This window comes from Mixophyes fleayi, chromosome 1, assembly GCF_038048845.1.
Source record: "Mixophyes fleayi isolate aMixFle1 chromosome 1, aMixFle1.hap1, whole genome shotgun sequence".
NCBI classification, from domain to species: Eukaryota; Metazoa; Chordata; class Amphibia; order Anura; family Limnodynastidae; genus Mixophyes; species Mixophyes fleayi.
In genome coordinates, this window is record NC_134402.1 from 278750722 (window position 1) to 278822810 (window position 72089).

The 72089-nt window shown below is 40.8% G+C and overlaps 2 protein-coding genes across 2 annotated transcripts; one reads left to right on the top strand and one right to left on the bottom strand.

The window, feature by feature from the left end:
* Positions 1 to 3386: 3386 nt before the first annotated feature.
* TSTD2 (thiosulfate sulfurtransferase like domain containing 2) lies at positions 3387 to 18029 on the bottom strand. Its single transcript, XM_075210920.1, has 9 exons — positions 16507 to 18029; positions 13242 to 13573; positions 12047 to 12155; positions 9847 to 9972; positions 8596 to 8701; positions 7460 to 7578; positions 5849 to 6007; positions 4752 to 4890; positions 3387 to 3905 (listed from the first exon to the last, which is right to left on the bottom strand). Exons 1-9 carry the CDS (start codon positions 16681 to 16683, stop codon positions 3676 to 3678), a joined length of 1497 nt encoding a protein of 498 aa, XP_075067021.1. The 5' UTR covers positions 16684 to 18029; the 3' UTR covers positions 3387 to 3675.
* A 112-nt stretch (positions 18030 to 18141) lies between these two features.
* On the top strand, positions 18142 to 55824 carry NCBP1 (nuclear cap binding protein subunit 1). Its single transcript, XM_075210924.1, has 23 exons — positions 18142 to 18306; positions 21208 to 21296; positions 21583 to 21683; positions 23593 to 23749; positions 28210 to 28317; positions 29491 to 29612; positions 32915 to 32984; positions 33079 to 33294; positions 33468 to 33565; positions 40046 to 40109; positions 40996 to 41106; positions 44625 to 44689; positions 44858 to 44920; positions 45783 to 45857; positions 46074 to 46177; positions 50225 to 50344; positions 50672 to 50774; positions 50884 to 50977; positions 51307 to 51410; positions 54089 to 54203; positions 54769 to 54888; positions 54975 to 55088; positions 55189 to 55824. Exons 1-23 carry the CDS (start codon positions 18273 to 18275, stop codon positions 55300 to 55302), a joined length of 2361 nt encoding a protein of 786 aa, XP_075067025.1. The 5' UTR covers positions 18142 to 18272; the 3' UTR covers positions 55303 to 55824.
* The last annotated feature ends 16265 nt before the right edge of the window (positions 55825 to 72089 follow it).

Sequence of the window (72089 nt, forward strand, 5' to 3'; positions counted from 1 at the left end):
AAGCGTAAGGAGTTGTAACGCCAAAAAGTTGCAGGTCTGAATAGCTGTAGTTGCATGCATGCGCAGCGCAAGAGATATGCAATGTCTCCAATTTATTGTATATAAACACTCAAATACCTATACAAGTGAAAAAAAAGCCATGAATACATATAACAATTTGTTGCATCACAATTGAAACCAAACGTATGACAAATGAGCAAGCTGAAATGTCACACTCTTTCAACAATCAAAGATTCAGCTCATGCCATTATGTGCAAATTATAATTAATGTATGGAATGTGTGCGGTTTGACTGTTTAACATTGTACATGTACCAATGCCTTAATAACCTTTGATGACATATTAAAATATATTACACAGTCCCGTTGCATTGTTTTACTTTTCCAAGTGGTTAGCAATCAATAAAAAAAGACATGCAGGCGGGGGAGAATACCTGAGTATATTATTTAATATGATAACCTACAGCAGGGTTGTCCAACCCGCGGCCCAGCACGCCTGTAAATGTGGCCCATAAGGAGTTTTGGTTGTTGCACTGTTAATGGGGAAAAAAAATCCTGCAAAAAAAAACCCCCAAAAAAACCTTACCTTGCGGTCACATCAGCTGGTACTCCGTCTCTCTCCCTTATCTCCTCCTCCGTGCGGTGCTTGCAGTGAATGTCGGGCGTGATGTCATCACGCCCAACATCCATTGCGGAGCGCAGCACAGAGTAGTCACCCGTGAGAGAAGAACAATCAGCAGCACAGAATTGGAGAAAAGAAGAGAAGAGGACAGGAGAACAAGCCGATTAAAAGGTGAGTTAAGGGGGATTTTTTGTATTATTTCAAGGGACGCTGACCAGTGAATAAAAGTCACCTGGTCCTGGAGCATCATGGACCTTATCTCCCTGCTACATACTTCTACTTGTAATACTAATGGGGCATTATATATTATTCTCTTTGGCCCATTATAAGTTGTTATCCCTTAACTAACATAGTGGTGTAATTAGCAAAACAGGTCACAATTTGGGGTCACAGTGATGTATATGTCAGGTACCGCAGGCCTGGTCAGGGCACCTTGATATACAATGCCTGGCTTAAATGCACTTTATTGATATTGCATTGAAACAATACAAAAAGTGATTATAGTAAAATAACTAGAGAGGATTTTTTGAACAGGGCGATTGAAAGGTAAGTATAGGGGGATTTGAAAAAAAAAGTGATTATATATATATATATATAATCTTTTTTTCTCATATATACATGTTAACTATGTTTTCTATGGTTTTTTGGATGATCAGCTATCGTTATTGTTAGTGTATCTTATGTGCGGCCCAAACCAACTCGTCGTCTTACAATGTGGCACAGGGAAGCTAAAAGGTTGGACACCTCTGACCTACAGTATCATGGTCCACTTAAACAATATTTTGAATATGCAATATTATGAATATGACTATATATTAAGAAACAGGAGTTTTACGGTTGATGTTCTACATTGTGTAACTGAATTTTCATACAGCTACATAAATGGGAGATTTTGCAAGTAATTATGTACCGCATAACTGCATAATTATGGGAAAATATATAATGATGGCAACCTGGATACCATTTCTGAATACAAGAGATCTCTTTCATGATGACTCGAGAAGTGCTAAACGAACTCTCCCATAAATCTTTCAATGGTACTTCCATAGACTGAGGGATTATTGGAATTCAAAACCTATATATTTGTTGTAGTATATTATTTTTATTTTGGATACTTACTTTATGTTTGTTTATAAGCATTTCATTCAGAAATGTTATAGTTAAAGCCTTAAAAATCTTAAACAATTATTTCTTGTAGGATATATGCCTTTTTAAACCCTGTCTTACCGTCTGCTGTAAAATGTGACCAGATAACTGATAAAAGACTCAAGGATAATTATTAATTTATTTAAGGAAAAACATTGAATTTAAGCATTACATGATTATAACATTAGATCTATTAAATATTGTAGTGGAAGGATAACCTATCTTTGTGGGTAGATGTATTTTTACCATTCATTTCAAATGATTAATACCCAGTGCATTTCAACTCTACAAGTCAATTGCTATATTTGCCAGCAAAGTCATAGGCTAAAGTAGTGGCGATAGCAAAACTGTCCAGTATCAAAGTTAATGTGTAAACAAATAGATATTTATAGTCCTCATAGTATTGCAACCCTATTTATTAAAACTGGCAATTTTTTTGCTCATGATTTCGAAAACATTAAGAATATATAATAAAATAACTAAGATGACAATTTAGTCAATTAGGAATTTGCTTTTATTTTCTTAACTGTGAAATGACAGTTATTAGTTGAATCTTTTACCTGTTTTATTAGACTTGTCTAAATGAGACAATAAGGAATACAGTTACATTAATCATTTTATAGGACTTCTACAATAGACCAACTTTTACACTCCAGACAACCGCTGCTCAATTGCTTTAATTACGATTTCTCATACTCTCTGATCTACTCCCATCTTTCTACTAAAAGGCTAATTAAAGCTTATGAAACTAAAGGGAAACGGGGAAGGTTGGTCCTGCAAAGACACTCATATGAACAGATTGCATAGAATATTAAAAATATACTCTTACTAAGGATAAAATAAAATGTAATTTGATATTATGAGGCCATTGAGTAGTTTGTGTCAAATTCACTATTTGTGACAAACTTGGACACCTGTCATAAGAAAGTAATGTGGGATTGTGTGGTGCTCTCATGCCGTACTCTCCATTTTCTATACTACATTTATTTGCCAAGTTCCAGTACAGCTTTACAGCCCCCAAACCTACTATTTGATGGTAAATTTCATATCCAAATGGTCATCACTGCTCTGCACATAGCAACTTCTCACTGACTGGTAGGAATAATTTAATTATTGATTGTAATGAAGAAAAACAGAAGCTGGTGCCACCATACATTCTACATATTATATATAATCCTGAGGACAATAGGCACTCATCCTATCATTGAACATATCTGCTCACATCAAATAAGATGAAACCTTATTTCCAGTATGGGCTTAAAACCGTGTAAAGGATTTATTGCTGGCGCAAAATATAGATTTTAGATTTTATTTTAATGTTGCTTATTAATATAATAAACCTGATCACCAGTTTATGGCTTACTAAAATGGATCTGTGTTAAACAAGATCTTTTTCTTTGGGGCGTATTCAATTGTTGCTCCGGCCGCCGGAAGAACGAGCGCGTTAAAACTATTACCGTTTATACGGTAATTACTCGCTGAATTTCATCTCGCAGCTGAAATTCAGCGAGTAAACTACCGTATTAACGTATTTTACGCGCAAGTTTACCGTATAAATAGTAGGTAATAGTTTTAACGCGCTCGTTTTTTTGCGGTCCGGAGCAACAATTGAATACCCCCCTTTATGTCTTAAATATTCTGAAAATTGTGCAAAACCTGCACTCTTTTAAAAGCACTTATGTTTATTCTTCCAAAAGCACAGTACTCGGATGTATAAAGTACATCTATGCTTTTCTATTTCTTCACATTATAATGTCAAAAAGATGGGTGAACATTTTTGCGCATGGCACAACCACTAAGTCAAGCTGCTTGTGCAGCTATAGAAAACTTTGGCTGTTTTTTCATTCTTTTTTTTTTGTATAAATAAAATGTGCCCTGAAATTAAGTTAATGATAAAAGGCGTCTCTGGTTAGACCTCTTCTATTGGAATCTTGAGTCTCTTCTCTGTACATTCACATTCTTCTTTGAATGGCTGCTGGCATCTGTCAGACTGCATCTGTAGCCCTTTGTCTTGACAGGTATGACAGCATGCAGTGAGGTCTCTCGCCTGACACTCCATGCAGCTCAGGACCAACTGGCAGCAACGAAAGGTGGAGCATAACTTGTATTTGTCCCAGGGGGTGCCACAATAATGGCAGTCTACATAGACAAATGGAAAAGGTAGAGTCAAAAGTAGTTAGTGGACACATACAAAATAACAAAACCATGAAGTATGTAAGGTCTAGTACACATTGGCATTCATTTTAAGCATTTAATGCATCGTTTTTTAAAACCCATTAATGAATAGACTAACTTATAGACAAGTGTTAGCTTGATTTGCTTTGCGTCAGTCTCAATAGTGCCTGCGTGATTCAGAAGCATTAACACTTGGTAAAATACAATAGTATGGGAACAGTCATTAAGTACATAGTGCACTATGCTGTAGGGAAGCTTTAAGAACACACTTCTAATGCTGTATTAAAAGTGAAAGCAAAGTTAGTGTTGTTTTTCAATACCCATGTGTACAAGCCCTAAAGAAGAGAATAAAGAGAAACCCATTGGCAATATATTGAGTTTCACAATCTGTGAAATAGGTTTTCTGCCACAGATGCAGCTGTAAATCTCAGCTCACTTATAGGCAGGATTTGGTATTTAGCAAAGCACTGACTGTGACATTATATTTACCTTGGCTCCTATATATATGGTGTGGGGATAGAGACAGCTGGGATTAAAATCTAAAGAACTGGACTGGTGTCATTGCAGCTCATCCTGCTTGAAGTAACTCAGGCAAGGGATAAGGATGAAGACAGTCACCTCAATGCCAAGCATCCCTAGGAATAGAAGTCATGTCACCTGTTCCTTCATTGCTAGCTACTGTTTTCTTAGCAATTCCTACCTTTCTCTACCTTAATAGCCAAATTACACTTCAGTCATATGTCAAACCCATTTAATTTGCTGGATTTCTGATAGGTCTGTGACTAGGTTGTACCACAGTACGGTGCTTACTTGATATAACATCATGATTAGAAGATATGGTGTACCGCCCATCAAAGACAAACAGCTTTCCTCTGAAAAATCCATCCGAGAACTGTTCCAAGTATTTATGGATGCCTCCCTTTAGCTGGTATATTTCTTTGCACACAGCCTATTGTAGCAATAAACAAGGTATAGTGAAGTATATGCTTAAAATAAACTAGTTTTAAATAAATGTCACGTTTATTAAAAGATAATAAAATACTGACTTTACTAACATTCTTCATATGATTTACAACCATAGACTTCATACGTACAATAAAATAAACTGTGCTATATATTTTGTTAAAACTTCAATTAACTATTTGAAGACATTATAAATAAAAATAATAACAAAAGTAAAGTACAGAACTGTGAATATCCTTAATTTAATTTTGGTAAAATACTGCACCCAGAGCTATTTTCAAACACATTGTGTACTAGTTTCTATTATGTGACTGTTCCTTAGAAGTCATTATACAATGTACATGATACTATATAAAAGTAGAAATGGTAAGGTTGTAAGGTGCAGTGTTACAGAACAGGATATATTTCACCTGATACCAACACTCTCTTATAGCTGCCAGCATTTATTGTCATAAATAGTAAAAAGATATTTCATATTTTTGCAAATGGAACAACATCTAGAAATGGGATTGGATGCTCACCATGGTTTTTAACATAACTACTTGAAGTTTTAGACAGCACTGTGTTCTGTTCTAGAGTTTTGCTAACTACTGTAATATCCTGGTTAGCACTTTTGCCTTACAGCACTGGGGTCATGAGTTCAATTCCCAACCATCTCCTTATGTGGGGAGTTTGTATGTTCTCCCCATGTTTACATGGGTTTCCTCCGGGTGCTCCGGTTTCCTCCCACACTCCATAAACATACTAGTAGGTTAATTGGCTGCTATTAAATTGACTCTAGTTTGTGTGTATGTATATGTTAGGGAATTTAGACTGTAAGCCCCAATGGCGCAGGGACTGATGTGCATGAGTTCTCTGTACAGCGCTGCAGAATTAGTGACACTATATAAATAAATAGTGATGATGATGATCCTTACTGTTCATGCAATATTTTAGTTACTCACCTTTGACCTGAGGTAAGCTGAGCCACGTTCACAGCGTATTCCTCCTGTACAGTACATTAACACAGTTTTATTTTTAAATAAGTCCAGATTTTGATCCACGTAGTTTGGGAAGTAGCTGAATTTCCTGATGTCCGGAGCCAGGCAATTCTGGAACTGGCCCTAAAGGAATATGTAAGTAGGTAATGTTACTGTCATTTTCTCTACAATATTTAGACAAAGGATATACTGAAATAAAATTGCATGTGCTAGGAAACTAAGATACAATGTTATTAAACAGAGTAATATAAACATGCTCTTTATATATTATAGACTACTGTTCCATGCTCAGAGGCTAATAATAGCACAATATAAAATTTTTCCTAGTCTGACATTAGAAGCTCACACTTCTAAATATTTATGGTAACATGCAGTGAGCTCTAAATAAACTGATACTCAACAGATAACACATATTTTACATAATCTAAAAACAACAACAACAAAAATAACACGACAAGCAATTTTACAAGGTTTCTGAAATACATCATTAAAGTTAAAATAGGCTGCTACCTGTGTGGAACAGATAGACTACTATGCAAAAATATTCTTCCTCCAGACAATCTAAAATATCTTCCATTCTGACAACATACTGGAGCCATTGTTACCAGTAACAGTTTCATGTGCTAGAAGGAAGAGTAAAACGGACATGGCCTGGTCAATTTGTAGGAAAAGATTTGTAATGTTATTGACAGTAAATGTACAATGCTGATATTAGTGTATACTGGTAAAGTTTCTGTGTTATGGAAAACGAAAGATTTTCCTTGAGATTTAGAGAAATGTTTTGGGCATCCTAATATGTAAACTGTACCTCCTCCTGAAGGGTGTTTCAGTAATTTTATTAAGGAATGGAATGAAAATTTGAAAAAGGAAAATGTCAAGTTATCAAACACAGTTACAATAATAATACCAACAATCGGTGCGCACAAGTCAAATGCAGTGGATAATAAAGTCTCAGCGTGCTTGTTCGTGAACAGCCTTTGTTTCACTATATTTCAATACACCAGCAGGATAAAATCTGCGCGTCCTTCCCTTCTATCTCCCGATCTCCACAGGGGAACAACCAAACTCCTAAAATATCAAAAAAGAAGGGGCGCTTCCATGGTGTGTTATCGGAGTTAAAAGTTTTAACTGGCGCCTCGTGCCTCCTGATGAAGTCCTAAGTGATGAAACGCGTAGAGGCGATTGTGGAGACTCTCTGACTTCGAGCTGCTTCAGATAGAGCTGTTCGTATGTGGATATCAGATTTGAGCCGTTGCATTATTTATGCCTGAATATTTCTACCATCTGGTACGTGTGATTTTACTGTTTGGAATAAAACTTTTAACTTGGATAACACACCATGGAAGCGCCCCTTCTTTTTTGATATTTTAACAGTTACAATAATGTTGATCTTACTGGAACGAGGGTAAAATCTTTGTCTAAGATTGTCTTCTGAAGGACCCATTCCTTTCAATCATCCCTTTTGGCAAAATGTATTTGTCTTCATGAACTGAATTCATTATAAGGCGCTCCGGTTTGTAGCAATCACTGTCAACCACTATACTAAATGAAAAACATTTGGTTGTAAATACTTACTATTTTGCTCTCATAGAAATTGCGGCAGTCCAGTAAAATAGTGTCATTCTCTCCTTGACAAGCTGCAGACAAATACTGTCCCACTTTTTTATGAAACTCCTCCGGAGAAAGATGTGTAGCTATAGTAAATAAGTTACATCCTGTATTATTATTAAGTAAGCTTGTTTGAATATGTTTAAGTTAACTTTGCTACAATGGTTCTCTCACAGTGTCATAACATTTTGATTTACCCGGTACCTTTCCCCACTTTTCCTAAAAGCTTTAAACTCAACTACAATGTTGTTCCCTTGCCCTGATGTGAAGATTCATTATTTATGTATAATTGCTAAACATAACTGGTTAATATATATATATATATATATATATATATATATATATATATATATATATATATATATATATATATATATATATATATTTTTATATATAAAAATGCTGGGTTTAACCTTTTTCTAAGGTAAAATCCTTTACAGGTCCCGTAGTATACATTATTTTTTTAAAAACCTGATATGGCCAGTGATGGAACTAACGACTTTACTGCCTGAGGCAGCAACTCAAATGAAAGAATTTATTTTAATGCACTATTAGACAAATACTGCAACTTTATTATTATATTTTCTCTCCTATCAGAAAGGAGAAATCGCTAGTTAATATGATGGAATAAATTAAGGTGGTCACATGCTGGTCGCTCTGGACATCAGGCTTGAGCACTGAACAACAGGATCGGTGTCCTATTTGGAGACACAAGTAGGTGACCAAATTGAATGAGATCTGTCTATATGGCACACAAGCATTTGAATGACTTCCAGATTCACGGTGGTCAGTTAGAGTTGGAGGAATAGGATTGCACACAGGTTGATAGTTAACATGCCCAATAATCTGATCAATTTCAATCAGATTATTAATTGGGCATTGAGCTTGTTTTGGGCAACGCAGAAGGCAATATCAGACCAACTGCCCAGTGTATAGACAGAAATAGTCAACTAATTTTGGGTCTTGGCTAAAAAAACAAAAACAAAGTGTGCATCTCTGGATTACATCAGAGTTCCTGTTTAAACACTACATAGAGAGACTACAACTGCACAGTCTGCTGCTTTGTATAATGGTACTTGTTATCATATCCATATAATACATACCAGTTTCTTTGTAGCTGACTTTTTGCGGATCCACACCCATTGGCACAATTTCTTGGAAAACTCCAACCCGGAGTTCAGGAAAACAGCGTGCACCCCCATCACTTTTCTGCAAAGATTACATGGAATTGATAAATAAAACACAAAGATTAAGATTAGACTATAAAACTTCAATCTATACAAACTAATGGTGTAATAACATTGTACAAGTTGTAATAATGGGATTAAAGGGAAAATTAAGATTCCCACTTGAAATATTCTGAAGTGTTGGTAGTTTGTGGGAAGGGCATTTTTATTCAACACCTGTCACTTCTCAGTATGGTGGCACTATTTACAGGACAACAAATGTACTGATATTTACACTTGCAAATATGAAATGTAGGGATATTCTCTGAATGCAGGAAACAAAAAATATGTGATTTAAATATGAAATAACTATATGAACCCATTGGCCCCAGTTCAGGCTACTGACGCAATTTGCCACACACTGTCTTTACGGAAAAGCAATTATAATGACCTTCTTGGTCCCAATTCTGCTATTTACGGTACACATCGGTTTATGTGGATGTAATTAACATCACAAGTACCACTGAAGCACGGCAAGTAAATATAGTTATGCAGCAAGAGCAGTAAAGTAAGAGGGGGAAAAGATGAATTGTGTATTTACAGCAAGCAATAGGACTGGTGGAAATTAGAAATAGTTATTTGGGAACTGAGTGAGGTTTTTATGCTATTCTCTTTCAAAAAGTAACAAAAAAATAATGAAAGGCCCAATGTTTAAAGTTATATTTTACATATTTTGTTGAATTCATTGTTTAAGGTAAACAAGTAGCAGAGAATAATCTAAAAATTGCCAAACCTACGCAAGATACTATAGATAACAAGGCATTTGAAATAGTCGATTCACAAAGTATCTTCTATTAGCCACTGCAAAAAAGGAGAGGGGGGGTTCATGGTCAAGGGTGAGGTAAATGTATTGAGAATTTAAACAAATAAGACACATATAAAATAACAATAAAGATAAATAAAGCCAAAAGACTAATGCACCTTTTACTCCATATCAATTGCACTATGAGGGGTATTTTGCGGTGTAGTTTTTGGTAAGATTAAGTTCAGTTAATGGAAATATATCATACCAAAGAAGCGAGAAAAACCTTCATATTATGTTTCTAATGATAAATGGCAAATTTGAATTTAAGTTCGATTTCAGCAGCATATAACATTATTTTTAGGATAATAAAATATGAATCTTACCTTGAAATCCTCCACACACATGATATTTATAAACAGAGGATGTGAAAGCATTGTGTTGATATAAAGCTTGGTGGAAATTTTGCTTCCTCCCACTGTTCCATTTATTCCTTCTGAAGCGATTCGAATCTGCACAGTAGAGAAATAAATCAGTATATCTCAAAAAATGCAAAAAGTTAGGAGTTTAACCCCCGTCATGACGAGAAGTTGTTGAAGTTGGACACACACAGGCCGAGCCTGCAGCAAGTTAGTGTATAAATTGGGTGGTTCCAGCAACAATCATGTGGTTGGAAGCCAATACTAATCAGCTTCAGTTACCAACATGTCTGACACTGATTAGATTGGTCTCAGATAGACGTCTATGGGGCATCATTCACTGCCATATAGATCCAATTTCCAGATATTGGTGGTGATATTGCAGCATGTGTCATCTACACTACAGTTTTGTGGTATGTTCATTAATTATGCATAATAGAACAGACTACCTCCGTATTTTTTCTATGGGTCTGCCAACTAAATGCAGGAAATGTAGTGGTGGCTGACGAGTGTACTATACTCCTGAGATGTATGAGGTTTTCTGGTAGGAAAGTTTACAAAGAAAACTTGCTCACATGGCAGTCAAACATTAGAAAAAAATGACAATATGGTTGTCAAGCAAGGCACAGGTCTCTATATGCAGCCAAGACCAAGAGATGGACACCTCTGTCTTAACTGTCTTACTTCCCCCTTTTTGTCAGCTGCTTAGAGCAACAAATTCTGTGGCTATAGATTGCTAAAAGCAACATTAATACATAACTGTCTAACTATATACATTGGAATGTGTATATTCTCTACTGTAAGGTTGGCAATGTCCTAGTAGTAAGGTAGCCACAGTTCATGGAATCTATCATCATTCAAAGTTTTTTTTAAATAGTGCACATTTTCTTTAAACACTAAATAGTCTTTTGAAAAATTATAAGGGGGAATTCAATTGACAGCATTACTCGTGAGAATAACGCGGGCCGCGCATATTACCGTTAGTACGGTCATTTTAATGCGGATTTCTGCTTGCGGCTCTCAGAGCTGGGCAGCACGGTGGCTAAGTGGTTAGCACTTCTGCCTCACAGCGCTGGGGTCATGACCTTATCTGTGTCGAGTTTGTATGTTCTCCCTGTGTTTGCGTGAGTTTCCTCCCACACTCCAAAAACATATCAGTAGGTTAATTGGCTGCTATCAAAATTGACCCTAGTCTGTCTGTGTGTGTGTGTGTGTGTGTGTGTGTGTGTGTGTGTGTGTGTGTGTGTGTGTGTATATGTTAGGGAATTTAGACTGTGAGGTCCAATGGGGCAGGGACTGATGTGAATGAGTTCTCTGTACAGCGCTGCAGAATCATTGGCGCTATATAAATAAATGGTGATGATGATGATGAATAGTGTGCAGGCTGCATTATTCTCACGAGTAACACTGTCAGTTAAATTTCCCACCCTATATGTTCAAAATTATAATGGTGATTTACCACATAACAAATCCTGTCTTCATTAATTTGTTAGGAACACTATTTATAATAATATATCTAATGGCTGTTTCCTACTCCAGTGTTTAAACAAGCTGCCTGGAGTAACCACATTTAAATACTGATTTAAATACAGCGAAGAGGCAACCACCTTCACAGACGGTGTAAGCTCCCAGCTCATAAAGCTAAAAAAATTGTGGTACATGAGCCTAAAGAATCTAAACATTCATAACATATATAGTTTACCAAAAGTGGAGAGGAAATTTTAGGAGATCCAGTTGACTCCTAAACTGACCACATATTTGTCACTTCTGGTGCTAGAGCACTGGGATCAGTGGCTAAATAAGACAAGATCTAGTACTAGAACAGAAATGTCAGGTCACTTCTGGAGCCCTTGGGGCCTGTTAGTGTAATCAGAAGATTACACAAGCCAATAGCATTCATATTCCATTCTCATTTACCAGCAGGCACCAAAGTGATGCTATATAAATCAAGAGGATTATTATTGGGAATTGCAGTAGTTTTGGTGCCATACAGAGAGATAATGCTGAATTAGCCATATTGCAGCATGTGTGGCTAGCACTGTATTTGATTTATCGACTCAATCATGAGATGCACAAGATATGGCTTTGTGCATTTATGCCAATCTCTATTGTTTTTACAAAATACTGAGAGTACTGTTGTCTCTACAAAGACAGAAATGTCACTTACTTTGCCTTTCAGATGCAATAATTCACATAATGTCCTTTGCCAGTCACAGATCCAATATGGGTCTTTTACATCACAGTAGCAGTAATATAGCAGAACCTCCTCAGGCTCACTGGCAATACATATAAACATGTAGGCAACATTAGTATTGGGATTACCAATTCTTCACTTAACGTCACAGCAAGGTAGTAGAATAATGATTTAATTCATTTTCTTCAGTCTGGGTAACTGAGGTACTAAACAAAGTAAATCATTGTAACAACCACATACCAAACCATGCTATCCAGTACAAAACATACATTACCATATTCTTTCATGGCTAACAAGTTGGGTTACTGCACAGGGATTCTGAATCTATAAACATCACATTAAATTGAAAGTTGTGTTCAAATCATTTCTGGAGAGGGACTGAATTAATCAGTTTTTACCCACTTAGGGGCATATTCAATTAGCTTTTGGATTCGCGGTAACGCGCCGGAACAGCCGCGAAACGTAATACACGGTACCGCAATAACGTGGATTTTCGTTCGCAGCCCATAGGGTTGCGAACGAAAATCCACGTTAATGCGGTACCGTAATACCCGCAAGAACGCGCGTTACCGCGAATCAAAAAGCTAATTGAATATGCCCCTTAATGTCAAATTCTTGTGTCTAGCCATCTTGAGAAGAGATTCATAAAAGCTTATGTGAAAGAAGTTGAATAGCAAAATATATTATTGCATATAAAAAGTAAATATATATTTTAAAAAAACAAGTTAATGAACATAACGTTGTTTATAACAGCCAAACCGCAGTATATTCTGAAGTTAAAGGCACTTTAAACCCAAACTTTTTCTTTTAGTGATTGTGTCTAGTACAGGAGGTGTTCTAAGTACTTTGCTGATCTTTGAACTTTTACACCTTTACCATCCTGGCCAAGATAAGAGAATGTGAATATGAGCCAGAGACACAAACAATGGAAGTCTAGTGAATGGCAGTCTTTGTCAACAAGTCTAGCAATACCTGTACAGAAGCTAAATGTCTGCTGCAATACAATATCTATATTAAACAGTACAAGTGAAAGTGAAAGATATTAGGCCGGTGTGCCCTTTGACGCCACAAATTATAATAATACTGCTTTTATGTGGTCAGAATCTGGGAATGTCAAGCAACCCAAATCCATATGTAGCACTTTAAGCATGATCTGATTTTGCTTTACCTTATTAGTTCTTCTTTGTTGTAGTGACTGGTATTCGGTAACCAATCCGAAATCTTACAATTGTCCCAGGAAGTTTCTGTTGAGGCACCAGGGGTATCTGAGAAGTCAGTGTATAGCACAGTGGCAGCAGCAGCAGCATTTATGGCAAGTTCCTCTAAAATGTCTCTAGTTTGTTGCAATACTTCAGCTGCATGTTGTGCGGCTACATGCTTGTGAATAGTTCTCAGGTCTGTAAACTCTTGTTCACAACAATTCCAGTAAAAAACATCTTCTTGGCCAGTCTGTGTTGACCCATTGGTTGACCTTAGTTCTTTAACGAAAAGAGCAAATGCCTGTAGATGAAGAATATGGCTAAAGACTTATTTATGTCTGTATAATACTTTCTAAATGTATTATTTTCTAATTGTGTTTCAGAGAATAAAGCTGTGTCAAGCGACATTAATGTCTAGCACACAAGACAAATACAAAAAAACACATTCTATTTGCCAATTAATGAATAATTCACAGACCAAACACCAAATTCCTCATGCTCAGTTTCACCAGAATTAACTTATTATTTTACTTGAAAGAACAGGTATGGCTTGAAGAGAATATATATTTAATTTTCTTTTTACAGGCGAAAAGCAGTAAAAAATAGTAAACAATAAAGATTGTATGCACGGTGTAAGATGGCCGCCCTCTGTTCTAGCTCCATACGCACAAACCACCTACAAGTCTAAAAACGGACATTAAAGTGGCCACACTTAGCTTGCTATAACGGTCCAATAAAGGATGCAATACCGGTTATAACTTTTTTATAAGAATAAACATACCTATCCATCCTGATCCATGCAGACTACCTACTAACATGATATGGCAGTATTCTTAAACAGACCAGACCACACATGCTCACTAACTCCTCCAGAAGCTGCTAAACAAGAATCACTTGGGGGAGTGATATAACAACATCATAAGGTGATCTGGAAGGAGTTTAATTTAAAAAAATAAATCATTCCTTACTTACAGGCCATAGGATGGCTGATAATAAATAAAAAAATTGGTGCATATAGCTTTCATGCTATCTAACCTCTCCCATGTACTCTAAGCAAAAATCTTATTCAACACTTAACTAATCAAATCTACAATTTAAACAAAGAGGTTATACTTAAGGTGACCATGGCCTTATTTGTGTGGAGTTTGTATGTTCTCCCTGTGTTTACGTGGGTTTCCTCCGGGTACTCCGGTTTCCTCCCACACTCCAAAAACATACTGGTAGGTTAATTGGCTGCTATCAAAATTGACCCTAGTCTCTCTGTCTGTCTCTATAGTAGGGACTTTAGACTGTAACCTCCAATGGGGCAGGGACTGATGTGAATGAGTTCTCTGTGCAGCGCTGCGGAATCAGTGGCGCTATATAAATAAATGATGATGATGATGCTCTTAGAATAATGTGCCGTAAAACAGGATATATGCTGAATTGTCCAGCATACAGTTGAGAAAAAGTTTTTCTTGCTCTGAAGGTTTTACAGACGGTGTGTTATACTGGACCAAAAACTGATTCCACTTGCCTTAAGTCACTGCGTGCCCCTGCCTCCCATTTCCCTACTCTGAGGTGAGCAAATGGCCTTGTGCTGTTGCCTATTTTTAACTTGCTCACCTTACATACTGAGGTTGTATCACCTACAGTATGACGACAGGGAAGTACTTTGCTTCCACTCCTTTGGCTTTTTCAAGTGATTACCACATACCCATCTCAGTTTTTGCCAACAGCCATGGTTCATGTGCCCTTGGCTGCCTAGGGTGAGGATGAGATATTCCCGCTGTTGCCCACACAGCATCTTCAGTCCTAATGTCTGGATCACTGTAATGTCACAATAAAAAAGGGCAGTGCTGAACAGCATCTACAATTTCTCTCCAAGAAATCTTTCCTGACACCTTGTTGTTTTCTATTCAGTGTCCACATAGAAGGTTTCAGCTCCTCCCCCAGTCGTACTCCTGGTGGATCCACACGGCCAAAATGCTGGCCAATGCAACTCTGCCCTCCAGTGGTAGCAAGGCCAGCCATGAATCATAAAACCTGGGACCCTTGGTCACCCAACCCAACATGACTTAATTCTCAGCCCTCACAATAAGTAACCCCCTGACTCTGATATTTATATTGAGCCCTGTTTAAAAAAAATATTTCAAAACCAAACTATCTTAATTATAAACAGAATGTATATTTTATTATGATTAATCAGTCTTCACTCACAAACAGTAAAATTGTCTATTTTGGATAAACGCCTGTTTATTCTGCTGGAAAATGTAACCTTTGAGATACTTTGTATCTCTGGATATGTCCTTTATCTGCTGCATCATTAAATAAAATGATTAAAAAAACAAAACAAAAATCACTAAGCCCTCTGCTAGCATTTTTGGTTAAAACAAAAAAAGTAGGTTTCCAAACTATTCCCACAGTACTGACAAGTGGTTAGGTTGAGAATACTGTCACTCATTCTTTATGCTGTGCATGGTGCTGAAATCGGTCTGAACGCCAAACCTCATAATACCGAATGGTGTGCATAGCTATTCTGCGGCCTAAGGTGGCAACTAGACAGATGTTCTTCCAACTCCACATATAATATACAAGAAACGTTTGGCAATGTGCTCTTCACTAGTTAAATATTGCAACTCTAGATCTCATAAAAAGGTAAATACCACCAATTTACATTTTTGCTACATGATTATTAGTATTTTTAAATGATTTCCTTCATTTTACACACCGTGGATGATAACCCAGAAGGTAATGGGAATGCTCACTAATGGAAAAACAATAGGACATTGTGGCTGGAATAAATTAAGTTTATATCTAATAGCAGCACGTTGGCTAAGTGGTTAGCACTTCTGCCATACAACACTGGGATCATGAGTTCAATTCACAACCATGGCCTTATCTGTGAAGAGTTTGTATGTTCTCCCTGTGTTTGCATGGGGTTTCCTCTGGGTGCTCAGGTTTCCTCCCACACTCCAAAAAATATACTGGTAGGTTAATTGGCTGCTAACAAATTGACTTGTGTGTGTGTGTGTGTGTGTGTGTGTGTGTGTATTAGGGAATTTAGACTGTAAGCCCCAATGGGGCAGGGACTGATGTGAACGAGTTCTCTGTACAGCGCTGTGGAGTTATTGGTGCTATATAAATAAATGGTGATGATGATGATACAAAAAATACATAAATCTAGGAATACCCATAGGCAGGACTCAACTACCATGTTTAGTGTGGGTTATGCAAAAATTCCATATCACATACCTTCTTTTTTGCAAATGTGTACTTCTTTCTCGTATTCACACCTAATGCTGCTTTAAAGGTGCTTTCTGCAGTGGATCCAACAGACCCATTCAAGTCTACATCAGGAAATCCCAGGTCATATTCCAGCTTACTGCAAGACAGTATCTCTGCTCCATTGCAGCAGGAATATAGGGACATTTTTCTTAGCAGTCTCACAAAAACCAAGAAGTCAATATATGGTAATTTTAAAATAAAAGTATTTGCTTAAGGCACAGTACAATGGTTGGCTTATTCAATATGGATAAAATCAGGAATCATATAAAATATATTTAGATTTTTTTTTTTTTTTAGCTGTGACAATACTTATCTACAACTTTAACTAGTTTCCTCAGCAGTGCAGACAACAGATATGCAGGAGATGATGCAATTACAGTGCTGGACTTAGATGGTAAGAAACTATAGAGAAACGTTACATTGACATGCCAGCCCTCCTTGCACTAAAATGTGAATGAAGCTGCTACCGAGGAAAGCGTGTCATTGCCCTCCCCCCCAGGAAGTCCAATAACTCAGGGATCAGCTGCAATGCACACTCAATGCACTTCTACAGAACCAATGTTAATGCTTAAGTGCTTCTGGCAAACAAAGAGATACAATACAATCGCATCAACTCAGTTTGTTACTTTGTTATACACTTCACATAGTAATATATAAAACAAACCTAGGTTTCTGAGGAATGTGTATTTAAAATCTGTTTTTGTGTAATGTAACTTTTTGAAAGAATTATGTAACTTGTTATGACAACACAAAATGCCACATGTATTTGTAAGACAGATCTACAGCCATGCACAAGAAATCTTTATATTTAAACTCCTGTGAAGACATTTAGGGTAACCCATGACCACCTCCAAACAATATAATGATTATAATCTTCAAAACTGTACTACAGCACTTTTGTTTTGAACAATAAGTAATAATGGTATATGTTAGAGCATGCTGTTCTACACTATGGGAAAATAACATGGATCTATTACTGGAGACATAATGATGATCAGTTAGACAAGAGGATGGGTAACTTCTGACTCTACAAGCTTTGGTAAAAAAATCTCCAAATAACCAGGCAGCTACATGTTCAGTTGTGTGCACACATGTGACTGTGCTAGACTCATATACCTGTCAACCTGACTATAAAGATATATTTCTACATTTCATACTTATTTTCCATTTACAATAACCTGGACGGAACAAGTTTATGGATGTAAAACTATACGCCTGTTCCAGTTAATTGATCCCAAGTGGTGAATAAATTGGAACAGTAAAAACTGACACTCCGCAGACTGTGAAAGGGAGATAGGTTGTTGTATGTAGAAGTTGACAGTATGCTTATCTTTCCTCTAGCATCATACTGTCCACCCTGACCAATGTATTGTCCAGTCATTCCTGCTAACTCCATGCTGAGCAAGTAAACACCTCTAGAGTCGCACTTCAGTGACTGAGCTCTACACTTTTTACACGCTCCCTCAAACATCAATCCTACCGGAAGCTCCCGCCCTCCAAAGCCATAGACACTTTACCAAAGTAGCTGGCAAGAGCGTCACTCCATACGCCTCCTCTTCTGTTCTAACCGGAACTGACTACAGCGGCTTCTTAGATCCGTTCTTCTCTCTGGTTCCTGTAGAGTAAGTTCCAGAAGCCTCTGGGTAAATTGCCGGACGAAAAGCTCAGGCCCTTTACGTGCCTCACCGCCCAGTAAGCCGTTACCTGCGAAAGACCCCCGCCCGGCAGTCGCCATGTCCCGGAGGAGGCACAGCTACAAGGATGATGGTGAGAGACCGCCCGAACCCCCAAACCAAGCTTAGGCGACCACGTGTGGAACTATAAGTCTCAGCATGCCCTGTTGTTAATACAGCTCTGTTCTACGATGTCAGCGCTTAACTCCCATTACTGTACTGGAGCCGCATTGCATCTTAACCTGTATTGGACAGGACCCGGATAATGTCTTTTAATCAGCTTCTCAAACCAATTCTACACTTTATAATGATTTTCTTTCTATGTGTTTGACTAAGTATATAGCTAATCAATAGAAAGAGAGGATCTTGGTGGCATGTTTGGCTTCCCCATCCGTAGAGCCAGAGCCTGCAGCATATGCTTAGACACTCTGCTTGCAGGTGTGTTGTTGTGTTTTGAAACAAACTACTACAATTGCCACATGCAGCTTATTGCAAGTTGTAGTAGTGACTTCAAAAACACACACACACATATTTCTCAGAAATATATGTGCAGTCCTTTTATACCCTAGAAAGATGTTTAAGTCAGTGTTGCTCTTTTCATTAGGCTTAACCCTTTCTTTCTTTTTTCTTAAATTATTTGCTGTGGGTTGTGAAACTTGTATTAATACTACATAGACAAAAATAAACAGCACTGTAACAATAACCACTTAAGTGAGTACCACAGCTATCTTCAAAAATTGTGTACCACAAAAATATTGTCTGTAAATTACTGCTTCAGTTTAAAGTAAGGCCATACAGTCACATATTTCCATATAAAGCCTTCTGATGACACTCTGTGACAAGAACATGGGGAGGGGCCACATCACCCATGCTCTATTCCTATAAAAGATTGGACAATTGTGTATAATAAAGATCTCAACCAATTTGTGAAAAATTAAGAACATGCTTGTGCAAGATGGTAGCAGTTATCTCCAGTAAATGACAGATCATCTAATGAATTACACTTACAAAAATCCATAAATAAATGCACCATAAATATCATCAGCTTGTTATTAATCGAAGATAGTATTTTCACATATCTCTGTAAAATAGATTCCCTTCACCAATTAATTTTGCACATAGACATAAATAGTGAGCCTTCAACATTTTTTGATCAAGAGGAGATAGTATGGATATCCTGGAACAACTTTTCAGATATTTTTCTTATTGAAGTATAAGTGCAGACATCAGTTTGGTAAAAAAAACGAAGTCTTTCATCAGATGCGAGACATTCAATAAGCTAAGCGCTCAATATGTACTAACTTGAAAGAGTGATAGTTGAAACTTGATGTTGGTGTTCAGTAGGGGACTTGTGGGAATCTCGCCTTGCCAGACAGCACTCCACATACTCGGGATGTATTTATGTATGTATAATATATGTATTTCAGTGCTTGGCGACTGTCCAATGAGAGACTTACAATTCGCTAGGGTTTTGTTGACCATATTGATGTCTGTTCTTACACTTTTTAATTCTATATTTAAGATAAATAACTGAAGTGAACAATATTTTTTTTTGTTATACATGCAATACACTTTTCACTTTGCATTATCTCTATATATTATACATTATATATGCACCTCAAGCTTTGTCCAGTAAGGTTTTGTCTAGTGGAAAACAAATCGCTTTATATGAAAAAAAAAAAATTGCACATTGGGATGCGAAAAAATAATTACTGACTTGGTGGCAGATTCAATTGACCGTGATGTTCCTCTGCACACTGTGGCCATGTATTTTTGCTGTTACTACTGTAAAAAGTACCTCTCATTTGTATTGCACCTGTATTGTATTGCACCTCTATGCGTCTCGAGCAAAATTGAGCGTTACTTCTGTCAAAAAAATTAAATAATCCACGTTAGGTGTCAGTCACGCGGCAGTTCAGGAGGCACCTCGCGTGGAATTTTTAACAGTTGAATTTCACCCCATAGAGTAGAAGATGTCAAAATATATCAACCTTTCTCACCTAATGCAAATGTAGTGTAACTATTGGTATAGAGGTCAGTGATTTTTTTTTTTACCTTTTTTTTTACTGCTAGTACGCATGCTGTGAACCTGGGCTCAAACGTATTGTTTATATATCTATATCATGCCTCTATCTGCCAACTGAACTGTTCTCATCGGGCTGTGTTAGTTTATTGTACTTTTTGTTCACATGCATGTGCTAAAATATGTGATATTTCCTGTGTATTTTAGGTAATTTATTGTTAGAAGAATGAATTCTTAAATGTTGCCAGGTGGAAGAGTTAATCAAAGATAAGACGGGACAAGGGGTCTTGGCTAAACAAGTAGAGTAAACAAAATCTATATTATACACTTTTGTCCTCTAATCAAAAGGGACATGGCAAAATAATACTCTGGCCCAGGCTCTTAGGCATCCTCTCCCCCAGGGAACCAAAGGTCATCTGGAGGGGGGGCACTTTGGTGGTAATATGACCAGCTAACCCCAATCTCCAGCGAGTTACTGCTGCCCTAATAAACTCCCCATTATCTTAATGACTGTGGGAATAATCTGCGTTATAAAAACTGTTTTGGGGGTCTGTGACTATCTTGTGTGGTGACTAGGAATTGGGCTTCCATCACATGCCTACACTGTGCTTCTAAGGAATTACTCTGCCTGTTTTGCCATCTGTTGAACGCACCACTGTTTGGTTGCAACAATTTGCCTAGGTGATTTTTGAATGAACTAATCCAGACGCACTGTCCTCACACAATGCCCATGGATGTATTAGCTATGGATAAAAACTAATGTTTATTTCTACAGTGACTTGTTTAGAAGTACATGGCACATATTAAAAGCTGGCAATGAGCAATTTAAAGCATGTTATAGACCGACCTGTGACTCTGTTATTTTGTCTGCACTTGTGGTTGTAGAACAGTTGATAAGGTTTGTCCTGCATCCAGAGTTTAAGTGTGCAATTTCATTAATAAGTTGTTTTTCTTTTCTTTTCTTCTGTTCAGGAGGCCAACCTCACAAGAAGCAAAAGACTTCAGATTACGTTGACATAGAACACCGGTTAGATTATTTGATATGTCTAGTTGGAGAAAAGGTGAAATATTATAATTGTTTTCTTTTGGTCTGTGCATGAGATTTGTTTAAGTAAATTTAAATATTGTTTCACAAGAGTTAAAGGGCTATGTGAAAATATCCACCCAAAGCCAATAGTTGGTCTGTTTTCTGTGATATATTGGCTATTAAATCCCACTCGTACTTTCTAGCTGCCACAGTTATTGACAGTTATATCTCATTTGTCAATTGACAGTGGCCTGCTTTGTAATTATTGCAGAAAACTGATGATTATGTCAATATGAAATGTAAAATTCTGTTTTTATCAGAATACTGTATCAATGGAGAGCAACTTAGAAGGGCTGGCTGGTGTTTTGGAAGCTGATTTACCAAACTACCAAAGCAAGATCTTGAAAATTCTCTGTGCGGTGTAAGTGTATGCTTGTATATCTTATACATATGTGTTTAAAAGTTATACTGTATATACTGTAAATACATTCAGTGCTTTCCAAAGTAAGGAAGTGCAATATTGATTTTTATTAGTTATATAGTAATTATCCATTTAAGTGGCTCCCCTCTCTTTACATTGTAGGTGTCTGAAGCTGTCTTCTGTTTGTATCTTATTTTATTTTGTGCTTGCACTGTTTCTGCATATAAATAGCCTTGACACTGTAAAACCAGTATTCTTTATACAGCATAAAACATTGTAAACGCATATGAGATTGTGTTATTGTTAGCAGACACTGCAAATAGACATTTTAAGACGCTACATTTAATTTTTAGATATGACTTCTTCATAATTTGTTATTTATAGTATTCCCAATATCTTTTATATAAAGGAGATATTGAAATCTATCAAGGAAATTGCATATTTTTCTGTAAATTTTAGGGCTGTGTTAGTATCTGTATTTTTTCCTAACTGAATATATGAGAAAAGGCTATCATGATGATTGCAGTACCCTTTTTATTCTTCTGGATGATCTGTTCATCAAGGTGTGATCTCTGACCTTGCTGTAGGCCCCATGTGCAGATGGCTGTCCAGGCTTTAGAATCTCATGGTTGGATCATCAGATAACAAAAATCCAACTTAACTTCCTAGCTGATTGTTTTTCTAGGGCTGCTGTTTGACACCCGACAGCAGAGTTGTTCTTGCCAGAGGACAAGATTCTTTCATTACAATGACTAGTAAATTGGCTTGCAGATGGACGACTGTTCATTTTTGCATGAATATCTTCGATGATATGGTGGTTTAGACTGTGACGCAGTGGAATTTGCATGATTTCATTGAAGAGATTTCCAGATTGACTTGAAATCAAACCATCCTTTGACCGGCCAGTTCATTGAGCTATCTCAAATAGTGCGTCAGTCATTCCTGTGGTGAATGAAGATCGACAATCTCAACAAAACCGCCCCTTTACCCTTTGGGATTGGACAGTTGTGACAACCGACGCAAGCTTTTGGGCCTGTGGAGCTGTGTGTCTTCAGTGCCGCTTTCAGGGTCCTTGGACTCCAGAGCAAGAAAATCTCCTGATAAATGTTCTGGGATTGTGAGCGGTGTTCTATTCTCTAGCCTTTCTTCACAACAAATGGTTTCCTCTGAGTAAAGCAGGTCTGACCAACCTGTAGCTCTCCAGGTGTTGTGATACTACAAGCACCAACATGCTTTTCCAGTAGATAGCCAGCCGAAGACTGGCAGAGTATACTGGGGAATGTAGTTTCACAACACTTGGAGAGAAATAAGTTGGTCAGGCCTGCTTTAGTGAGCGTTTGTTTTGAGGAAAGGCTATAAAAATTACACCAGCAACTCCCTTGCTATGAGGGAAACCAGCAAAATAATGTGCTGGGCGGAACAAAATGTTTCAGCAATATCATTCTTCATACCAGGTTTGGAAAATTGGCAGTATCTTACATGACTATCTATCCTAGCTGTAGAGATCGCCAAAAGAAAGGCTTATCCTCCAAGTAAGGAGGATGCACATGCATTACGCCATGTAAGAAAGTCGGCACACTTCAAAAGTGCAGCTTTCTCTGAAAGAAAAAGGTCCGAAACATGAACCTTCAGGGAGCGGAATCCAAAACAGCAATCCAGCCTCTCCTGCATAATGGAAACAATTCTCTTCACACCAGGAAATGTGTTCCACACCCTGTGGAAATTCTTGGCCAAAACTTGTTCCCCTTAATGTTGATCTGTTAAAAAGTGTGCTGGTTAGGGATCATTGATGTCTGACTGCTCTGTTTTTCATGTGGTTTAAAAGCTGTTTGCTTACTGTGAGACTGCCATGGGCAAATGCACACATGTAAACATTGTATTCTTTTTCTTTTTTTCATCATAAATGTAGCGCTCGGTGTTTGCCAGAGAAAATGACTGTTTACACTACGTTAGTGGGACTGCTGAATGCAAGGAACTACAATTTTGGTGGAGAATTTGTTGAAGCTATGATTCGACAGCTCAAAGAAGCCATAAAATCGAATTCTTACACTGAGGCCACATATATTGTAAGTTGCTACCTATTATGTCGGGGGGAAGGGGGGGTTTGGTGTTTTTTAAGGAAGATATATTTGTAAAACATAAATTATAAATGACCACTATTAAGAGGTGTTTTCCTAAATTGTTTCCATGTGTGGATCTCAGAGTATCTTGATCTGCATTGCTTCTGTATCTCCAGTTTTCTAAAACGCCTATTATGCTTTAGAACCCTTGGTTGGTGAAGCATGTTTTAGGCTGTGGTTTGCTGGTTGCAATCTTGCTTTAAGTATTTAGGAGTTTATAAAGTGTATTTGCTCATTTTTCAAACACTTTAATAGTGAGCAGTGTGTTACTTGTAGTGCCTAGTTATGTACTTCTTAGCATGTATAGCTGCTGTGACATAATGGACAACTACAGCTATTCATTCTTCGAAACTAAAATGTTCTCCACTGACTCTCTGTTCAACTGAGTTTGTTAGGGCTGCCAGAGACAGGGAAAGGAAACCCCCTCACCAGGTATATAATGTGACTCCTCTTTACCTTGTGTCTTTACTGTCTCTTCAGCAGATGCTGGAGTAGGGAGATTTTCTTGTTTTTCTTAAGGGATTTGCCTTGTGTTCTTGGGCGGGATCCCAGAGGGTCTGTGTTGCACCACTCAGATTATGCTAGCTTAGATGCGGGTGGCTCCCTGGGCCGCTATTAGCTTTTTTAAAAGTAGCAAATTCGCAAGCGTGCTGCTTCTCCAATGCGACCCAGCGCATCATTGAAGAGTGCTGCCCAGCCATGCATACTTCTGGGTCACCTGGCATGCATACAACAGTATGGAGCTGCCCAGCATGTCATGTCATTCAGTTTACTATTGCAAATCCATATCTCTGCAAAAGAATTGTCTTGCATACCTAAGGGTCAGAAAGCCTGACCCAAAAAGCACCAGCTCAAGGCAAGCCCCTAGCAAGGGTGTATTCTCTCATTTTATTTAGATTAGTTGATTAGTTAGTAATGTTTAATATTTTTCAGTATCCTTCAAAGCCAGTAGGAGGAAGAAAGCTAGCAAAAAACACTAGAAAACAAACAAACTAGAGTTTGTGGTATTTGTATGATATGGAGCTAGGAGTTCATTATGACTCAAATCTGGGCATGGATTGTATACCACATACCTGAGAATTTGTAGGTCAGACTCCTGAACAATTTAAAGAACTTATAAATTGGATGATGAAAGCAATTGCAAGCTGATCGAGCTCTATAATTGCCAGGGAATAAAGGTGGCTAGGATGCAAGTATGTTTGGAGCCTGATGATATACCAAGATCCTCTAATTAGAAGATGGAAGAATTATTGAGTGAATATATGAATCTTCTGGAAGTGATGAAGGGGAGATAATTGAAAATTCCAAGCCTTTTAATATAGAGATCAAATGAATCCTGCTGCAACACATTTACAATGCTATGAGCACACAAGATGTACCACTCGCATAATCCCTGTAGGATGGTTTCTTTGAGGGTAATCGGTGGAAACACAGGGTCATCCTAGTGCAAAAAAGTCATTAAAGATCTGATCTGCAAAGAATGGGAAACGGTGGACCATTGTCGGTCTAATAAAACAGTCTGCTTTTACAGTAGCTTCAGAAAACTGCTGCCCAAATGTATGTCAAAAGGCCATAACCCTTAAATGTACAAGGCTAAACAGAATAAAAGATCAGGCGTGCATTTGTGTTTATGTATATACTTATGATTTACATTAAAATTGATTGAGATAATTGTATCAGTTATGTGTCACTTAAAACTTTTTGGATGTAGATAACGATATAGATTATAAATATTTAAAATACCATACAAGTTCTTTTAACATTGTAATTATGTCCTTTTGAATTTCTTCCTCTTCTACCTTTCCTCCTATTGGGTATGCACGTACTGGCATTATGTGGAACATGAGCATATTGGAGAAATAAAATCCTATTGCTTCTTTGCTGTGTCTTTGCAATAACTCGACTTCTAATTCAGGATAAGTGTTTGATCCAAAGGCTTGCACAATGAATGTAATGCATCTTTTACAAGATCATAAATAAATCAAATGACAAGTTGACAGTATCCAGAGAAATGTTACTCAAGAACGGTCCCACAGTACATGCCCGAAGGTAATCATCTATAAAGGATTTCTTCCAGCTTCTGCAGATGGGAATTATACCATTTGCAAAATGACACATGCAATATTTTCAACTGGAATGACTGACCGGGTTGAAAACTGTCAAGAAAATTTGGATCAATAGAGCAAAATTACCAAGGGGTAAGAAAACCACTAATCTAGTTCTGTATCCATCTCCGATTTATCAACGTTGGATTATGTCACCAGAGTGGGAAATATTGACTACGGATCTAGCACATATTCGCATGCAAATGGACCATGGTTTGTTGCAACAAAAACTGAAGTTGAGAGCTGTCTGCAAGGCAATGTTACTTTCAATATCTTCTGTGATGCAAACATCTTAAAATATTTTCAGACAGCCGGACAGGGGTGACGATCATAAACGGACAAGAATGCACCAGTAGCAGAGCCGTGATGGTATGGGCAGAGAAAAAGTTCACGTCCAATACAGCACTGCTTTCCTCCTCTGCATTCGATGTAGCCGTTTGACTACCCACAGATAGGAGAATTCATCCATGATTTATTACAGAATCTGGAAAAAGCTTCTCTTCTGGAGTAAGCCAAATATATAGGCCCCCAAGCATTACACCTATATAGGCCCTAAGATCTGCACCAGATACTTGACTTCCTTCATGAAGGACTAGAGGCCTTTTGCGCTAAACACATTGAAGGTACAGGTATCTGCTCAGATTGTTCATTGTGACACAAGACTTGAACAAAATCTTACTACAAGATAATTTGATGCAAGCAGTAAAAAGCATTAGTCCTTCAACTAAGCCCTTGTTGACCCCATGAGACTTTAATATTGTCCAAGAAGCCTTGTTATCAAGTCCTTTTGAACCTTTACAAAAACTTCTCACTTAAGTGGCTTTTACTTCAGGAGATTTTTTTTAGTGGCAATTACTTTAGAAGGGTCTGAGAACTGCATACATTAAGGTATAAGCAACAGTTTTTGTATATCTACCATGACAAAGTAGTATTTTGGATGAATCCTGAATTTTTACTTAAAGTAGTGTTCAAGAAGAACGCTTGAATACTCTTGACCTTGTGTGAGCAATCTCTATTTATATCTCAAGGACTAAGGAATTTCGGAAGACTGATCACCTATTCATCCTTCATTCATCTAATGGGAGCTCATAAAAGGGTATTTCCCATCTAAGGATATATTCCCAAGATGGATGCGGGAAGTTATATAGGCTTATAAGTGGAAATCAGTTTATGGCTCATTCATTTAAGAGCAGTAGCTGCATCCTGGCCTAGGAAAGCTTATGCCTCAACATGTGAACGCTGTAAAGCAGCATGATGGTTAACCCTGTATACTTTCTCGAAACATTATCTACTTTGTGTGATTTCATCCAAGAATGGTCAATTTGGAAGAAATATTCAAACTTTAGAGCAGTAGATATCTTTTATTTGCATCCTTACTGGTGTCTGTTTTATCTTTTGGGCCACCCACTATCATTACTTGGGTACATCCCATTCGTGAGGGCTGCTAGGGAGTTTGAGGAGAAAATAAGCAAAGTAGGTACCGTTAATTTCTTTTTCTCAATGGACTCCATGGCAGCCATAATATATTCCTACACATGTTGAATGTTCTATTTTTCAGAAGCAGCCTGGGAAGTTACACACACATGAGGGAAGGGGGAGCCACATTATATTCCTGCAAAGGGTGCTTTTTCCTGTCTCTGTTCAGCTGAGCAAGGAGTTAACCCGGCGGTTTCCAAACTGTGCGCCGCGGCTCCCAGGGGTGCCGCGGCGCTGTCACTGGGGTGCCGCGGGCCAACCATAAAAAAAACCACAAACTTACCAATCTGTAATTTTTTTTCTTTTGTTTATGGCTGGCGCCTGGCGCGGGGCAGAGGAGTGGGACGGGGGCAGAGGAGCAGTGGAGGGGGACACAGCGTGAGAGGGGCAGAGGAGGGGGACATTGTGAGAGGGGGCAGTGTGAGAGAGGGCAGAGTGTCTGGATGCAGAGGGGGCATTTTTGCATACAACTAAATAAGTATTTCTGTCCTGACCTAAATACTTATTACAATTTTTTGACCCAACTACTTCTAAAACAGGACTACGCAATAATTATTTTGGAGGGGTGCCTTGAAAAAATTTGGAGACTCTAAGGGTGCCGCGAACTGCAAAAGTTTGGGAACCACTGAGTTAACCCATTCATAAGAGCCACCATGGATTCCATAGAGGAAAGGAAAATAACAGTACCCAATTTGATTTAGATGTGCATATTTAACAAGATTGTGCTTAAGCTTCACATATAGTCTTGTTTTTCAGTGTGTGCTTTTTCATGACTCCTAAAATGTTTTTTTTTTTGACGGATTTTTTTTTCTTATTGACCTAAAGGTACGTTTTCTGTCAGATATTGTGAATTGCCATGTCATCGCAGCCCCATCCTTGGTAGCAATGTTTGAAAGTTTTGTTGCTGTCACGCAAGAAGAAAATACCCCCCAGGTAAGAGGCTTACATTAAAATATAAAACTTAAACAATATTCTGGGTTTTTTAGTGGTCCTCAACAACTAGAACAAAACTTGCACACAGACTTCAGGGGTACACCTGCTTAAAGTACCACTACGCCTAAAATGCAGGTTTTTTTTCCATCCTATAAACAAAAAGCTACTAACATTGATCAATATAAATGTGTACATGTTTTCAGGAGCTTTATCATAGCTAAAGATATTTGTGATAGTTATAACTTTGGATTTAAATGTTTTCCTATATACAGCTGCTGTTCACTTAAATCTGTAGATGAACACTGCAGTTGCCTCTTCACATATATACACTTGTATTTCAGGTCTGATGCCTTGGTTTCCTTGTTGACCACAGTAAATCATGTGACAAATTGTTAATGGGGATTTCCTTGAGTGGAGCCCTTGGTCTTTGTAGAGCAGATCTATTGCATGCATTAATTGCTAGCTCAGTAATTAAGTGGCCTACATATTAAACAGTTTTAAAGTCTACTCTGTGCAGCCACTTTTGAACTAAAATGTTGCACATCTGCTACATTAAGCAGTAGTTCGTGACTATTTCTATCTAGTAAAGTACTTAACTATTTTGTTCTAACACTTAACATTCACTCAATCTGCCAACTTGCCTATATGTACTTCTAAAGAAAGCTGGTCCTATATTGATTTTAAAGTCACATGATGGTTGTTTGGGGTTTTTTTTGTTTTGTATTTTGTACTTATTTTGAACTGCTCAAGTACAAAGTTGTGTGTTTCAGGTGTTAAGTGGAGTTTCATTCAGATGTGCTAAATACTGGTCTGCTGCTGAGCAAGGTGTATTGAATTGATTGGAACATGAAACACTTCTGATTTGCTGTTCTGGAGCGTTGTGTAAAGTTTTGTTTCTGGTACTTTACATATACAGGAACTTCTCACAACTTGGCTTTCATTATTGATCATGCACTGGTTGCTATTCTAGTATTGAATTTCATCAGTCAATCAAAGCTCAAGAAAAGTAAACTGAGGATGATCAGCAAGTGCTGGTTGTTTGAAGTTTCTGCACTTGGAGGTTGATGAGTAAATTCTGTGCTCCATATGTACCCATGACATTGGAGATTTTCAGAATCTTTGCACCTTTATATACTACAAAATTCATATATCCAATTTGTTTTACCTTTTTAGGTTCGATCTGATTGGTATGTGTTTGCTGTTCTCTCCTCCCTGCCATGGGTTGGAAAAGAGTTATATGAGAAGAAGGATGTTGAGATGGACAGTATTTTATCACAAATTGAAAGCTATCTCAAGTAAGTTAAGTTTAAGTGGGCATTTAGTTAAAATAGTGTCTCTTAACTTGTTCCTTCCCACTCCCTTCAGCCAAACTAACGGAATTGTGGGGGAGGGGACGGGGGTCTCTCCTTACAGTTTTCAAGCACGCTTACCTTTTCCCCAGAGTTCAGTGGACTCTTATTTCCAACTCAATTCCAAACCATGCTGTGTCAGTTTTAGCATAGACACTAATTTAGACAGAGACAGTGTCCAGTGTCATAAACTGACAGGGTATATCTTCATCCCTCTTCTGGTTGTCAAAGTAGCAAACAAGCATAATTGCAGCTTTGACAGCAACAACAATAGCTCTACTAGTTTGGGCGAGGGGCAGTGTGAAGATATGTGGTTCCCAAACCAATTAGACACGGTATTAGAGGAAAAATAGAAGGATGATTTATTCTGCAGAACAGGATTAAATACGGCACGGCTCCATTAACGATCCAACGAGTGAGGAAATCCGTTCAAATAAATCCAGTGAGATAGGTTCCACAGCATCTCTCTGGCAGAGCATCACCTCTTGGCCAAAGTCGGTCACATACGTGTCCAGCTCCCAGGGTAACCTCTTTTATCACCTTATGATCCCACTTTGGGATTACAAGGCAGTACACGTTTTTTTTTTGTGTGTGTGTGCGCGCAGGTAACCACTAATTGGCGGTGCTCCTGGCATCCTGACTGAACAGCAAGCTGGACAGTTACGGCTCAAGTTCATGGCATCAGGGATGTCTCTGGTTTTAGACTCTGATTGTCCCATGGGAATTTTTATACCGGTAACCTCCCATCGCCTTTCTCTCTAATACTTTCACCCATTGCTGTCTGAGCGCCTGAAAATAACGTTGGTATGGCCCAGGAGAAAATGGTAATCCGACATCTTGGTCCTAGTGGTTAATCAACCAAGAATATGTCCCATCTCATCCTGATGACCTTGAAGCCATTATTCTGAGGTGGAGAACTGTATGATTTAGCACTATAATCGGGGTGCATAAATCCTCATTTGGTTCAAAAGTGGTCTGGCTACGTAATCCAGTGTTTAAGGAACACTTGTAGACTACTGATTGGTTTTGATCTTGCAGGAAACATTGGACAACAGCCTTTCCTTTGCCTACCTTTTAATTCTGATTCCAGTTGGAAGCTTAGCAGGAAACTTCTTCAGATTTTTATTACCCTGCCCTATAGGGGATGGAAGCTTAACCACAACTCGCTGTAAAATCATTTCTTCAAAGCTTATAGGGGTACAAAATCCCTTTTTCCAGGGACTTCATTCTTATCACTGGATTCCTGATGAGTGAAGCTCTGGATGAGGGCCTCCCACCCATGGACAGGCATCAGACAGGCACTAGACTCTCACTGGAGCACCTCTGCTACCCTGAAGAGAAGCGTTCATAACACTACCTCCTCCACTCTGCTGCGAGGGTGGATCTCCATGGATCAAGAACCTGAATGTCAAGGCCTCCAGCTGACATTGACTGACAATTGACTTTGCTATCTGGATAGTTTTTACAGCTTATATCCAAGTGGGGATCCTCTGAAGTGTATCAATGTTGTTTCAGCACAACTTCAAGGTCTTAGGGTTTTTAGATAGTTTATCGGAACACCTGGTAATGACTTGGTTCCCTGACATTGTTGGCTCGTATGCCTCTTCCCTCGGCTGCCTATGTTTGTGTGAGTATTCAGGAGATTGAGGTGAGACAGTGATGCCATAGTGCTAGCTCCAAAACCACCATGAAGAAACTTCTTGTTGGATTTTGGCTGTATGAACCTATAAACCCTGGCCCCTTCCTTTTTGATCAGATCTGCTATCTCAAGGGCCTGTATTGAATTCCAAATTACTGCGTGTCACATGTGGCACTCACCTGAGCCTGCAAGGTTTAATCAAAAGAAAACCACCTTTTCTATCTAAAAAAAAAAAAAGTTATCAACCCCATCGCAACTTATCCCTTGCATCCACTATTAACCATCCAGTACTGCCACCACTAAGATTTTGTTTCTTGAGTTCTCCCTCACAACTTAAATTATTCATAGTTATTGTAAACCTAATATTTCCCTATTTTTTGTTGTGCCAGATATACTTTGACGTGATAAATGCTGCTTATTATCCCGTTAAGAATACAAAGACAGAACATTATTAAATGCAGTTTAATGATGAATAAAGCCACAATACTTATTATAAAATATACTAAAATGTACCAGTATTACAAATGGCAAAACGTATTTCTAAAGAGTGAAAACAAACTGAGAACACTCATATATTTGTGGAATCTGCCACAGGGGAATGGAGATAAAGTGACCGCTTCACAATAGTAGTCTGTAGAAAACTGTCAATTTCTAGCTTTACAGTAAATATTTTAAAACCATGACCCCACCCCCACATCAACCCCTCCTTGTGTGGCCACTGAGAGAAGGCTGTCTGTAAGCTTTTAAATGGTGGTGTTGCTGTTTTATGGCTTCGTAGTTGCACACATTTTGTTTTGTTCCCCCACCCCCACCCCCATTAGGACATCATAGAAATATAATGGTTAGTCCAATAAACCGAGCACTGTTTTTCGCACACATACATGCAACATTATTATAACATGAAAAAATTGAAGTTGCTATTTTCTCTATGCTACAAATATTCTTATCTGACGCATATGAAGTTTGTTGCCCTGATTTTGAATATATGCAGTAGTAGTCTCAAATATGAATCATGAAAGGTTGTACTTTGATGTATATATTTCCTGTGCGATTTAGTCTTGCTATTTGAAGTCCAGTATCTGGACTGCCATGACCTAGTACAGCAATGTTGATCTTCTCTGTAGTAGGGAGAACACCAATAACTCTTTATACTTCAAAGATCTTGAATATGTATATTTAAACAACTCTACAATTGGCTAGAGTATATTTTAGCTTCGTTAACCCTTGGTGTACCTGCACACAGTGTTGAAAAGTTACATAAAAAAAATCATAACTGTGTTTATATTTTAACTTCTGGTTAAGCAATAATTATGACTGTTGAGATCATAGAGAAAAGTCATGTTCTTAGACCTACCGTACAACCTGAGGTAACGAGGATTCTCTCACCCGGAGAACTTTTTTTTTTTTTTTCTATTCCACAGACCCAACGTCGTCTTCTGCTATTGCAGGCTGGAGACATTGAAGGCACAAAGTGTCTAATATGATAAAAATTTCTATTTTCAATATTTAATTACTGTTCTGGAAACAAAAAATAAGAGTAAATTAGATCTTACTCTGTGATCTAAAATTAGACACACTGCTCATTAACCAGCCTTTATCACTGTTTTAGGAAACGTCAAAAGATCCATTTATCTATGTTACAAGTATGGTCTGCTGATAAGCCTCACCCACAGGAAGAGGTAAGTAGCTTTTCACATAGGCTTTGGTTTATGAAAACCTGTGTTGATCAACATAAACCTTATATTTTCTATGATGTGTATTTTCTTGTTACAGTATCTTGATTGCCTGTGGGCACAGGTTCAAAAGCTTAAGAAGGATCGTTGGCAGGAGAGGCACATACTGCGCCCATATCTTGCCTTTGATAGCATATTGTGTGAAGCCCTGCAGCACAATCTACCACCCTTCACACCACCACCTCACACGGATGATTCAATGTACCCAATGCCAAGAGTCATATTCAGGATGTTTGACTACACAGATGCCCCAGAGGTAACTGACATTTGTACTGCAGAGTCTGTATTTTATGTGACCAATTATATAGATGTACTGAAACTAATCTCCCATTTTCATATTTAGAAATGGATCTCCTAACTCTGGTCTGCCCAAGCCATTATCAGGGCATTGAAAAGTCACACTTATTGTACTCTGCATTATCATTTTAGGGTCCAGTAATGCCTGGAACTCATTCTGTTGAACGATTTGTTATAGAAGAAAATCTACATTGCATCATCAAGTCACATTGGCGAGAGAGAAAAACATGGTAAACATATGATTTGTGTATTAAGTCTTACAAACTGCAGGTAGTAAGTGTTGAAGAGGCATTTGATTATATTAATACTTCTTGATTGAAAGTGTCTTCTTATTCATCCAATCTGGGGGACACTGCTACCATGGAGTTGTAGGTGGGACGTGTGGAGTTGGCACTTAGATTTAACACAAGTTAACTAGTTATCAAGCTGACAGACCCCTCCTCTGTAGCTCCTCCGTTTTAGATTAAGTGCCCAAGGAGTTGGGCTTACTTCCTACTAGTCTAGTTTTCATTTTATTTTACTTGTTTTATACCTTTTTACTAAAGATCAATTTTTTTCTTTTACAGAGTACAGGTAGCGTGCACTATGAAGAGTGCACGCTTCCTGACCATACAGCCGCACTACAGCTGTCTTACAGTGAGCTGGACAGCTCTTGCTGATAGTACCTGCTGCTTCTCAGCGCTGACAGCTGGATTAATTAAGCCGCTGTCACGTTGACTGATACCCGGTATACTGGCGCTGCCATAAAGGCAAGGAGCTGTGGCGGCGACCCTCTTTCTTTTTTCTTTTTTTTTTTTTTTTTTTTTTTGGGGATCATACCAAGCTCCTCTCAGGAATAGGAGGGGGAAAACTTGAAAATACTTTTTTATCCATCAAGAATGGTGGCAGTTCACTGCAGACTTGTTAATTGAGGAAGCTGCAGTTTAACATCGCTATATAGGAGCTGGAAAACTTGGGGGCTACCTAAGAAAAAATGGAGGCCCACCCCCCACACCACCGCAGATAGAATTTTGGACTGTTCCAATGGCACCAATAATGCCCAAGAAACCAGTACTTACACTCATGTACATAGGTTATTACAAGACACCACTTTTGAGTATCTGTCTGTTATAGATTAGTTGTGTTCTTGTATCTATACCAATTTTGTTTCCTGTATGATTGTCTGTATTGCATTCTGCTCAATTCGGTGACACTATTCCCATTCAGAAACATGTCTGATAAGGGAAAGACACCCTGTGCAAAGTGTTAAGTTACCTATTATACAACAAGCACCGGGGGCACTGTACATTGACTGTGAAGCAGAGATCCAGCCCGCGCTGCCCAGGTTTGTGTACCACCTCTTACGGAGGAACTGGCGTGGGCATCTTCTCTGGCGCAGTCAGTTGCGACATTGGTTCAGCTGCTTGCTAGGCCAGTGGAGATACCAGCAGTTGCCGCGGTTCTCCCCTCAACATCAGTAGCTATTGACCCCTATGTGTCACTCACCAGTGATGGCCGAGACAGCTGATTTTAGGCAGGCTGGCCCATCATCCCCACTTGCAATCCCAGGCCCATGTCCCTGGTCAGAGGCCTAGATCGGTTAAACTGATTCTTGGACTCGCCAAGACCTAATCTGTCTAAATATAAAGACCAGCCTACGCATCCTCTTCTGTCCCTCTCTGTTTCAGAAGGATCAACAGGAGGAGGAGGGAGGACTCATGCATGATTCTGGTTTCGCACAGGAAACTGACCTGGAGTAATCTCATAAATATCAAGGTATTGACGACCTGATATTGGCAGTCCGTTAAGCCCTAGACCTTTTGGACTTAGAAGAACCAAAGTCTTCTGATCAGGGTCTTTTTAAAAAGATAAGAAGTGCAATCCATTTTTTACTGTCTGCTGAGTTAACACAGATCTTTGAAGCCGCTGGACTGTAGTTTTACTATCCCACTGAGATTCTTTGCCCTGTATCCCTTCCATTAAGAGGATCTGGCACTTTGGGAACAAATTCCAAGGGTGAATACTCCGGTGGCATGCTTGGCTCGCCACACTACTCTACCAGTGCTGGGCACAGCCGCCCTGCAGGATTCCACCGACCGCAGAGGCATTTTTGAAATTCATCTATGTAGGGCAGGCACCACCTTCAGACCCATGTTTTCATGTGCATGGGTTGCAAAGGCCACGGAGGCATGGGCTGACCAGTTGGCGGCAGGACTCAGAATTGCTCCCTCTGGCCCTGCACCTCCAGGAGGCTTCAGGATACTTATATGAGGTGGCCCAAAACGCAGCCTCCATTTCATCTTCTAATCCTGCATCTGCTATAGCAGCTGGAAGAACACTCTGGTTAAGGTCCTGTGATGCAGAAACTTTGCCTTACTCAGGTACAGTTTTATTTGGTCCTGAATTGGACAATATTATTTGCCAGGCCACTAGTAGAATTTCGGTAAATGTACTTAAATCTAGAACTCCAAAGATTCGTTTCATTCCGGCAGCCCTTTTGGCAGCAGCCCCTCCGGTAGAGGCCAGGCCTCCGGGGCCAGACTGCTCAGGAACAGGGGTCACTCTGATAGAGGGTAGGTCTTTCTACTCTTCGAGACTTCCCTCCCCCCAAGCTTCCAGAGAAGCCGATAAATTGCCTGTTGTCCACCCCTTCTCGCGGCTGCAGAAGTGGGAGGATGTCTGCTTCTGTTTAAGGATTAGTGGATGGTGTCCTCCAAAGAAGGTTGGATTCGTGGAATCATGACAGGGGGCTACATAATAGTTCTTGCAGGTCCAGCCCCTCGTTGTTTGTTGTTTTTGTTTTTTTTTGGTTTTTTTTTATCAACCAACTTGCTCCGGGACCTGGAAAGAAGACAGACGATGCTTCATTGTGTCACCTCTCTTCTTTCAGTTGGGTCATCGCCCTTGTTCCTTGGAGCCAGAGGGGACAGGGCTTTTACTCCAACCTCTTTCTGGTTCTCAAACTGGATGACTCATTCCGACCCAATCTAAATTTAAAGATGCTAAATCTTCACCAGCGGGTGGACAGGTTTCGCATGGAGTTCCTCTGATCTGTAATAAATGGGTTGGAAGCAGACATTACAGACGTCTATCGACGTTGGGAATTCGCCCGTCTGCACGTCCCTATTTGGGAGGGACACCAGGCCTTGCTTCACTTTACGGTAGGTATTTTACACTACCAATTCAGAGTACTACCCTTCGGCCTCTTATCGGCACCAAGGGTGTTTACAAAAATGTTGGTCATGGCTGCCTGCTTTCACTCCATGGGAGTGAGGATAATGCCATACCTAGACCACCTGGCGCTCATCAAGGTTTCCTCAGCCCAGCTGCTACTCCAGCACCTGGCACTTACCATCAACATTCTGGAGCGCCACGGCTGGATAATCAGCCGCCACAAATCCCAATTGGTTCCCTGCCAAAGGATGACTTTCCTAGGGCTCATAATGGATACCAGATTGCAAAAAGTATTCCTCTGAGGACAAGATTAAATCTGTTCAGGACACAAAATCTTGAGTTCTGGCCTGCAGCAGACCATCAATGCGCCTCCTAAGCAAGATGGTGGCCGCCTTCAAGACTCTTTCCTACGGGCGGTTTCATTCCTGCTGCTTTCAGTGGGACCTCTTAAAGTAGTCAGGATCCCACTTGCTCTTGGACCGCCAATTAATCCGGTTGTCTCTTCGGTATTGGATGGTCCAGGAACATCTATAGATACGCGCGTCCTTCGCCCAGTGGTCCTGGATCATAGTGACCACAGACGCCAGCTTGAAGAGGTGGGGAGCTGTGATCCTCCATCCAGAACTGGGAGGTAGATTATCTAAGCCATCATGCGATAATACTGGGGGAATGGGTGCTTCATCCAGAAGTCTTCCAGTTGCTGGTTCTGAACCTCATGGCGTTGAGACACAGCTGGCGGGTCCCCAGATTCTGTTTAAGAGCCAGGGACCCGTTGGTGGTAGCCATCGACGTCATTGCCAAACTCCCCCCCCCCCCCCCCCCCCCCCCCCCCCTTCCGATGCTATCCCGTGTACTCGGGCAGGTCAAGCAGGGAGGTCCTCCAGTAATTCTGGTGGCTCCCGCTTGGCCACTTCGGGTCTGGTATGCAGACATTCTGTTAATGGAGGTGGGTCAAGGTCTTCAGCTTCCTCTTCGGGATGACCTCCTGCTTTAAGGAGCTTTCCAATACCAGGACCTGCCTTGGTTGGCTTTAACGGTGTGGCTTTGGTGGTCAAGAGGATTCTCCCCCATTGTGGTAGACATTCTGAGGGCTAGGAAACCTGTGTCGGCAAAAATATACCACCGCATTTGGTACACATATATTAGGTGGTGCGAAAAGACGCCCTCCCACACTGCTTCCTTTCACCTGCCTCGCTTTCTTGCATTCGTCCATGATGGTTTGGAGGCAGGACTTTGTTTAGCTTCTTTAAAGATTCAAGTCTCGGCTCTGTATTTTTCCATCTTCGACTGGAGGATATGCCGACTATACAGACTTTTTTTTTTTTGCAGGGAGTTCTGCATATACATCCGCTATATGTTTCACTTACTTCACCTTGGGATCTAAACTTGGTACTCAATAGACTGCAAGGGCCACCCTTTGAACCCTTGCAGTCGGCAGACTTTCGTTTTCTATCATGGAAAGTAGCGTTCCATTTCGCTATTGTATTGGCTCGCAGAGTGTCAGAGTTAGAGGCTCTTTCTTGTAGCAAACCTTTCCTTGTATTTCATGATGATCAGGGGGTACTCTGTACGGTCCCTTCCTACCAAAGGTGGTTTTGGGATTTCATATAAACCAGGAAATCGTAGTTCCAGTGCTTCCAAGAGGTGGCGTCATCTTCTGGACCAAACTCTATGGAGTTCTCCTGGATGTGGTTAAGGCCCTCCGAATTCATCTCAGGAGGACAGCCAATATTCGAAGGAACGATTCATTATTGGTTTTGTTTGATTCCTATAAGAGGGAATAGCTAGCTTACAAAAAACTATTGCCAGATGGCTTACTTGAACCATTAGGTAGGTGTATGTCAATGCAAACAGACCTGTGCCAGATAGGATTGCTGCCCATTCCACCAGTTTGATGGTGGCTTCTTGGGCGTTGAGGCATGGGGCCTCACCAGACCAGCTTTGTAGAGCAGCCACCTGGTCCTCGGTCCATACATTTACTAAAGTTTATCATTCCAATGACTTTGCATCCTCATGTGCTAATTTTGCCCGTAGTGCTCTACGGGCAGGGCTGTCAGAGCGCTCCCTCCATTGGGGGGGGCTGATTTAGAATGTCCTCATGGTAGCAGTGTCCCCCAGATTGGATGAATGAGAGAAGTGGCTTCTAATACTTACAATAAATCCATTTCCCTTCTGCTGTGTGTTTTTGGATTGTTTGACTCCACTTCCTTGGGGCTTTACAACTAAACTGAGGAGATACAGGGGTTGCAGAAGGAAGGGGTCTGTCAGCTTGATACATTTAACAAAAATTTAACTAAGTGCCAACTCCACGCTCCCCTCATACAACCCCATGGTAGCAGTGTCTCCCAGATGGAATCCAAGAAATGGATTTATCGCAAGTATAAAAATCCTTTTGTCTTGAGCACTTGGCTACAGTGCAAGAGGCAACATTGAGATACAATATGAAGTCACTGAGTGTAGGTCAATATATTATACAAGGATCGTGCACACTTATCATACATAAGCAAACATAATTTATTAGGTCGGTGGAATCATTTACATATGCATCTTATGCGATTGGTTAAATAGCCACATGAAATAAATAAATATCAGTTCCTTGTATGCATAAGTGTGCATGATCCTTTATATAACATATTGATCTACACTTGGAACTTTCATTTTGTGTATCTTTGGGGGGTGGGGTTCTTTGTTTTTGTTTTTTTAGGTTCAGTGGCCTTCTTTGGGAAAGCATAGTAGTCTTATTAAAAAAAAAAAATTGTGGGGATTTGGCAGTGGCATAGTGGTAATCTTTGTAAAATATAAAATAAATTGGGATTTATTCCCAGAGCCTGATTATTTTATTTCTGCACAAGAAGCATTGATTTGCGGTAGAAACTTACCCGCTCTAATAGTGTCAACATTTGAAAATGGCTTCAATTAACCTCCATTTTCAGTTCACATGGCCTTTAAAGCACCTTCAGCGCAATACACTCTATACGGTTTATTGGCTCCCATGTGTACGGGGTTTCTTGAATTCAGTTAAGTGTCTGTAGTTACTGATGGATTCTCTGTAAGATGGCAGCATGTTTCTCAGGCCAGTTCATATCATGTGCAGAGGTACTTCTTGTAGGGACTCTATGAAAAATAGAAGCATAGACCTTTTAATCGTCACTTTAGAAGCTTTGTCTCTATACATAAGATGGACTTTGTTTAAACATTTGTGTTTCAGTGGTAAGCTTGCAGTGTACTACTATTTATTGGAAATGCTCTCACAGCTACACAGATAAAACTAGTTCCTGAAAATCCAAACTATAATGAAGTGCGTGGCTTTTTTTTTTTTTTTTTTTTTAATTGTCCTAAATATTTAGACTGGCTTTGCGGAAATTAAATGATTTGTTACACTACTTGTCAATGTGCAGTTAAGAAGTGTGAAATGGACCAATTATTTTGATTTTGCGGTTCATAAGTGGAAACCTTTTATATTTCTAGATATAGTATCATACTTTTCTATTTTGGTCAGCTTGTAAAATGTAACTGGAAACCATTTTTCTTAATGTTTTTTTGCTTTCACTTTGTAGTGCGGCACAGCTGCTAAGCTACTCTGGGAAGAATAAGTATCCCTTAAACTATCATATTGTTGAGGTATGTATATACCAAGCATGCTGGCATCTTATCCTTAGCTCAAGGTGTGTGCATTGTATTTAGTAGTCTAATTTTCTGTTTTGGATAAATTAAAAAGCAAAAGTGAGAAGTGTTGATCCTTCCTTTTTTTTTTTTTTTTTTTTTTCCGTTTCGAAACGTGCAATGTAAACTGTCTGGAAAGTTCAAAAATTCAATTGGCGGGGATGGTTTTACATTTGAATTTGACTAGTTTCAAAAGAAAGTCATTTGTCTTTTTGCATAAGTAGTACATTTGTCAGACTTTTGGGACCATGATTTATATCTGTGTATGTATATATATGTATATATATATATATATATATATATATATATATATATATATATATATATATATATATATATATATATATATATATATATATATATATATATATATATATATCTATATATATATATATCACTTTCCAAAATAAAAAAATGTAAGTGAAATACTACATTGGAAGATGGTCAAATCAGTAAATTGACATTCACATTACAATACATATAAAGTGCACCAATCAACTGTATCTAAAAGTGTATATACAGCAGCTCATCTGACCATTGCATATAGCATTCCTGTAATGTGCCACACTTTTTAGGTCATTGGCTGGGGGCTTGGACATGTTATCCATCCCAAAGTACTGTACATGGCACATTCTATTCATTTTAGGTGAACTGTGAGCTGGTTAGGAATATTTTAAAATATTAACCTTTGTAGCTTTTGCTGAATTATTAAGCTAGTCGTACAAACGTGGGTTTTACATAAAGCTGTAAGTATTAAAGATGTAACTTAACTAAATAAATGAACAGCATCAATATGGTTGAATGGTCACATTTTATCTGTTTTTGTTCTCTTTCTTTTGTTTAGGTCATCTTTGGTGAACTGTTTCAGCTTCCGGTCCCACCACATACAGAAGTCATGTACACATCACTGTTAATTGAACTTTGCAAGCTACAACCAGGGTCTTTACCGCAAGTGGTATCCTTTTTGCTTATAGCTGTAGATGGTTTTTAAACTGAAGACCGTTCTGTGTTAAAGCAAACAATTGTTTAGAAATATCAACTTGTCATTAATTCTGTGGAAAACTTGCTTCTATCTGACAACTCCTCTATACAGCAATTTGTGTTTGAAGGCATGGTTGCTGAGAGTTGTTGAGTATCCTGCCAGCTTCCCCTTTAATACTTAGAGAGAGGAGGTTTTAGAAAAGTAAATAAAATGTTTGAATAGTAATTCTAAGTGGCTAGAAAACCCTAAGCTACTTGTATTCATCAGCAGTGTGTATAATTCACCAGTAAAGGGGACAGGGGTTATGTTTTGCCTCTAGGATACAGGTCACTTTGAAAAACAAAATTGACTCCTATTCCCCACATTATTTATCTCTTTGGGTTCCTGCAGCACAGAAATGTTCACTATGAACATGCAAGGTCTGCTGGATGCCAGTTATCTGCACTGTCTGGGATCATTAGAGGGTCTGTTTTTCCTCCAATCTCTCTTCCTTGTGCCCGAGTAGGGACAGTTCCTTCTGACATGTTAGATTTGAAGCACCTCAACATATTCCTTCTGCAGGAACAGTTCATAATGAAGTCTCTCAATGATTCACTGTCTGGGTATCAAGGTAAAGTCATTACAACCTCTCCTCCTGCCATTCCTGCCGGATTGCTCCCCCTAGACAACGAGCAGAATGCACTGCCATGGACGCGGCAGCCATCAGCAGGTCTAAGGGGGACAAGTCAGTGATCACAATCCATAGGAGGCAATTCGCGGACAGGAGAAGCGCAGCAGCCTGGGCACAGTAAAATTCTGCCAAGCGCTCTATACACACAGCCAACAGCCATACATCAAGGCAAGGTAGATAGTCCAGAATTCAAAACAAGCTGTAAGATGAACACCTTAGACTGTATATACTGTGGGCATCATGATGTAGAAAAACTGCTCTCAAACCAAGGCTGATTGTCACTAATAGTCATTATATACCCTGCCATCAGACAGAATTATATGTATTCACTACTTTAGGAAGGCAACCGCCATTGTGAGATAGACAAACTGACATATCTGCTTGCTCAGTAATGGGATTTTAGATCCTGTAGTGTATCTTGTCCTCAGAAAGGCATGCTCACCGATGTCTAAACAGTGACGATTTGGACCTATTTTATAATGCAACCCATGCCACTCCTTGAGCTGGAGAAGCTGAATAACAAGTACCCTGGATTGGGCCTTCACCAAAATATGCTCCAGACATGGAACAATCATGAATCACTGACAATGCAGAGCTGGTATAGAGGTCAAGACTTTTGAGAAGTCTTGCAATGCACCTGAAAGTTAAAGGAGCACCTGAAACTAGAGAGCCATGGAAAGCAAAGCTAAAGAATTACAGGTGGTACTCACATGGGTATATTAACAGACATCTTGTAATGGCTTCACCCCTGCCCGACCAGCATACAGCTGCTTTGTCTACCTCATCAGCAAACTAATTATATAATGACCCTGGAGCTGTTCGTGGTCTATTTAGGGGGGAGATTTGCCGACAAGCTGTGTGAGGAGGGAGTCGGCTCAGAAGCTGCTGCCTCCTCCGCAGGGGCCAGAGTGAAGGGAGTCTCGGGCTTTACACTCCTCTGGTTCGATCCCTGCAATGCACCTAAAGAGGGAATAAAAATGAAAAAAGGGAAAACCCATAACTATTAACTGTATACGCAGGAGCCTATACTGAAGTGACCTATCTCTTAGGCACGTAGAAAAACTGAGTTCTGAGCTGTAGAGGAGGGGCATAGGAGAGGAGTGTGAGGAATAAAAAGGTTTATAACTGTCTAAACTCCTAGTCCCACCTACTATACCCCAATGTCTCCAGTGTCCCCCAATGGCAGGAAAGAGAAATCTTTTTATCTACCTGGCCTTGATGTCATTCTTCAAGGTATGGGCAAAGAATGCCAGTCTTGACATCTGAACCATCAGGGGTATACTCATCTCCTGTAGGCCATGAGAAAAGTACATTTCATCCTACAATAGATGTAGTGTTTTGTTTTAACCATCTAAGAGATCTACGTTCAAGGGGTGAAAAAGCTGTAGGCAGAATTTCTGAACTGTGATACTCCATCCAGATGTTTTCAGCACCTTAAGCAAATGTGAGGTCACACGGCATACCCAGAGGACGAGGGGGTTTACTATATTTATTTTGGCATTATGGGTTTACTTTTGACTATTCATCACATTTGTACCAGTCTTGTTTGTAGGATTCAGTTCATTCACATACAACTATATATCCATATCTATAATATAAATGCTTAGTGGCGTGTGTTTGTCTGTGTGTGTGGAAAAAATAAAACCAAGCAGCAGTGCTGGGCGGAGTTATACACTGACCTACTAAATTCTTAGTGTGTGTGGAAAAAAAAATTCAGAAAGGGCTGAAATTTGGTATACTAAGATGTTTTTAATTTGTTAATTTAATTTGTTAATTGTTAAGTGTTTATAAAGATTTAAAAAAATATATATATATTTCTTGAAGGAGAAGTGACAGTTGGGAGTGGTTGGTGGTTGCCGGGGGTGACAGTGGGGAGTGGTTGGTGGTTGCCGGGGGTGACAGAGTGAGAGGAGTGTGATACTCAGGACCGCTGAGAGAGATCCCTGTGTCTGGATAGATGTGGTGATGAAAATGAAGGATGAGGTGATGGAGAAGAATGATGAGGTGGTGACATGTGGACAAAACCACGTTAAAAAAGGGCGCTTGCGTCGGGAAGTAACGCTCTTCCCCTGAGGAGGCCTGGGCTATGGCCCAAATGCATGACAAGAACCTTTTTAACACCTTAAGTAGCTTGATTTGACTAGAATGCATGAGTATCATGCACGGGTTAACTTGTTGTTAAACAAATTGTAAGAATAAAACTGGATGTAATGTTATCAGTCTATACACTTGTCGCTTCTGTAAAACTACTGAAGCTTTTCAAATCTCAAATTATTGTTTACCTAATGTGTTGATGTTAAAAAGGTGCCTTTTTTTTTTGGAAAACACAATAATAGAACATTGAGCACGTGTGTGCCTTCACCTGCTTAAAAGTTGTTTAGTGTAATCGATCTGCTGAAACTGCTATCACAGATGAAGTGGTGCAGATTTTGAAACTAATAAGATTAATTCTTCTGGTTGGCATGCTGTTGAAAGGACATAGTGCTTAATGCTTTGAGGATGGGCTTCCTTCTTACCCGTTGCATGGAATTACCACACATATTTTGGGAATAAAGGAAGAGTTCTTCACTGTCTACTAGTGGATGCTGGTGGTTTCTTGTTATCACTCGTGGACAGTGCCCATGTCAGATGGTTGTCTGTACTTGAGAACATGCTGTTTCCACAAATGACTGCATCTTCCTTTCCTCCGATCAGTTATCTAATGTCATTCAATATATTGTAAAAAGGCAGATTATTAAGTATTCAATGTTCTATTCTAAGATGTGTTTTATTTTCTCGAATAGTGAAAAAAAAATTGTTTACCTTAACGGAAATTGAATAGCTTGCCCAAGCCACTGAAATGTTGTATACTCGCTTAGACACAATGAACACAACTTGCATTGACAGGTAATTGGCAAGCAGTATATGGTTATCTGTATTTAGGCTACATAACAAACACTGCAGTGTGTGTGTATTTTTTTTTTTTAATAAAACAGGTGCAAAACTGCTTGTATTTAGATTACATAGCTTTCATTGGCTAACTTGCACTATTTATTTTTTATTTTTTATCTCTAGGTTCATAAATTGGTTTTCTCACCACCTGAGTAACTTTCGATTTCGATGGAACTGGGAAGATTGGTAAGTGTTGGTGTGTAAATTTGTTGAACAATTACCATTTGGACAAAGGATTGGTTAAAAAAAAATGTTTGTTTGTTTCTTTAGTTTTTTTTTGTTTTCAGAAGTGCTGGTAATGAAGTTCAAGAAGATCATGTAGGGAATGTTTAGCTAGTCTACTGCAAATATTTTAAATTGGGTTTGTTTTCCTTAAGGGGGGGGTATTCAGTTCCCCACAATGATCTGCCTGTGTGTACGGTACCTGAAGATTACAGATCTTCGCACGAGAGGGAAAAAAAACATGTTTTTACCTAGCTGCAAAGTGCCTTCGCCTCTGTTCTGAAAGGCATTCTGGCGCCTTGCAGGGAATTGAATTTCACCCAACTGTTACTTTTTTAAATGTTGCATTTTCCTTTTTTAATACATGTTGGCATGATGTGTAATACTTTTAATTTGTGTCTTTCATTTTATTTTTGAAGGTATCTTTAATGTATATTATATTTTTGTATGAATCATAAATGAAGTGTTACAAAGCTGTGTGGTTCTAGAGCTGGTGGAGCCTAGTTTTTTTTACAATTTTTTTTTATTTTTTTTTTGTTGAATACTGCACGACCTTTAGGATGGGGTTGAAATATGTTGCATATCTTTTCCTATGCCACTATTGTCTTAGTATACTACTTAATGTAGTTTCATTATATAGAACAAACAAATTGTTATGGGTGGAAACGTGCAAGTTTGTTTCATTTGCAGCTTTCCTAACCTTAGTGCTGCACAACTTGTCAGTCACACAGTATTTAACCATTCATTCTTTATCCTACTTGTATTGGTTAAACGTTTTGATTTTTTAAGAAATGGACTTGACTCTGTATATTGGTGTATGTTGCAGGGCAGATTGTCTTTCACAAGACCTAGATAGACCTAAGCCCCAGTTTGTTCGAGAAGTTTTAGAAAAGTGCATGAGGTATGTAAACACACTTCTGTTGCATGACGTATGTTCATATTTCCATGTGATTGACAATGGGTGGAATAATGTGTTGCTGGAAACCATAGTAAAACTTGGGGATGCCTTTCTAAGCTCATGTGCAGTAAAGCAAGTTGTTTATGGACTGTTTTAAATGTACTTGCACCACATATATATTTATGTTTTATATAACAAATTAATGCATTTTTGTTTCAGACTTTCATACCATCAACGGATATTGGATATTGTGCCTGCATCCTTTTCTGCATTGTACCCAGCGGAGCCCAAATGTGTTTTCAAATATGGGGATGAAAGTAGCAGTAAGTGTTTTTTGAAACTACTCTCTTAAATGTCTGATGTAAACAATGCATATATTTAAGTTGCTATTGAAAGAGGTTTCTAAAAAATGTTTTACTTTATTTTTTTTACATCACTCCCCTACACAGAGGTGTGTGCTCTGGTGTTTCGATTTAGTTCCGGTAACTTGATTTGTATCATCACGATACACCTCCAGAGACATTTGTTACATATTTATAATCTTAGTGTCACTATGAACAAAATCCCTCTCCCTCTCCCCTCATATGACTATTTAGTGGACACTGCGATACATAGGAGTATAGTAGGTGGTACCAGGGGTTCAGGCACTTAAACAGTTAAGTATGTGAGTGTAACTCCACCCCTGCTATACCTCTCCCATAGAAAGGATATTCAGTTTAATTTTAGTGCCCTCAGGAGTTGGGCATGTTTTTTCCATTTAATTTTATATAATGTTCTTGTTTTCATTTATTTTTTCTTATTACAGGGGAAAAATGCTGGGCTCAAAAATGCAGGCCCCCCCCCCCAAGGCAGCGAACATTGCCGGATAAGAAGGGGGACCAGAAGCAGCCACAGCAGATCTCTGTTGAATCTGAGAGCACAGCTGTGGCTGCATTTCACACAGGGGGCACAGATTAATGGAGAAGATCTCAGTTTTGAATGTGTTGGCAGCCATTTTTTTCAAAAGGAAGGGGAGGTCCTAGACTCCTCCCCTTCTTCATGGCACCAGCACAGAGCTTTCAGTGCAATTTCCACACACTGTGAAAACGGAACCCTGCTGTGCCCCTCATACAGGACAGGTTTTTACCTTGTTAAACTGCACTTTCTACAATTTTTAATTGTCTCTAAGAGTGTGTGTGTGTGGCTCTTATTGTTGTGACTTGTCACTGACTAATATTGCAATTATATATATTTTGAAGATTTATATATTGTAAAGTTTGCAGAAGCTGTTAAAGACAGAAGGGGTCACCAGATGTAGTCTCAAATGCATCCTGGACCCTTGCTAACATGTGTATTTTATATATACAATTCCTGCATTTGTTGAAGAAAAAAAGAAAAAATATATATACTCATTATCTGTGAAGGAAAACATTGGGAGTTTGTGTATAATTATTTAAAATAATAATAAAAAAAAATATATAGATATATATTTCATATATTCTCTCACACACTCTCTATACCAGTCCAATACACAGTCCGGAAGTCCACTTCAGGGGTGTCCCAAGTAGAATCATCTTTCGCTCAAACTCTTGCGGTCTTGGCCCAGGGTTTAGTTGCGGCTATTTCATCACTGGAAAGCTTACTGAATGCTGCTAAGAGACAATCTCATAAGCGACAGGCCTTTCGGGACCCTAGGGATTTAATATCCTCTTCAGATGTTTCATCAGAGGAAGAAAGTGAGGTTCACCGAGATTCTGGGAAAGAGGATTCGGCCAGTGTGAAAGCAGGGGACATACCAAACCGACAGAGTTTCAACCCTCAGATTCCAGGGTCGGTGGGACCCGCTGGAGTCATCTCTTCCCATAAACATGTTGGAGCTACAAGCTATATACAGGGTGCTGGTACAGGCTCGGGTGTTTCTGTGCGGAAAGCTGATCGGAGTCCAGTTCGAAAATGCAATTGCAGTAGTGTACCTTAATCATCGTGGTGGCATGCACATTGCCAGGGCCTTGAGCGAAGCAACTAGAATAATTCTGTGGACAGACGCACATTCCAATTATATCATCAATATTATTTCAGGAGTAGACAACTAGGAGGTTGATTATCTCAGCCGAAACATAGTTCATCCGAGAGAATGGTCACTTCTTCCGGAAGTCTTCAGTCTCCTAGTTCAACGCTGGGGTTGTCAAGAAATAGATCTGATGGCCTCGCGGTTGAACTTCAAAGTTCCTCTCTCTTGCTCCAGGGACCCGGCGGCAGGATTTGTGGATTACTGATAGCACTGATTCCTTGGCGGTTTCACCTAGTTTACTTATTCCATCCCCTTCCCATGATCCCAAAGGTTCTCAAGAAACTAAAGAGGCAAAGGGTGAATGCCATCCAAGTGGCTCCAGACTGGCCGTACCGAGCCTGGTACACAGATCTGCTAGGAATGGTTATAGAACCTCCATTCAGACTACCTCTCAGGCCAGACTTAATCACTCACGCTCCCCTTCGGTGCCACTTGTTAGGTTGGCTAACTATAATGGGGTGGCTATTGAGACCATGATTCTGAAAACAAAGGGTTTTTCAACGAAGGTATTTAGGACCGTGATCAAGGCCAGGAAGCCTTAATCAGCGGCTTTTTGTTACAGAACATGGAAATCTTATGTCCTGTGGTGTGAATCAAATGACTTGCCGTTTCAAGCTCTCTAGGTTGCTGGCCTTCCTTCAAGCTGGATTGGACAAGTGGTTGTGCTTAGCCTCATTGAAATCGCAGGTTTCAGCATTGTCAATCTATTTCCAGTGTAAGCTGGCCCTTCATACAGGGGGCGCTTCATATCTTGCCTCCATTTGTTCATCCTGTTGAGCCGTGGGACTTGAATTTGGTTCTCCAGGCCTTGAATAAAGATCTTTATGAGCCTGTACAGCCTGTGGAGCTTCGCTACCTTACTTGGAAGGTGACTTTTCATTTGGCTGTGTCTTTAGCATGCCGAGTCTGAGTTGGGGGCTTTATCTTGTTGTTGTCGTCCCCCCCCCCCCCCCTCTTTGTTTTTCCCAAAGGCAGGGCTTCCTGTGTCCCTAAGGCTGTTTTTCACTTTCATTTGAATCAGGAAATTGTTGTCCCTTTTTCCTCAAAGTTCTAGGTCACAAGATCCCGTGGTAGCGCCATTCCGATACAGAGGAGTCCTCCACTTAAACTCCGAATCTGTTTTTTCACAGATATGTAGTTTAAGTGGAGGACTCCTCGGTGTTGGAATTTTCCACACCGTAAAAACTTACCCAACCCACGAGATCAGTCCTTGTTGCTTCTAGATCTAGTCAGGGCTCTTAGGTGCTATGTGGACCGCACAGCCACATTGCGCAAAGCCACAGATCTTTTTGTGCTTTATGATGCAAAGAGACTAGTTTGGCCTGCTTCTATGGTCTCTGTAGCTCGGAGGATTACCTCCTCCATTAAGCTGACTTACTGGAGGTCAGATAGACCGTTGCTGGGAGGTTTGTTGGCTCATTCCACTAGGGCTGTGGGTGCTTCCTGGGTGGCGCGTCACGGAACTTCTGCTAAACAGCTGTCGGGCGTCTACGTGGACATCTGTTCACAAGTTTGTAAAATTATATAGGTTACAAGGCTTTGCATCACAGGATGCCAGCTTTGGCCGTAGGGTTCTGAGTGCAGCCGTGTCGGAGCAGTCCATCCCTTAGGGGGCAGCTTTGGTAGGTCTCCTATGTATCGCAGTGTCCCCCAATTGGACGTATGAGAAAATAGGATTTTTGTGCTCGCTGTGAAATCCCTTTCTCGTAGTCCGTTGGGAGACACTGCGTGCCCACCCTTGCTCTGAATGTTGTATGGTTGACTGTGGTGTTGTGGTTAGTTAAGCTAGTTGGCCTCTTTCGGGCTTTGTTAGGCATACACTGAATATCCTTCCTATTGGAGGGGTATAGCAGGGGTGGAGTTGCACTCAGACTTAACTGTTAAAGTGGCTGGACTTCTGTCACCACCTACTATACCCCTATGTATCGCAGTGTCCCCCAATGGACTATGAGAAAGGGATTTTACGGTGAGTACAAAAATCCTATTTGTGGGCTTGAATTTTAAGTGGTTCATGTATGTTTCTTTTCCTGTATCTTCAAATTAATATACATACAGGTATTGCTGCATTTTGGTAACTTTTTGTCGGATATAATAAGTGTTTACTGTATGTCGTCAGAAGCTATACAAAAAGGCAAGTAGTTGGGGTTTTTTTTTTTTTGTTTTTTTTTACTTGGCACTTCAAGTTAGAGAGAATCTTTTCTGAAACCCAAGCGTTCTGGGTAATAGAAAAAGATTCCAATTTAGTAAGATAAGGAATCTATCGGTCAAACTTAAGGTATTTTTGTTTAATCCTCATTATTTTGTTGTTTGTGCATTTCAGGTGCTCTAGTTGGATATGCTATTGCCACTAACTTGACCAATATCATCAAAAATAAGGCCGTCAGTGAAGATATATTTAATGTTTTAAAAGACGTACCAAATCCTAATCAAGATGATGATGGTAAGGATATGTAACTTTTGATGCATCCACATGACCTTTGTTTTAAAATTAATATATTTAGATTTGGGGTACATGAAGGTGTCTTCACTAAAAATGAAAGCTTTTCTTGTTTTTTTGGTCTTTCTTTGGAATAACATGAAATCTTTCATCTTTTGAAGGGCACTTAAACAGCAATAATTTCAAGACATTCTTGTGACCACACAGTCTTGTTTTTTGTTTGTTTGTTTTTTTTTTGGGGTTTTTTTTTTTTCTGAATGTAGGATTTGTATAGCTGCAGTCAAAAATGAGTTTTTTACATTTTTTTTTTTTTTTTTTTTTTTTTTCCAGATGAAGGAATTGGCTTTAATCCACTGAAAATAGATGTATTTTTACAGTCCCTGCTAAATTTGGCTTCCAAATCCTTTAGCCATTCATTTAGTGCACTCGCTAAGTAAGTATTGGTCTGTAATAAGAATCCAATATGCTGCATTGGTGCATGGATTTTATTTACTGAATTTCTGCATGTTCATTGAGTATATTGGTTTTCTCTCTGCTTAAAGGTTTCATGAAGTTTTGAAAGCACTATCTGATAGTGAAGAGGGAAAGCTGCATATTCTGAGAGTTGCTTACGATGTCTGGAAAAATCATCCCCAGGTGAAGTGTATATGTGAAACGCTGACAGTTTATGCTGCATTGTACGTTAAGGGATCATGTTACATACAAGAAAACCTGCCCAAGCAATTTATATAATGAGGAATGTGCTGCATTATAGAGATTGCACTATTTCATTATTTGTCGCCATAGTTATTCAGAGCTTGCAGCTAATAGTAAGGCAAGACTGCATTGCATATGGCTTTTTGTGTAAAATTGTTATTACAGTAGCAACTTCTCATGTTACACTGGACAGAGCTGCATAAGTTACATGCAGAAATTATTTAACTAATCTACAGAAAAATGTTTAACGCATGTTTCTATTTCTACAGATGATTGCAGTGTTGGTGGATAAGATGATTCGAACACAAATTGTTGACTGTGCTGCTGTAGCTAATTGGATTTTCTCCCCAGAGTTATCACACGACTTCACTAGGTGACTATATATTGTTAACCATATAATGAAATGTTATATGTCAGATGTGGTGCATAAGGTATAGTCCCCCAGTATAACAGGGATGTCCAACAATTACAAATGTTGTCAGTGTTGTTGGCCCAGATACCTCTGTGGGGTTTAATGCCATGCAAAGATGCCCAAGACACGTTGTACAAATGTTGGACATTACTGTGACTTCTTGAAAATAACTGACAAGTTTGTTTACAGTGCATGTTATTTCATTTATAACCCAAAACAATTTAAGGATACTTGATTCCAGTAGGATTGTCATACAGGAAATGTTTGAGGGTCGACATGTGTGCCAGACGTTGCACGCCTGATGTCTGTCTGGTACGCCGGGCCTCCGCAGTTGCCTCACAAAAGCAGCCAATGATGGCCGAAATTATGCATCTGCGCATGCGCAGCAACTCAGTTTCAGCCATAGTCTGCTGCTTTAGTGAAGCAGCTCCTAGTTTTCGTTATGGAACAGAGGAGCGGTGCTGACTCCAAAGTTAAGTATGTTGCATACTGTAAATTGGGGGCACCACTGTGTGGCATAACATGAACATTTGTCTGTCCCATTACTATTAATATGATATTGGCGTCATAAAGAATGACATAATTTAATGTGATATACACGCTACACACCTGGGCATTATTAGATTTTAGCCGGCACACTGATGGCAAAAGGTTGCCAACCCCTGTATTTCTTTAATTGGAATAAATGTGTAGATCCAATAGGTATCTAAAAGAGCGTTGCTGTGTAATCGTGTGATTGTCATGTAGTCATCTCTCCTGACAAGAAAATCAGCAAATTATGGACAATATACAGCAACACGGATTCCAATAATGTAACTGGTGGTACTTGGAACACATCTACATTTTTACAAGCTGTACTTTCCATTTTATATTTAAATGTAAAGCTTACACTGTTTTATAGAAGTGTCTGGTTTAGTATTGGCTGAACCAATGCACTTTGATGGGAATTTCCACATGTAAACCAACTTAATTTCATCGGTGTTCTAAAACCTTTACCATTAACGTCTAGTTTCCCGAGTACAGTCATAGCCAAAAGTTTTGATAATGACACAAGTATTTGTTTTCGCAAAGTTTGTTGCTTCAGTGTTTTTAGACCTTTTTTCAGATGTTGCTATGGTATACTGAAGTAAAATTAAAAGCATTTCGTAAGTGTCAAAGGCTTTTATTGACAATTACATTAAGTTTATGCAATGAGTTAATATTTGCATTGTTGACCCTTCTTTTTGAAGACCTCTGCAGTTCGCCCTGGCATGCTGTCAATCAACTTCTGGGCCACATACTGACTGATGGCCTCCCATTCTTGCCTAATCAATGCTTGGAGTTTTGCAGAATTTGTGGGTTTTTGTTTGTCCACCTGCCTCTTGAGGATTGACCACAAGTGGGATTAAGGTCTGGGGAGTTTCCTGGCCATGGACCCAAAATTTAGATGTTTTGATCCCCGAGCCATTTAGTTATCGCTTTTGCCTTATGGCAAGGTGCTTTAACATGCTGGAAATGGCATTGTTCATCACCAAACTGTTTTTAGGATGGTTGGGAGAAGTTGCTCTTGGAGTATGTTTTAGCACCATTCTTTATTCATGGCTGTGTTCTTAGACAAAATTGTGAGTGAGCCCAATCCCTTGGCTGAGAAGCAAACCCCACACACGAATGGTCTCGGGATGCTTTACTGTTGGCATAACACAAGCGTTTTTCCAGATGCCCCAAACAATCTGAAAGGGGATTCATCAGAGAAAATGACTTTACCCCAGTCCTCAGTTGTCCAATCCCTGTACCGTTTGCAGAATATCAGTCTGTCCCTGATGTTTTTCCTGGAGAGAAGTGGCTTCTTTGCTGGCCTTCTTGACACCAGACCATTCTCCAAAAGTCTTCGCCTCAATGTGCATGCAGATGCACTCAAACCTGCCTACTGCGATTCCTGATCAAGCTCTGCACTGGTGGTGCCCTGATCCCACAGCTGAATAAACTTTAAAAGATGGTCCTGGCGCTTGCTGGATGTTGTTGGGCGCCCTGAAACCTTCTTCACAACTATTGAACCTCTTTTCTTGATGATCCGATAAATGGTTGATTTAGGTGCAATCTTGCTAGCAGCAATAATCTTGCTTGTGAAGCTCTTTTTGTACAAAGCAATGATGACTGCACATTTCCTTGCAGGTAACCATGGTTAACAGAGGAAGAACAATGATTTCAAGCACCACCCTCCTTTTAAAGCTTTCAGTCTGTTATCTAACTCAGTCGGCATGACAGATTAATCTCCAGCCTTGTCCTCATCAACACTCTCATCTGTGTTAATAAGAGAATCGCTGACCTGATGTCAGCTGGTCCTTTTGTGGCAGGGCTGAAATGCAGTGGAAATATTGTTTTTGAGATAAAGTTCATTGTCATGGCAAAGAGGAACACTGGAATTCATTTTAATTCATCCGATCACTCTTCATGACATTCTGGAGTATATGCAAATTGCCATCATAAAAGCTGAGGCAGCAGACTTTGTGAAAAAAAATTGTCATTCGGAACGTTTGGCCTTGACTGTACATACTGTACATTTCATTTGAAATATTCCCATGTTAAATTCTATTTACAATGCAAAATGTGGAAGTCTTGAATGGTATGTTTCATTTACCTTTTTGACACCTGTTTTCTAGGTTATACATTTGGGAAATTTTGCATTCCACCATTAGAAAAATGAACAAACATGTTCAGAAAGTCCAGAAAGAATTGGAGGAGAGTAAACAACGACTTGCCAAGCAGCACAAGCGTGTATGTAAATCTGTAACTTCTGCGATCTTCGCTTAGTTGTTGATATGTTCTATGCTATTAATAGTATTTGTGGTTTTATTACTAAGCATGTCTTATGCCAGTTTTGCAACCCTTTAGTCAAGCTATAGTTTTTTTTATTATTTCCTTGCATATAATTCCTTGTACCGATATGCTCCATGGGTGTTTTTATGTAAATGTTTTTCTGATGACCTTGTGGAACAGTGCCTCCACCTGAATCTTCACTTGACGCAAGTGGTGATAGGAGAGAATACCTCTTACCAATTTTGCTGCCTTGGAGAAAACCCTGTCTGACTGCACAAATTATTGTTGCATTTTATCTACAGTTTAAAGTTTTTTGTTTTTTTTTTTGTCTGTCTTGTTTCTATATAACCAAACTAGAGGTGTTGGGCATATAATCAGATGACTGTTTTAAAGCATCTTTCTTAATTATAAAATATGTAAATATAATTACAATGTTGCACATTAAAAATATTCTAATTTATTTATCTTTTGACATAAGCCACATCACGATTAATCTGGTGTTTACCTATGCGATCTGTTTCAGAGAGATGATGATGACAGTGGAAGGGAGGATGGGCCCTTGGAGGAACAAATTGAACGTTTACAAGAGAAAGTGGAGTCTGCTCAAAGTGAACAAAAGAATCTTTTCCTTGTTATTTTCCAGGTAATGGAAACCACTTCAATAATTTGCCCACTAATTATGCCACACACATTCCACACTCCGTAATAAATTTCATTGTTTCCTTGCAGCGTTTTATAATGATCCTCACAGAGCACTTGGTACGCTGTGAAACAGGAGGCATTGATGTGATTAATCCATGGTATAAGAACTGCATAGAAAGACTTCAGCAAATCTTTTTACAGGTTAGTTGTAAGCATGTCTTGTAAATTGCTCAAAGGTTTGTTCATTGTAGCTGCATTATATGTAACCACTAGCACTAATGTTTTTCTTGTCTGTTTTTAGCATCATCAGATAATCCAGCAATACATGGTGACTTTGGAGAACCTCTTATTCACAGCAGAACTTGACCATCACATCCTGACTGTCTTCCAACAGTTCTGTGCACTGCAGGCTTAATAATAGCACTAGGGGGTCTTCTCTGCACCTTACGGCATTACAGAGCTGGAGACTTGCGATGGAAGTCACAATGTTTTTAATAAACTCTATAAACAGTGACTCTTTGTAAATGTGATTCTAATAGATTAAATGCAGACTTTTTCTAGTATTTAAAATAGCTTGCTTCAGCTTGGGAGTGAACTATGGAACTCTAGTATGCCGAATTCTTTTGTTTTGTATTAGCCATGATGCTTTAGCATTGTTATGCATTTTCCCCCACTTTTTTTTTCATAGTCATAACTTTGTAATATTTTAATGTATTGCGAAGTCTCTTTGTTGCAATGTGAAGTAAGGATTCAATTCTGTAAAGGGGCTATAACTTGCAATTGTTTTTGTTTCTTCCCCCCCCTCTGGAAGAAAATTTCAGACTTGTGAAAATTTATTTGCAAATATTTTTATTTTATTTTTTCCCTCAACTATCAAATGTCTTGTTTATGACTATGTCTTCAGTTTAAATACAAAATATACTTTTTGTTCTTAAAACTTGTTCATGTACTTTGTTTATTTGGAGACTAACTTTTATAATTTGAGGCTTTTATATTCCTAACCAATTGCGCCTACTGAAAACACGTTTGGTTTTTTTGTACAGCATATCTGCTGACAAACATTTTTAACACATCATGCCCAAATTCCATGCTCGTCATTAATCTAGAACAGAGCTAGCCAAATAATCCATTTCCAGTAGAAAGTTGTCAATTTCGTGGTCGATCTTGATTGACCACAAAAAGTTTTATTCCATACGTGCTGATCCAGTGTTAGAGAGCCTGGCTCGGCCTTTCTGCCTCCCCAGAACCTAGGCCTAGTTCCCATCACCAGCTCCTGCATGGATGGCAGCCAGTCTGATCCCGTGGCAATACATTGACAAGCAACCTCCAGCCACCTAGCTGCAATAGTTCTTCTTTGAAACCGCATTGGGTATAAATAGAACCAAAATTTGAAGGTCACAGGTGCAGTTCAAAACAACAAACATATACAGAAGAACAAGAGGAGTGGCATTGTTATTTAAATAATCAGGGCCATTCTGTTGGCTTGCATACCAAACTGAGCTCATTCTGGTGATCAGTGTATATTACAAAGGCAATTCTGATGGCTAGTATACAATACAGACCACAATGCAATTCCAATTCATGTGATAATCATGCAACACAATTCCAAAGTCTAGTGTCTATAATACAATGCATACCCAATTTTAGTAGCTAATATAGAATGCAGACCCATTTTCTGGTAACAAGTATATGAAAGAGACTCCCAACTACTTTATGGGCCCCAGGGCAATGCAGTGCACTGGGCCCCTAAAAAAAAAAAAGAGGATTTATATACTTACGTTAAATCCGTTTCTCTAATTCCGTCTGGGGACACTGCTTACCATGGGGTTGTGGAGGGGAGCATGGGAGTTGGCACCTAGCTAGTTAAGTTTAGCACTGCTGACAGACCCCTCCCCTCTACAACCCCCCTGCCCCTTCCTGTTCATTTTTTTTTTTTTAGGTGCCCATGGAGTTGGGCAGTGTTTTAGTTACAGCTAGGTTTTTTCATTTAATTTTATTTATTTTCCTATTTAATTTATCTTTTTTCATTAGGAATTTTTCCATTGGTGGCAGACCTGGGAGTGTGTTCTATTATAGAGAACACACTCCCAGAACAGCAGCGCAGGCACTGCTCTGTCAGATGAGAGCCAGAGGCTCTCACTGGCAGAGTAAATAGGGTGCCTGAATACAGAGTGACAAGCGGTCTCTCCTGACCGCAGTCACTCTTGGGGCCTCCCCGATAACCAGCGCTGCCTCTGCAGGCATGGAGTGCCGGTTATTGGAGTTAACAAAATGCCGGCGGCCATCTTGGAAATCCATGGAGGAAAGAGGAACAGAAGGAGGCCATACCAAGATCCCCCCCCCCCCTCTTACATAGGAGGGGGCATCGGGGTGCAAAACCGCTACAGAGATCTCAATTTGAGGTCTCCACTACTCTGCTGTATACCACCTTTTTTTCTAATGGTGGCCTCTAGAAAAATCTACAGAGAGACAGCATTATCAGAGGGGGGGGGGAGCTAAGACAGAGCTCCCCTGCTCTCCATGAAAAATTGGACTAGCTCGGTCTTCTGGCGCCAAGGAGAAGCCCGGGAAAGGACACAGATAAGAGGGAGCAGGCACCAGGACACTGCTGTTGGACTTCTCCCCTGTTCAGCCTGTGGGCTAAGTATCTGATTTATTTAAACACATATTACTGTATTTGCTGACTGCAAAGTGGGCTAGTAGTAGGGGTTATATTGTAGTTCTCCTACTTGCCAAGATATTATATTGTTGTTTAACAAAATACAAGTACAACTTTTATGTCAGATTAGTTGATTACTTGTTTTTTTTTTCCCACTGTTCTCTCTGTCTCTCTCGGCTAAATCTAACAATTTAAGGCTGTGTGTTTGGTGTGCCTTCCTTTGTAAAAATGACAGATAAAGGAAAAAGGGCCCTATGGCAAAGTGTTTTGCATGTTCAAGATGTAAGGTTAATAAAAAATAGTCTAAACCATTCCTTTTTCAGCAGCAGGTTTGTTCAGCCCGGAATTGGATACTATGATTTCCCAGGCAACAGGGGGCAAAAGCACTTCTTTGCCGGTATTCTCTAGTATGGGCCGGACCCCTTGGGTCAGCTCCTTTCGTCAGCCCTTTAGGGGGATCTCCTTGCCTAGAGGACAGTCATTTAGAGGTAAACAACCAAATGGTCGAGGCTCCTCTTTCAGGGGTAGATTCTCGTTTGCAGCTAGGCGCCAGGCCTCCAAGACCCACGAGAAGCCTGCGTCCTGACGACCACTCTACTCTGCCGGAGGTGGTGCCAGTGTGTCTTTGTTTCAGGAACAATGGGCAGCGTCATCCCAAGACCCTTGAATTCGGGGCATTATATCAAGGGGGTACATGATAGACCTGCTGGGTCCGGTACCACATAGTTTCTTTATAACCCCGCTACCCCGAGATCCAACAAGAAGACAGGCAATACAGGCCTGTGTCGCCTCTCTTCTTTCGCAAAGAGTCATCTGCAGGGTCCCAGACAACCAGAAGGCACAGGGGTTTTATTCAAATCTGTTTCTGGTCAAGAAGCCTGATGGGTCCTTTCGACCCATTTTAAACCTAAAGAACCTCAATGTGCACTTACGGGTGGACAGATTTCGGATGGAATCCCTGAGGTCGGTAATAAACGGCTTAGAGAAGGATCAGTTTATGGCTTCCATAGACATAAAGGACGCATACCTTCACGTTCCCATTTGGAGCGACCATCAGTCTCTCCTAAGATTTACAGTGGGGTCCTCCCACGATCAGTTTCGGGCTCTTCCCTTTGGCCTCTCCACAGCTCCGAGGGTCTTCACGAAGATCATGTCAGTGATGGCAGCGTGTCTTCACTTAAGGGGAGTTCAGGTCGTGCCTTATTTGGACGATCTGCTCATCAAATCCTCCTCAGAGATTTGCATACGTCAGCACTTATCCCTCACCTTGGCGGTTCTCGAGAGCCATGGGTGGCTGATAAACTTAAAGAAATCCCAGGTGGTTCCGTGTCAACGCATGGTTTTCCTAGGGCTCATCATGGACACCAGTCAGCAAAAGGTGTTCCTGCCTGCCGAGAAGATCAGTTCAATTCGGAGTATAACATCTCAGGTCTTGTCTTCTCCCAGCCCCTCAATTCACTTGTGCATGCGGCTGCTGGGAAAGATGGTGGCCTCCTTCGAGACCATCCCCTTCGCTCGAGCTCATACTCGGTGCTTCTTGTCGGATCTGTTGACAAAATGGTCAGGATCCTACCTACGTTTGGATCTCCAGAGAATCTCGCTGTCTCCGGGGTGAGAGAATCGCTCCAGTGATGGCTGAATCAGGATCACATGGGCAGGTCCTTTTGCTCCATGGTCATGGATCATAGCCACAACAGACGCCAGCCTGAGAGGTTGGGGGGTGGTAGTCCTACACCTCAGGCTCCAGGGGCTCTGGTCAGTTCAGGAATCGGCCTTATCAATCAACACATTAGAGTTGAAGGCAATTCTTTTAGCTCTCCGGGGGGCCCAGACTCTTCTTCAGGGCCACCCAGTCAGAGTTCAGTCCGACAATGCCACGGCTGTGGCATATGTCAACAGACTGAGGAACCAGGAGTGCAGCTGCAATGCGAGTGGCAGCTCAGATATTCCTTTGGGCAGAACAGGTATGTTCCAGCAATCTTGGCGGTGTTTATTCCAGGAATGAAAAATTGGGAGGCCGATTACCTCAGTCGCAATGCGTTGATGCCAGGGGAGTGGTCCCTCCACCTGGAAGTATTTCAGTCTCTAGTTCAGAGGTGGGGTCTTCCGGATATAGATCTCATGGCCTCCAGACACAACAAAAAAGTTCACAGGTTTTGTGCAAGGGCAAGAGACCCCTTAGCGGCAGCGGTGGACGTGATGGGAATTCAGGTTGGGTTATCTGTTTCCCCCGATTCCCATGCTTCCTCGAGTACTCAGACGAGTGAGGCAAGGCGGTCGGCCGGTGATTCTAATAGCTCCCTCATGGCCGCGTCGAGTATGGTACGCAGACATAATATCCATGGCGGTAGGACAAGGATATCATCTTCCGTCACGAGACGACCTTCTTCTCCAAGGTCCCTTTCGTCACCAGAATTTACCTCAGCGGAATTAAACGGCATGGCTGTTGAAGCCAGCCTCTGGAGAGCTAGGGGTTTTTCCTCCAGTGTAGTTAACACTATGCTGCGAGCTCGAAAACCGGTCTCTGCTCGCATCTATCATCGTATTTGGTGAGCCTATGTTAGATGGTGCGAAAATAAGTCCTGTCGCACATCTTCCTTTCGCTCGTAGTGCTCTACGAGCGGGGCTTTCAGAGTGGTCCCACCCTTAGGGGGCTGCTTTAGAACGTCCCCATGGTAAGCAGTGTCCCCCAGACTGGATGAAAGAGAAGAGGATTTATGTACTTATGTTAAATCCGTTTCTCTGATTCCATCTGGGGGCACTGCGATCCCTCCCTTCTCCTTTTCCTCTGTGTACTCTTGTTTGATTGGCCATTTCTCCTTGGGCTTTTTAAATAACAGGAAGGGGCAGGGGGATTGTAGAGAGGAGGGGTCTGTCAGCAGTGCTAAAGATTAACTAGCTAGGTGCCAACTCCCGTGCTCCCCTCCACAACCCCATGGTAAGCACTGTCCCCCAGACGGAATCAGAGAAACGGATTTAACGTAAGTACATAAATCTTCTTTTTGCATGTAATTTACATTTGCTGATGCTATCTCCTCCATGTTCACTATTATTGTGTCAGGTTTAGAGTAAGAAGTATCATATTGCAGCTTCAATAATTCTAAAAGCAAGAGCTGCTGAAAAAAAAATATTCTGAAATCTACTCCATGAAGGCCAGTAACCAGAGTTGAGCTAGTTTTACTTTTGACAGCATTTCTGGCTCAACCTACCTTTGCACAGCAGCCTGCTCTCGTATGAGGAAAATAAAATTTGAATCCACCATTTAAAACGCTGCCTTCACTTGTTCCTATGTAATTCTGAACAGTCTTTCTCTGTCATCCTTTGGGGACATTGGGGTATAGAGTGGCAAACTGGCACTTTAACTTCTGTTAAACTAAGCCCTAGCGCCTCCCCCTCTATACACCACTCCCTGTCCGAGCTTCAGCCTAGTTTAAGTGCCCTGTGAATGGGCTGTGTCTGGGCTGATTTCTGTGTTTTGTTTTTTTATACTTTATTTCACTTTTTAAGAATCGGAGACTTGTGTATCCTAGACCTGACAGCCGCCGGCTCACTAAGCCGCATAGGCAGCTGTCTAAGTTTGGAGAGTGGTCAGTAACACTGCCTCTTCCTTTTTCTCTGCCTGTTGTTTTATTAGAAGAAACTACAACAGCGCACCGAGCAGCTGGCAAAAGTGAAAGTACAGCGCACAGCAGGGACGGCTGTGTGCTGTCTGGAGGGGTGGATCGGAGGTGCCGTGGAAGTGCCTCCTTTGCCAGCCCCCCCTCTCCCAATGTTCAAAAACCTTCCTAGGAGCCGGGCACAGTCGCCGCAGGCTGTGTCCGTCCTCCTGTGTTCACAGCAACTAAGCAGCACACGCTGCGTGAGGTGGGATGGCAGCAGGTAAGTGAAACTTTCCCAGCACAGTGCTGAGAGAGGGAGGTTGAAAATCACAGTTTGTCCCTGAGCAGGCTGCTTCTTACTAGAAGCAGTCATTTAAAAAAAAAAAAAAAATATATATATATATATATATATATATATATATATATATTTATATTTCTGAAATCTACTCCATGAAGGCCAGTAACCAGAGTTGAGCTAGTTTTACTTTTGACAGCATTTCTGGCTCAACCTACCTTTGCACAGTAGCTTGCTCTCATATGAGGAAAATAAAATTTTGAATCCACCATTTAAAACACTGATTCAGTCAGACAATGTCACCACCGTGGCATACCTCAATTATCAGGGCGGCACCAAGAGTCCTTTAGCCATGCGGGAAACGCACAAGATATTTCAATGGCTCGAGGTTCACATTCCGGCACTCATGGCCATTTTTTATTCCCGAAATAGAAAATTAGAAAGCAGATTTCCTAAGCACCTGGTAGAATAGTCCCTCAATATGGAGGTGTTTCAGCAGTTGGTGAAATGGTGGGGTCAGCCCGATGTCTACATGATGGCATCCCGGTTGAACCACAGGGTTCCCCACTTCTGTTTCCGCGCAAGAGAACCCAATTCCAATAAGGATTGGAATTATTTTCGAGAAAATTTTGAAACAAATACCTCCAGCAATATGGACCATAATGTCTGGAATAGAACTGGAATGATTGAAATGACTGAACTTATCCAGGGTCAAACAGGGTGTGCAACAAGCAAGATATACAGCCACTGAGCTTTATAATAAATTTGAAATTCTAAAAGATATGAGATACATTATATTATTATATTTACTGTTCATTTTCACTGTGTAACTACTGTTTGTAGAGACTACAATAAAATGTGCAGGGGAAATGTAAGGAGTGATAATTACCCTTCTTCAAACTTACCTGATAAGGTTTTGTTTCAGGTTTTTTTTTTTTTTTTAAATGCATTCTAGACACAGTAGTGCACCAGTCCTTTGGGAAGGCCATATTTGTGATGCAGAAGACAATATTAATACTAGAGAATCAGACTGGATGATGGCAAAGTAAATCAAGATTAAAAGTCAATTACATTTTTGTTATAAAGAGAATGGAAACTGGAGAAAGAGTACATCAAGGCACTTTAGCCAGAGCTAACAGGGAGAATAAGAAAAGGAATATTAAGGTGGGAATGTGGCCAGAGAGGCACGATGCTTCATATATGGTGGACCTGTCCCCGTATAATCCCTTATTGGAACATGGTCCTTGCACTTATTAATTCCGTATCTGAACAACAGATCACTAAGGATCCCTGGTCATACTTTTTCTCTCTCCCTATCCCTGATGAGACCGCCCCTTCCAACAAGCTGATATCCCACATACTAGCTGCTGCCAAATCCCTAATAGCTAAACACTGGAAAGATCCCAACCCTCCCTCTATGCAGTCCTTACGGAACTACATCTGGTATATTGCAAGCATGGAGAGTATTACATGCTACCTTCACGATAAATCTTACAACTTTGACAAGGTTTGGGCCCCGTGGTATCTCCAGCAAAGCCGTAGCTGTTTACCCCCCTTTGGCTCTCTCGTCCTCTAATGGTACATAAACTCTGGGCCGTCTCTGGATCCTCCAGGTTGGTCGTCGTGCGCCATGGGTAAGAGATCCATATATCTTGCCGTCTACTTTTTATTTTCTTATTTATTTTATAGGTCGTTATTCTGTAAATATGTTGCTTACAACCTCCTTTGTAATAGGTATGGTGACATACGTGCCTGTCCTTCCCAACCCTCCCCCCCCCCCGTTTCCCCTCCTTAACCCGTTTTGTTTCCTGTCTCTTTCCTACCCCTTCCTTCTACTATAAAAATTTAAAATAAGAGGAGACAACTTGTTGTCTTAAAACAGTTGGTTTTTACTTGTTGTTTGCTCTTTTCTATGCTGTTTCCTCTTGTAACAAATAAAGAGTTTAAAAAAAAAAAAAAAAAAACCGTGGGGTCCCCCCTTTATTCACTTTTAACCCTAGTGCTGCCAACCCACTGCTGATTCCGTGAAAATCTGGGAAAAAATTTGCGTGGGGTCCCCCCAATTTTCACGGAACCAGCACTAGGCAAACCAGCCGGGGTTGGAGGCACTATAGCAGGGGGACACTCGGCAGCCTGGGCATGTTGGCACTTGGAGAACCACAAGTGCCAACATGCCCTGACAACCACGGCTGGCTGGGACCTGTAGTTCCACAAAATAAAATGTTTACAAAATCACAGCACCCTCATTAAAACCACATCCATTTAATAAAAATAATAAACCCACAATAAAGACAGTAAACGCCTTTATTGATACCATATATTTTTGTTCAAAATAATAAATACCCTATACTCACTAATGAAGTTTTCATCGGTTGTCAAGCAGCTTCAATCCAAAAATGGCTGTAAACAAAGTCCTGCTTGCCCCTGTCCCAAAGAAATTTATATTTCCAAAAGTCCATGCTTGAAATCTGTTCACTTCTTCTGTCCAGGGGGGGGGGGCTTCAGTTCTTTGGCCAGGAGGGCCCCATATTTGTAAGATCCATAAATCTTTTGGTTTGATTGAAGAAAAATAAATAAGGGAGGAGCCGTCGCAAACAGCTCCTACCTAATAGGAGCTCCGATACTACCGCAATGAGATAAGCTCATTGCGCTTTGAAACTCTTACTGTGTAGAAGCTCCAATACACAATGAACTTAGTTCATTGCATTAGGTCTATTTATAGTGTTAGGGGATTTTCCCACTAGCGTGGAAAAATCCCCTAATACTAGAAATAGACCTAGCGCAATGAGCTATACAATACAAAGAGTTGTATTGTGAGAGTATTAGACTTCAGGTATATAAAGTGGAGGGCAAGTGGAGGAGATAGAGAAATTATAGAGAAAATAAATAAAATAGAACTGGAATGGTAAGCATTGCAAGAAGACTTAGTAACACCATTATAAAACAAGAATATTTTTATACCCCCCTAGGGGTAAAATGTATCAAGCTGTGAGTTTCCAGCGTGTTTGAAAAGTGGAGATGTTGCCTAGAGCAACCAATCAGATTCTAGCTGCCAGAAACTCACTCGTAGCTTGATACATTTCAGCCCAGGAATGTTTTAGTGAAAACTATAGTATCAAAATACATCATTCTGTATTGTGCAGGGACCAGAGGATGGCTCCCTGTGTTGTACAGGGGTCAGAGGAAGGTTCTCTGCTGTGCAGGGGTCATAGGATGGCTCTATGTATTGTGCAGAGGTCAGAGGATGGCTCTATGTATTGTGCAGGGGTCAGAGTATGGCTCTCTCTGTTGTGCAGGCGTCAGTGGATGGCTCTCTCTGTTGTGCAGGCGTCAGTGGATGGCTCTCTCTGTTGTGAAGGCGTCAGTGGATGGCTCTCTGTGTTTTGCATGGCCAGAGGATGTCTCCTTGTGTTGTATATGGATAAGTGAAGGCGCTACCTATTGTGCAGCGGTCAGATGAAGATACTCTTTATTATGGGATTCTCTATCATGTGTTGGGGTCACTAGAAGATTTTTTGTGTGGTGCAGGTTTCACTAAAGGGCTCTATTTTGTACAGAGATCGGAGAAGGCTCTTTGAATTGTGAAGTTTTCACTGGCAGAGCAGAGGTTGGAACGTGAGAGAATAGCTGATCAGTTGGGTGGCATGTGAGGGAAAGGCTGGTAGACATGGGGTAACTAAGTAGAGGCTTATACATCAATTTAATTTAACTCTATTGTTATTTTGTAGTTCTAATTTTTATGAAGTTGCTTTACTGTCTCTTTCTAAGACACCCGGGCCCTAAACTACGATAAACTAAGAAAATTTAATAGTACTGTATGTGTGTAGTCCAGTGAACACACAAATCTGTGAATTAGCAGATCCACCATTTTGTGAGTGACAGCAATCTCACTACATGATAGTGCTGAATCTGCAGCTAACCGCAGGATGTGATGGCATACCATCAGGGCCGTCTTTCCCATTGGGCACAATGGGCAGGTGCCCGGGGGCCCTGCAGCCCAGGGGGGCCCGTCGGAGGCAGCAAAAAAAAAAAAAAACCTGAAAAAAAAAAGACAATACTTACCTTGCGGTCAGCTGGCGATCCGGCTCCCTCCATGGTCTCCTCCTCCATACGGCGCTCGCAGTGCATGTCGGGCGTCACGTCATCATGCCCGACACCCATTGCGGAGCGCGACGGAGGAGGAGACCATGGAGGGAGCCGGATCGCCAGCTGACCGCAAGGTAAGTATTGTCTTTTTTTTTCCTTTTCTGCCTTAATCATCGTAATTTCATTGCTTTTTGGAGTTTGAGTGAAAGAGTTTTAATAGTTTTTTTTATGTTTTAGATGGTGTGTAAGGAACCTTAATCGGACATGTTAAACCGTAAGGTTTTTTGTCTATGGAATATATATATACATACATATATATATATATATATATATATATACATATATATATATACATATTCATATATATATATATATATATATATATATATATATATGTTAACCCGTGCATGATACTCATGCATTCTAGTCAAATCAAGCTACTTAAGGTCTTAAAAAGGTTCTTGTCATCCATTTGGACCTAGCCCAGGCCTCCTCAGGGGAAGAGCGTTAGTTCCCGACGCAAGCGGCCTTTTTAATGTGTGTTCATGAGGTAAAATTACCTCACGAAAATGAGTTTGACCCCTCAACTCGTAAATTTAGCCTTTACTACCCCTCCCACGGGGGGAAGGGGGGATGATGGAAGTTAACTGACTTGACTATTCTAATTTTTTTGTCAAATAATGTCAGTATACCAAATTTCAGGTCAATTGGATGAGCCCTTTCTGAGAAAATAGTTTTTTCCACACACACACACACACACACACACACACACACACACACACTAACACTAACGCACGCCTCTACACGTGTGTTCATGAGGTAAAATTACCTCACGAAAATGAGTTTGAGCCCTACCAAATTTCAGCCCTTTTTGAATTTTTTTCCCCACACACACTAAGAATTTAGTAGGTCAGTGTATAACTCTGTCCAGCAGGTGGCGCTGCAACTTGGTTTTTTTTCCCCACACACAGACGCCACTAAGCATTTATATATTATATATATATATATATATCTATATGTATATATATATCTCTATCTATAGATATATCTATATCTTGTTATGCACGTTTTGTCACTATCCAATAACGATTGTCGAATCTCGATTTGTGTTTCCAAAGCACAAAGTAATTTATTATCCAAAAGTAGCAGAATAATTCAAGAGAAATAATAATAAGTACAGCCGTTACTTATCGCAGGCGCCCTGGATCCAGTGAACAGTCATTCAGGTCTGAAGGCTGTGGTCAAAGAAGACTGGTCACTAAGCCCAGAGCTCCTGCTTATATGCAGTCAGAAATAAAGTAAAACAATGCAGATGGTGTGGCTTGCTTCTATTGGTCCAGGCTTCAGGAAGGTTCAGTGTACTGCAGGTCATAGGCCAGTTCAAACCAAAATATCCAAAGGTGGGGGTCATCTCTCCAGGGGATGTGCTCCAACTTCCCCACCAAGAATTTCAACTAATCTATTAGCATTTTACTGTTGGTATCACTTTAAATATTTATTCCCTAACATCAATAACTAGAGTATGCAATGAGCGATCTCTTTGGTGAATGAACCGGACAGCTGCTGATGAATAGAGGAGTAAAATGATACTAAACATGACACAGTTCCTGCAACCTGGACCTTGAGTTTTACTAACATGCATATAACTTATAATATTAAACAGAAATACCGCTATATTTTGATATAAATAACTATGTGTTGCATCTACAATTAATGTGTACTAATTACAAATGTGTGTGTTAGTGTGAATGTGTGTTAAAATGTAAAAACCTGTTATTGCCACGTGATGTGGCTGGATACGCCCTTCCACGCCGTAGCATGCTTTACGCATAATTTCAGACAAAGACAACCAAGTTTGCTCGATATTAATTGAAATTACTTTATCCAATTTGCTGACTTCGACAATCTATATATAAATATACATATATCTATATATACATAAGTAGAGGGAGAGAGCAGGGTGTAGTCACAGGCTGATTAGAGCAGGGACAGAGAATCCCTGTCTCTCTTCCAAAGTACTTACATCAACTATACTGGACAGTGTAGTGAGAGGAGAGCAGATCCTTGGCTACACACGCTAAATGGAGTAGACTTTGTGGTTATCAGCCCGCCTGCCATCTGCTGACTCGGACCCGCCTGGGTCGCCTCTTGTCTCCCACTGCCTGGACTCGCCTGCTGTCTCCTGCCGTCTTCCCCATCCATCCTCTACACGTGGCTCCTCTCTGACCGCCGCCGCCGTCTCTCGTACCGCTTCCTGCTCACCCTTATCCGTCCGCTGTCTCCTGCCGCCTGAGCTGCCTGTGTCTCCTGGTCACCGCCGCCTGGCCATCCTGACAAGTTCCCCTGGACACCCACAGCCTTGGCCTGCCTTCAATGCTGCCTGCTGCCCGCTGCCGTTCCTGATCTCCGGCCCTCCTGAGGACTACAGCGACCTGTGGTAATCGGCCCTGCACTCCTCTGGACACCCGCTGCCTGAAGCTCCTGCTTCTAAGTCTCCTGGCAATCACAGACGTCACAGACTTTCTTCCAGCGACCTTGTCTCATCTCAGACTTCACAGACTTTCTCCCAGTGACTTTGTCTCATCTCCCGGGTTTGTTCTCATTCTCATTCTCCTGTTTTCACCCTAGTCCATATTGTACTGTATTGTTCTCGGCTTCCTTTGTAGGCCTTATTTTTATTTTTTTCCACTTGTATTTCTTTATTTATTATATTTTTATATTTATTTTCTCCATTCTTTATTTTTATTTTTCGCTCTCTATTTTTATTGCATTTACTGTACTTGTTTTTATTTTTCGCTCTCTATTTTTATTGCATTTACTGTATTTATCTCTATTTGCATTTCTTATTTACTTATTTACTGTATTTAATTATTTCTATTTGCCTCTCTTATTTACTGTATTTAATTATAATTTAATTATTTCTATTTGCATTTCTTAATCTATTTCAACAGCATTTTATTTCTCCCTTGGTACTCCTCTGCTCTCCGTCTATTGGCCTTTCTTGTCTCTTTGTTCCCCGTTCACGCCTCTGTCTCATTTAACACGGCTTGCCTTGCCTAGCCTCTTTGCCACACCTCTCCCCACTGTCATTGTCATTGTTGGCTATTACTTTATTTAACTCACTTATCTCAATTCCTCTTGTCTACCTTCTGACTCCCCCTGTCCTCCTCTCCCGCCCCTCTGCTTCAGACGATTCTTCGGTCCCCCCTACTTCTTCCACTCCTCCCCCACCCCTCCCTCACCTCACCATGCCTTCCTGTTCACTTGCCATACCCATACTCTCACCTCGCCCAACTTCACGCTCCTGTCCCCGCACTCCCCCGCGCACCGCTAACCTTGCCAACCTTATCCCCATCTCCCCTCTCCCCTCCCTCCCTTTCTCCTGTGCCCTCTGGAATACTAGATCCGTCCGCAACAAACTCCCCTCTATCCATGACCTCTTCTTATCTAACTCTCTTAACCTTCTTGCCATTACCGAAACCTGGCTCACCGATTCCAACACTGCCTCCCCTGCCGCTCTCTCCTATGGCGGCCTCTCCTTCACCCACTCCGCCAGACCTGGAGACCGCCCAGGCGGAGGAGTGGGCATTCTCCTATCCTCCACCTGTACTTTCAGACTCATTCCTCTTGAACCCTCCCTCTCCTTCTCCTCTTTTGAAGTCCACTCTATCCGTCTCTTCTACCCCATCCATCTCCGCGTCTCTGTCATATACCGCCCCCCTGGGCCCTCCTCCCTTTTCCTTGACAACTTTGCTGCCTGGCTCCCACACCACCTCTCCTCTGACATCCCCTCCATTATCCTTGGCGACTTCAATATCCCTATTGACAACCCCACCGACCCTGCTTCCGTCAAACTCCTTGCCCTTTCTTCCTCCCTTGGCCTCTCCCAATGGACCTCCTCTTCTACCCACTGCCTTGGTCACTCCCTTGCCCTTGTCTTCTCCCACCGTTGCAGTCTGTTCGACTTCTCTATCTCCCCCTTTCCACTCTCGGACCACCATCTCCTCTCATTCTCTCTCTCCTCTACTCCTGCACCCCTCCCCCCACCCAAATCTACCCGGTCCAGGCGCGATCTCGAGACCCTTGATCCTGCTATTCTATCCTCTTCTCTCAAAACTCTCCTCTCTCCCCTTTCCACCCTGTCCTGCCCTAATCAGGCGGCCTCCCTCTATAACCAAACCCTCTCCTCCGCCCTTGATGCGGTTGCCCCTGCCCAGCCCATCCACCTTCGCTGCTCCAATCCCCAACCCTGGCACTCCAAACTTACCTGTTTCCTCCAAAAAATGCTCTCGTACTGCCGAACGCCACTGGAGAAAATCTCGCTCCCTGGCTGATTTCCTCCACTTCAAGTTTATCCTCTCCTCCTACAGCTCTGCCCTCGCTCGCTAAGCAATCCTTCTTTAAATCCCTCATCTCCTCCCAGTCCTCCAACCCCCGCCGCCTCTTCGCTACCTTTAACACTCTCCTGTCTCCCCCACCTCCCCCCCTCCCTTCCTCCTTATATGCCACTGACTTCACCTCCTTTTTCTCCTCTAAAATCGCGGCCATCAGACTTGAAATCTCCTCCTCCACCCACTCTTCCGCCACCCCCCTCTCGCCCTTCCTCCCCCCTCCACTCTCCCCCCCTCTCCCCCCAGCCACCAACCCCTTCTCTCCTTCCGCCCTACCTCGGGTGAGGAAGTCCACTCTCTCATTTCTTCTTCCCCCCCTTCTACCTGCCCCCAGGACCCCATCCCTTCTCACCTTCTTCGCTCCCTTTCCACCTCCACCTGCTCCCACCTCGCTCACCTCTTTAATCTGTCCCTCTCCACCGGCATCTTCCCCTCCGCCTTTAAACATGCTCTCGTCTCACCCATTCTCAAGAAACCCAATCTTGACCCCACCTCACTCTCTAATTACCGCCCCATTTCCCTTCTCCCATTTGCCTCCAAAATACTTGAGAGACTTGTCTGCAACCGTCTCTCCACCTACCTCTCTGAACACTCCCTCCTTGACCCTCTCCAATCAGGCTTCCGCCCCCTCCATTCCACTGAAACTGCCCTGGCTCAAGTTACGAACGATCTCCTCTCGGCTAAAGCCATGGGCCACTACTCCCTCCTGATTCTCCTCGACCTCTCAGCGGCCTTTGACACCATTGACCACCCCCTCCTGCTTCACACCCTTCAGTCCATTGGCCTTTCCGGTACCGTCCTCTCCTGGTTCTCCTCTTACCTTGCCGACCGTTCCTTCTCTGTTTCCACCTCTGATTCTCTCTCCCCTTCTTCCTCCCTTCCAGTCGGGGTCCCTCAGGGCTCTGTCCTTGGACCCCTTACTATTCTCACTATACACCTCTTCTCTGGGTGCACTCATCAGCTCCTTCGGCCTCAAGTACCACCTTTATGCTGATGACACTCAACTCTACCTTTCCTCTCCTGATCTCTCTCCCTCCCTTCATTCCAGGGTATCTGCATGCCTCTCTGCCATCTCCTCCTGGATGTCCTCTAGATTTCTTAAACTCAATCTTGCTAAAACTGAACTCATTGTTTTTCCTCCCTCTCGTACCTCCTTCCCCTCTGACCTCTCCATCACTGTTGCAACTCATCTATCTCCCCTGTTCCCCAACTCCGCTGCCTAGGTGTCATCCTCGACTCCTCTCTCTCCTTTGCCCCTCACATTCACTCTCTTGCCAAATCCTGCCGTTTCCAGCTTTGCAACATTGCCCGCATTCGGCCCTTCCTCTCCCAGTATGCCACCAAATCTCTCGTCCACTCTCTGATTATCTCCCGCTTGGACTACTGCAACCTTCTCTTTATCGGCCTCCCCCTCTCTCATCTCGCTCCCCTTAGATCTGTACTTAACGCCGCTGCTAGGCTTATTTTCCTCTCTCGCCGTTCCACCTCTGTATCCCCACTCTACCAAGCCCTTCACTGGCTCCCCTTCCCCTACAGAATCCTTTTCAAGCTCCTCACTCTGACTTACAGGGCCCTCGCCAACTCCACTGCTCCCTACATCTGTAACCTTATCTCTATTCACACTCCCTCCCGCTGACTGCGATCGTCCAACGATCGTCGCCTCTCTTCCCCTCTGATTACCTCCTCTCACGCACGTATCCAAGACTTCTCCCGCGCCGCTCCCCTCCATTGGAACAAGCTCCCCCGCTCCATCAGAACTTCCCCTAATCTGTCCTCTTTCAAACGAACATTAAAAACCCACCTTTTCCTTTAAAGCCTTCCAGTCTCATGCCTAAACTCCCACCGGTCGGCTACCTCTCTTTCTCATCCCTTCTTCGCTTCTCCCCCTTCCTCCCGTCTCTCCGTCTCATCCATGTGTCTGCCTGTCTTCCCCTCCCTTTAGATTGTTCGCTCCTTTGAGCAGGGCTCTCCTACCTTCTGTTTCCATCACTTTTAACTGCGCTCTCCAGCTATTCAGCTCACCTCCTCTCAGTCCCTCTGCCCTCTGTCTCCTCTCGCTTCTCTCCGCTCCCCTCAGTGACTCTCAACCTGTCATCCGTGCCCACCCTCTTGGGCCATAGTTACCTGCCTGTACTCACTTTTCCCCTCCCTCCCTCTCTTTCATGCTGTGCC

Bases quoted from the DNA above. Each gene is read 5' to 3' on its own strand.
- TSTD2 (XM_075210920.1), bottom strand. From the start codon at position 16,683: ATGTCCCTATATTCCTGCTGCAATGGAGCAGAGATACTGTCTTGCAGT. The intron at 13,574-16,506 runs GTATGTGATATG...CTTCATCTACAG, and splicing joins ACACATTTGCAAAAAAGAAG to GCATTTGCTCTTTTCGTTAA. The intron at 9,973-12,046 runs GTAAGTGACATT...TCTACTGTGCAG, and splicing joins TATTGCATCTGAAAGGCAAA to ATTCGAATCGCTTCAGAAGG.
- NCBP1 (XM_075210924.1), top strand. From the start codon at position 18,273: ATGTCCCGGAGGAGGCACAGCTACAAGGATGATG. The intron at 21,684-23,592 runs GTAAGTGTATGC...TCATAAATGTAG, and splicing joins TTGAAAATTCTCTGTGCGGT to CGCTCGGTGTTTGCCAGAGA. The intron at 33,566-40,045 runs GTAAACATATGA...TTCACTTTGTAG, and splicing joins TGGCGAGAGAGAAAAACATG to TGCGGCACAGCTGCTAAGCT.